General features: G+C 48.5%; 3 protein-coding genes across 7 annotated transcripts; 1 reads left to right on the top strand and 2 right to left on the bottom strand.

Moving 5' to 3' along the window:
* Positions 1 to 32,303: 32,303 nt before the first annotated feature.
* On the bottom strand, positions 32,304 to 32,890 carry LOC136753992 (IQ motif and SEC7 domain-containing protein 2; the record flags this gene model as incomplete). The annotated part of the gene is made up of 1 exon (XM_066710370.1): positions 32,304 to 32,890. A coding segment is annotated over exon 1 (282 nt), but the record flags the coding sequence as incomplete, so codon positions are not given.
* Positions 32,891 to 40,682: 7,792 nt separating this feature from the next.
* fam3a (FAM3 metabolism regulating signaling molecule A) lies at positions 40,683 to 54,785 on the bottom strand. 4 transcript variants are annotated; one of them, XM_066710161.1, is made up of 10 exons: positions 54,650 to 54,785; positions 45,567 to 45,665; positions 45,286 to 45,396; positions 44,824 to 44,847; positions 44,553 to 44,676; positions 44,406 to 44,464; positions 43,102 to 43,152; positions 42,850 to 42,934; positions 41,797 to 41,923; positions 40,683 to 41,680 (listed from the first exon to the last, which is right to left on the bottom strand). In XM_066710161.1, the coding sequence occupies exons 2-10, from the start codon at positions 45,577 to 45,579 to the stop codon at positions 41,582 to 41,584; spliced, it is 693 nt and encodes a 230-aa protein (XP_066566258.1). In that variant the 5' UTR covers positions 45,580 to 45,665; positions 54,650 to 54,785; the 3' UTR covers positions 40,683 to 41,581. The 4 variants fall into 4 exon arrangements, with proteins under 4 accessions (XP_066566258.1, XP_066566260.1, XP_066566257.1 ...); XM_066710163.1 differs by lacking the exon at positions 54,650 to 54,785 and adding an exon at positions 46,627 to 46,962 and having other exon boundaries at positions 44,811 to 44,847; XM_066710160.1 differs by lacking the exon at positions 54,650 to 54,785 and adding an exon at positions 46,627 to 46,961.
* On the top strand, positions 54,711 to 62,833 carry idh3g (isocitrate dehydrogenase (NAD(+)) 3 non-catalytic subunit gamma). Of its 2 annotated transcripts, none has more exons than XM_066710159.1 (13): positions 54,711 to 54,826; positions 57,332 to 57,754; positions 58,226 to 58,323; positions 58,548 to 58,663; positions 58,900 to 58,960; positions 59,126 to 59,258; positions 59,507 to 59,640; positions 59,734 to 59,836; positions 61,192 to 61,338; positions 61,437 to 61,531; positions 62,032 to 62,092; positions 62,214 to 62,326; positions 62,478 to 62,833. In XM_066710159.1, exons 4-12 carry the CDS (start codon positions 58,597 to 58,599, stop codon positions 62,316 to 62,318), a joined length of 906 nt encoding a protein of 301 aa, XP_066566256.1. In that variant the 5' UTR covers positions 54,711 to 54,826; positions 57,332 to 57,754; positions 58,226 to 58,323; positions 58,548 to 58,596; the 3' UTR covers positions 62,319 to 62,326; positions 62,478 to 62,833. The 2 variants fall into 2 exon arrangements, with proteins under 2 accessions (XP_066566256.1, XP_066566254.1); XM_066710157.1 differs by lacking the exon at positions 54,711 to 54,826 and adding an exon at positions 56,558 to 56,720.
* The last annotated feature ends 9,256 nt before the right edge of the window (positions 62,834 to 72,089 follow it).

The following is a 72,089-nucleotide window of genomic DNA, read 5'->3' as shown; positions in this document are numbered from 1 at the left end:
ACCACACTGTCACTGCACTGTACTGTACCACACTGACACTGCACTGTACCACACTGCACTGTATTGTACTGTACTGTACCACACTGTCACTGTACTGTACCACACTGTCACTGCACTGTACTGTACTGAACCACACTGTCACTGTACTGTACTGTACCACACTGTCACTGTCACTGCACTGTACTGTACTGTACCACACTGTCACTGTAATGTACTGTACCACACTGTCACTGCACTGTACTGTACTGTACCACACTGACACTGTACTGTACTGTAGTGTACTGAACCACAATGTCACTGTACTGTACTGTACCACACTGACACTGCACTGTACCACACTGCACTGTATTGTACTGTACTGTACCACACTGTCACTGTACTGTACCACACTGCACTGTATTGTACTGTACTGTACCACACTGTCACTGTTGTAGTACATTGTCACAGAAGTAGTTACCAACAGACTCAGTTTCTATAGTTTGAATATGAAAAATGAATATACATACATTCACACTCTTATATGCATACACAGTTAGATACATATATACACACACAATTCTGGTAAATAAATAAACATCAAATATGAATTTGAGAGAGAGAGAGAGAAAGTATCCAGGAAGTAGCCCTGCCCTGCAACCGGGCTGATAATAACACACTTACAGAGTGATACACACTAACACAGTGATACACTGTTACACATTGTTACTACTGTTACTACTACTAACACACTTTTACACACCAGCACTGCTAAACACTGACCAATGATGCCCTTTCAGTCGGGATGCCTGGTTGTGATGCTGATGTTGCTAACTCATGAGCTCCCCCCTATTCTTCCTCTTTCTCCTGCTCCATCATCCTCCTCTCTCATCCCCCACAACCGTCCTGACCTCAGAAGTTTCCGATTTGAGAAATGCTGCTTCTTCATTTTTTTTTATCAACTTCCTGTGTCAGCCCTCCCTATGGCTCACGACTTCCTGTGACAGTAGAAGAATGAGAGAGAGGGTGACGAATAAGGGCCACAGATTTCCTATGAACATCTACTCCTGAGAATCATGTGTTCATGATTATGATTTATTTACAGCTGCATTCTTTCCCCCGCAGTTACTCTGAATTTCACCGCTAACACTGCAGTTTTCCCTGAACAAACAAGCATCGATCTTGTTCTACTGTACAGCAGCTACAGCTCCTACCAGTTCACTGTGCCCTACTCCATGAGGCAGCATGTCAGCCCCCCGGAGCACCGCTGTTGGGGTCCTCTAGCTCTGTACCCCAGTCTCTTCACTGCTGTAGACCAGCAAAGTTTCCGCACTGCCTGCCGTCAGTGGCCACATCGGTGCTGTGTTTACCGCAGCACATACTAATGTTGTGTTGTAGTGTTAATGCCCATTGTTACATCTAATTACACCGTGTGTGTGTGTGTGTGTGTGTGTGTGTGTGTGTGCATGTGCCTGATCTGTGCCTCGCCTCTCTGCTGTTTCAACACCAGCAGCCACAGCACGAAATCAGGTTACGACACAATCAGCACAGTGAAGCTGTACAGGATCAGTGTGTTTCCAGTGAGTGCACAGCACCACCCAGTGTCCACTGCATGCAACTGCAGACAGGCTGAACACAGACTCACTAACTCCCTCTCACAGACGCACAAACGCACAATGAAACACACACACAAACATACACTCACAAACACACACACAAAATCAGACACACTTAGACATACACACACACACACATACACTCCCAAACACCCACACTCACACACATACAATCAGACACAGAGGCCAGGACAGTTGTGTTTCAGAAGTGAAGAATATTTTATTAATCCACCACCTGTCAGTATTTATAATATTAATATACTTCTTAATAGACTTCAGTATCTTTCCCAGCATCAGCACCATCCTCTTCTTCACTGCGAACCAACAATCTGAACAGACATTTTCACTCATTTATTTATATAATTATTTTGACTTATTTACATTTATATTATCTTTTTAAATATTTTTGTATTATTATCTAGTTATCTTTATAACTTTTTAATTCCTTATCTTTATAAGTTCTTAAGGTTTTTTCCCCTTTGCTTATTTTTCCCCCCAAAATAGGATTTTTAAATGTAACCCTTTAATGACTTTAAGAGGGTGTTTCTAGATGAGAATGTTACACTCACACACACACACTCACTCACTCACTCACTCACGCACACACACACACACACACACACACACACACACACACACACATGCATGAGCGTATATGTAATGTGCAGGGGGGGTTGTACTGTTATGGACTCAAGACCTTCATCCCCATCATTCATCTTCACCATCAGAATGAGAGTTAACAGTCCACTACGGCACCTCCTGCACAGCCACTGTCAGTATTGACACTGTTATACTGTTAGCATTGTTATTGTTAATAAGACTCACGATAATCACCATAACAGCCCCGCGTCACCCAAGGACCAGGTGAGCACAGGCGACCCCCACACACACTCACACACAAAGGGAGGGATGGAGAGATGCAGGCAGAGAGAGAAGGAGGGGCATAGACATGGGGAGAGAATGGTGCAGAAAGAGCGAGAGAGGTAGACACAGAGAGAAGACCCTCAGACAGGGCACGGCAGGGGGGTCCATCAGTCCATCAATGACCCCTGACCCCTCCTCCACCCCCCAGGTCACTGTGACTCAGCCACGCCCCCTAACACTGACTCCACACACAAAGGAGGAAGTGAGCACATCATCGGCCTCAGAGCCACTTGACTGGAACCCCGTAGACCCCTCACCCACTCGACTGGACCCCCGCAGACCCCTCACACACTCGACTGGACCCCCACAGACCCCTCACACACATGACTGGACCGTCAGACCCTCACACACTCGACTGGACTACGCAGACTCCTCACACACTTGACTGGACCCCCACAGACCCCTCACACACTTGACTGGACCCAGTCAGACCCCTCACACACACGACTGGACCCCCACAGACCCCTCACACACTCGACTGGACCCAGTCAGACCCCTCACACACTCGACTGGACCCCCACAGACCCCTCACACACTCGACTGGACCCAGTCAGACCCCTCACACACTCGACTGGACCCCCACAGACCCCTCCCAAACTCGACTAGACCACCACAGACCCCTCACACATTCGACTAGACCCCCGGAGACCCCTCACCCACTCGACTGGACCCCCGCAGACCCCTCACACACTCGACTGGACCGTCAGACCCTCACACACTCGACTGGACTACACAGACCCCTCACACACTCGACTGGACTACGCAGACTCCTCACACACTCGACTGGACCCCCACAGACTCCTCACACACTTGACTGGACCCAGTCAGACCCCTCACACACACGACTGGACCCCCGCAGACCCCTCACACACTCGACTGTACCCCCGCAGACCCTCACACACTCGACTGGACTACACAGACCCCTCACACACTCGACTAGACCCCCGCAGACCCCTCACACACTCGACTGGACCCGGTCAGACTCCTCACACACTCGACTGGAACCCCACAGACCCCTCACACACTCGACTGGACCAGGTCAGACCCCTCACACACTCGACTGGAACCCCACAGACCCCTCACACACTCGACTGGACCCCCGGAGACCCCTCACACAATCAACTGGACACCCGCAGAACCCTCATACCAGAGACAAGAGTCACGTGGCCCCCCTGCAGCTCTGACCTTTCCTTTGAGTCCAAGGGACACAGTCAGACAGAGAGACAGAGCCTCCCTCAGTCCAGGGCAGCCCTGTGAGGCAGCGGAACACAGGTCAGTCTTTGGGCTCAGCGTCTGGCAGCCAAGGAGTGAGTGGAGACGGAGCTGAGCTCGACCCCAGGCCACTGCATTGTATACACTGCTCTCTACTGCACTGCACTGCACTGTACTTTACTGCACTGCACTGCACTGCACTGCTCTGTATTGGCTGGCGCTTGGCGGCCCCTGGGCTCCATCGCATCTCCCCGTGTCCCTTCCGCGCAAACAGAGCGGCCAAAATGGTGCCCCCCCCACTACAACGACTGAAGAGGGAATAAATACATGCAACTCGCACCAATGTTTAGGTTTATCTTCCGAGTCTTCCCAGGGTGCAGTTGGCGAGCTCAGACCGTGGTCGGTGTCAGTACGGGCGAGGGCCCCAAGGAGGCATTTCGGTCTCCAGAGTCTCTGTCTGCGATCCGTGCTCTCGCGCTTCTCAGTGGCAGCTTCAGAGCTCCTGCTCTCTGATCGGCCGTTCGCCTTTCTGTCCCGCCCCGTGGGTCAGCCGGAGTTCGAGTGGGAGGGGCATGTGGGGCAGGGCTTTGTTTTGTGATTGGAGGGAGTCGGTCAAAAGGGGGTGGGTGGGCGTGGCCTCCATGTTACCTGGAGGAGGGGCTGCTGCACTCGGAGGCGGGGCAACAGAACTGATGTGCGATGTCATCATCTTCGTCTTCTCTGAGAGAGAAAGAAAGAGAGACAGAGAGACAGAGACAGGGACAGAGACAGTAATACACACAAAACAGAGAGAAGAGAGGACAGAGACAGGAAGAAGAGGACAGAGTGTGTGGCATAGAGAGAAAGAGAGAGGGACAGATACCGTAATACACACAAAATAGAGAGATGGAGATACAGAGGGAGGGGAGGGAGAGAAAGGACAGACACAGTAACACACAGAGAGAGAGAAAGGAGAGGGAGACAGTAACAGGAGAGGAACATGATAGAGGGAACAGAAAGGGCCGGGGGCTTTTCACGTCAGTTTGACAACTGCCAGAGAGAGGCAGAGAGGGAGAGAGAGAGGCGGGAGGAATGAGATAGGTAGAGATAGAGAAGGAGAGTTAGATTAAGAGAGGGGGCGGGCAAGCATGGGGGGAAAAGAAAATGAGTGAAGAAAATGACTCCTTTATCTCTATGTTTCCTTCTCTCTCTCCATCATTCAGGGCGGACACACTGAAAGCGTTGGTGGGAGAGAGGGGCTGTGTGTGTGTGTGTGTGTGTGCGCACACTATCCAATTGCTTGTAAGATGGGGAGGTGGGGTCGGGAAGAGGTCAGACAAAGGTGAGGTCCACTCGGAGTTTTGGGAGAGCGTTTCCAATGAGGACAGGCTGTTTCCGCGGTCAGCGTTCCTTTCCATACGATAACGAAAACCTTGGATCGACGCAAGTATTTTTATTATTGTCTTATTTTCAGAGGGGGAGGCAATGTTGTTGTTGTTTTTGTTGTTGTTGTTGTTGTTGTTGTTGTTGATGATGATGTTGCTCTGAGGCACTTTAAAGAACTGTGGGCCGATCAAAACTGCTTCACACAGCCTGTGAGAAGACCAGCGTATTTCAGACGACGTACTTACAACATCACAGCACACACACACACACACACACACACACACACACACACACACACAGTCTCTCACTCACACTCACACACATACAGTCACTGTACTGCTGCAGAGTCACTGACTGGACTGTTTTAACTGCTGACATCACTCCTGCAGTTACTATGGATTTCACGAACTCGAACAGGCCAGGTCAATAGGAAGACACCCCCCCGTTCTGGACCCAGGCCTGAGTATCTCCAACAACACACGCACTTTCCCAGCATGCATCACTCTGCCTGCCTGCCCTGCACTCCTCGGTTCACGGACGGGTCAACATTCCCTCAGTCCATCGATTCTGGGCCGAAATAAACTCTTACCCTCTACGACATATGTCTAGTAGGCTTGTCTGAACTGCTGAAACAATTAATTACTACTTCTCTGCAGTATCTGTACATAAAATACTACAGTATCATGAAACCCTGCTCCAGCACACGGATCTATTCACAGTGGCACTGCAGCAGCTGGCCAGCAGAGGGCGCCCCCGGCCTACAGTCTGTCTGGGCTACGCACTCTGCCGTAGACACACACTTGCTGGCTGATTATTTCTGCCAGTGCCATTGTGGCTCTAACAGCACAGCCCCTCTCTGCAAACCAGAGCCAAGATATCTGAGAAGCCGACGAGCAGTTTCCCCCTCTTGGATGCAGATTCAACAGGGTGTGAAAGAAACTGTGCAAGGTTGAGGGCAGGGGAGGTGGAAGCAGTGTGTCTCCTCTGTCCTCAGGGGTCCCACAGTGACTGTCCTCATACACAGCTCTGTCTGCCCCCCCGACACACACACACCGCTGTGACACGGCTGGAGGACACGTCACTGTCCTGACTCAAGCCTCGACATGGAACTCACGCACAGAGATGCACATTTACCACATTTAGCGCAGCGGAGCACATACATGAACACAGCACATAGGATCTGAGATACCTGAGTGACAGAACTCCTTGCATGATATATTATTGGATATGTGTTATTTCTGTGCGTCTTACACACCACACGTCACTGTGCCAACAGGCTACCACGCGACACGTCACTGTGTCAATACGCTACCACAGCACACCACAGGACATGTCACTGTGCCAATAGGCTACCACACGACACGTCACTGTGTCAACAGGCTACCACACCACACCACACAACACGTCACTGTGTCAATAGGCTACCACATGACAAGTCACTGCGTCAATAGGCTGCCACAGCACACCACACAACATATCAGTGTGTCAATAGGCTACCATAGCACACCACACAACACGTCACTGTGTCAAAAGGCTACCACACGACACATCATTGTGTCAATAGGCTACCACAGCACACCACAAAACACGTCACTGTGTCAATAGGCTACCACACGATACATCACTGTGTCAATAGGCTACCACAGCACACCACACAACACGTCATTGTGTCAAGAGGCTACCACAGCACACCACAAAACACATCAATATGATGGTGTGTTTTTGCTTTAGTTTTTTACCACAGTAAACTGTAATTTCACCATGGTACTCCAGACTACACTTTACTGTGTTTTTACCATGGTACATCGCAACTGCATCCCCGACGTATTACTAAACACAAACCCAAAGCCATAATTTTTCAGGGAACGTATGTGTATGTGTGGGTTTGTGTTGATATTTTACGTGTATGTGTATTGTGTGTGTGCACTCGTGACTCCCAGTGTCTGCTCCGAGGAGGTCCGATCCCCAGCGAGAGTGCTGCTCGACACTTCACTGTAGTCTGTCAATCATTTTGGATGATCAGGTAGAGGAAAAAAAAACTTATAACAACCGCTGCTGTGTGATTTATAATCACTTTACGAAATTTAATCTGTCTAGCACTACTGAATGGAATAATAATAATAATTATTATAAAAAGCATTCATTAAGCCCATAAACACACATTTTATATTTCATTATTATTATTATTATTATTATTATTATTGCACCGTCTGTCAATAGAATAAGTGAGGGGAGATTATAATATGAAATGTAAAATTATGGTGTTTTAGGACCGAGATGCATCACAGGAAGGCAGAGCGAATAAGCTTAACTTACAGTAGTGGACAGACATATCGTATCATATGACTATCGTTATTTCTTTATATTTTAAAGGAAACTGGCTGTAAATACCCCTTGCTGATTGGTTTTCGAACGTATAATTGACTGTTGATTGGCTATCAGCCATACAGCAACACAAAACGCTCTGAGAGGAGAGGTGCTCTGAACATCCCACCTTTGTCTCCAATGGAAATTAGTAGTTTTGTTTGCATCGATTAAAAATTAATAATTATTAATTGTATCCATTAGAAAAGCACTAACAAAGTGCTGGGAATTAAGTTGAATGTACGAAGTTTGGTAGCGCAAGAACTGTGACACCTGCACTACATAGGCATCCCAGTGTGTCTGGAGCCAGAGAGGGAAGAGTGACGGAGAGAGAAAGTGTCACCGAACAGGACACAGAAAGACATCGATACAGATGCAAGGACAGAAAGAGAGAGAGAGAGAGAGAGAGAGAGAGAGAGAGAGAGAGAAGGGGCCATATGGAAGAAGAGAGAGAGGGAGAGTGATGCGAAGGACGGGGGCTGTGAAAGGCTGGGGTGAGTAAGGGAGTGTGTAAAGCTGGGTGACTGGGCCCTGAGCTCAGCCCTGCTTGTGTTCACACTTGCCCAGCGCTGCAGCACAGTGTGATGACTCATGACTGTATTTGACGCTGAGGGGAGGCTCGTCCCGGTGGGGATCTCAGCCCTGGTCTCTACAGGGCCACTTCACTGGTGTCAGAGTCTCATCCCGGGTGACAATGACTGTGGAAGTGCTGGATTCTCCACCCGGGTTCAACTGTCTAGTGTGGAAACAACTTCAGTGTGTGAGAGAGAGAGAAGGAGCTAATGCCACCCCACCACCACCCTGCTGTGCTGTACCACTCTAAAACTGTGATACTGTAACACTGTAGTACTGCAGTACTGTAATACTGTAACACTATAATACTGCAGTACTGTAACACTGTAATAATGTAACTAATACTATAACACTGCAGTACTGTAACAATGTAACACTGTAATACTGTAACACTGCAGTACTGTAACAATGTAACACTGTAATACTGTAACACTGCAGTACTGTAACATTGTAACACTGTAACACCGCAGTACTGTAATAAAGTAACTGCATTACTGTATCAATGTAATACTGTAATACTGCAGTACTGTAATAATGTTACATTGCAGTACTGTAATACTGTGGTCATGTTCTGCACTACTCTGCTAATACTGAGTTACAGTAACAGCACACTGACTGATACCCTGACTGTTTTATTAGGATAAGTATTTTACATTACAAAATAATAAAAACATTCAAAATTTTAATACTTATGATACCCTGACTGCCTGAATAAAACTACACCACACAGTGCAGTGCAGTGGGGTGTGGTTGTGTTCTAACACATTGCCCAGGGGGTACCAGTCTCTGGCAGTGCACCAATCCCCATGTCTGTTTTTGGGAATATGGATGGGAAGCGGAATGGGAGGGGAGACCCTGGGAATGCTGGGAAAGGGAGCCTGGAGAGGGAGGACTGCGGAGTGGAGGAGAGCCAGCAGGATAGGAGAAAGTGAGAGAGTGGGAGTGAGAGAGACTGTGGGAGTGAGAGGGAGTGACTGAGTGACAGAGTGAGTGAGAGAGAGTGGGGTGGGTGGGTGGGGGGTGTGGAGTGGGGGGCTGGCTGGCCCTTACCTTGCCTGCTCGGAGGAGTGCCTGGCAGGGGGGAGTGAGTTTGGCTGCTGGGGGAGGAGGAGCCGGGCTGGGCAGCAATACTGATGGTGGCTTGAGTGTCTGTGAGCAGCAGGCAGGCTGGTGTGCAGGGAGGTAGTAGTAGTAGCAGTAGTAGTTGTGGTGGTGGTAGCAGAATTGCTAGGAGTAGTAGTAGTAGTAGTAGTAGTACAGGTGGAATTAGGAGTAGACCTGACAGAGAGAGAGATAGAGACAGATAGAAGAGAGAGAGAGAAACAAAGGAAAGGAAAGAAAGAAAGAAAAAAAGTCAAGAAAAAATAGAAATAAAAATAAGACAACGAGGAAAAAAAAACAAACAAACAAAGAGATAAGAGGCACACGGAAATAAGCAGAGCAAAGCAACAGAGGAGCCACGGTGAAGAGACGCTGATGGTGCACTCGGGGACAGTCTCCTTCAGAGACTCACAGCTCTGGGCTCTACTCTCCAGCCTGTCACAATCCTCACAGACTCTCTCCCCAGCCTCACTATCTGCAGCTCTGGGCTCTACTCTAAAGGTCACAAGGTCGTCTTCCTCAGACTACAGGCACTGACCCTGACAGCGAGACAATGCAGAGATTGACTGACTGGACTGCCCCGGGGGACATGCCGAACACACCCTGCTGTCCTGTGGCTGCTTTATACAGAGCGGTACGGTGCTGGACAGCACCTGTATCTTTATTGAGCTCATAAAATAATTCCCACAACAGAGACACAAGGTGGTGATGATGACTGTTTCTCTCTGTCTGTTTCTGTCTCTGCCTCTCTCTCTCTCCACCTCTCAGGGGGTCAGAGGGAGCATGCACACTCACACACACACACACTCACAGTCCTGCCACCGTCATCTGAGCTCTACCCCATACACATCAGCCTTCAGAGTGAGTGTTGTGCTGTGTTGGAGTGTGCTCTGATTTGTGCTCTGTGTCACCAATGTGTATGCAGAGTAAACATATATCTCATATAACTATGTTTCTACTACTACTACTACCTCTATAACTATTAGTCCTACTACCATTAGTAATTCTACTACTAATAATAATGACAACCCTATGGGGTACACTGGTACACAGCCCTCACCCCCCCCGCCTCCTGGCCCCTGTACACACTGAAACAACGACACTGATTAATAGAGCACAACACCCAGAGAACATCAGCAACAACAGCGGATCAATGCACTCACAACACCACAGCATAGCAGAACACAGAGAGAGCGAGAGAGATGGGGGTGAAGGGGAGAGAGTGTGGAAAGTGAGGGAAGAAAAGGGAGAAAGGGGTGTGGTTCGAAGTGTGGGTGGGCCCTGCTGTCTCAAACCCACCGTCTGATTGGTGGCTGTGAGAGCGTGGAGGGGGTGTCTGAACTTGGGAGGCAGGAAGTGAGGCAGGAGCAAGGCATGATTTTTTTCTGAGAGGGGAACAGGGGCAAAAGGGGGGTGGGTATCCAGGCAAGCTGTCGTCGTTTTTTGGTGTTGCGGTTTTGCTGACTGTGTTTGGGACGGACGTTGCTGCCGCGTGGGTCTTTGAAGAGGATCGCACTGTGCAGGAGTGCAGGAGTAAAACAACCCAGCAACAGTAATTAAAATCACAACAAATAAGTCAAATACATAAGTTTCTACTGGGTTAACTAAACTAGGCGCAGGTCTGCAGAGGCCGAGCTACACATGTTGGTGCTGGTGCTGCTGGGATGGAGGTACGGACGGCTGATCGAATGGCTGTAGGTACTCTGCCAGGGGAGCACAGTGCTATATAGAGTAAAGTCTCTCCGTCTGGCACCGCAATGCAGCATTGCAGTTCAGCACAAAGACACACAACTCTCTCAGTCAGACCCAGTGAGTCTCAGGCTGCATTAACTGCCGATGCGGACGGTATGAAACAACTAGTAGACAACCACCAGAAAAAGAAGGACAATCTGAAACAAATCACAGTTTATAATGTTCAGGTCTTGTTTTGGTTTTAATTTTAGAAATGGGTTGTCGATAACCCCTCCCACTCCTTCTGTCTCTCTCCCTCCCTCCATCCCTCCCTCCTTCTCTTTCTTTCCCTCAGTCTCTCTCTCTCCCTCCTTCCATCCCTCCCTCTTCTCTTTCATTCCCTCTGCCTCTCTCTCTCTCTCTCTCTCCCGCCCACACTGTTCTCCACATGTACACTTGTGATAAATCACTGTGTTCCCACGGCAACTGCTCTCTCACACATAGCTGGAGAGAGAGAGTTTGTGTGTGTGTGTGTGTGTGTGTGTGTGTGTGAGTGTGTGTGTGTGTGTGTGTGAGTGTCTGTGTGTGTGTCTCTGTGTGTGTGTGTGTGTGTGTGTGTGTGCGATTGACAGTATGTCTGTTCCCATTTGTGTGTATGCGATGTCTGCATATATGTGTGTTAATGTGTGTTTGTGTGCGTATGTGTGTTAATCAACAATTTGACTGTAATGGACTGCTGCAGGCTGACTGACTGGACTGGACTAAACTGCTGCAGAGTCAACAGGCTGACCCGTGTGTGAGAGCAGTGCAGCAGCGTGGTGGAGACTGCTCAGAAAAGCCACAGGCAGCTCAGAGAACACTGTGACCCTGACTGAACAGGCAGCTGCAGGCAGGTCACTGCTCCATTAAAACACATTTCTAAAATACTTTATTTATGTGTTATATATACATGTGTGTGTTAATCTTTTGCACGGTGTTGCTAAGGGCAACTGTAATAAAAGATGCTTTTGGTTGCTCTGGTAACAAATGCCACTGCAGGCTCTGAAAAAGAAAAAAGAGACCAGAGAGAGAGAGAGAGAGAGAGCACTTGGAAGGAGAGGAGAGTTTTGTGGTGTATTTATGTCTATATACACAACTGTCTGAAACACTGACTGAGAGATGCTCACAAACACAATCACACACTCGCACACAAACACACATGCTCTGTCAATTTTCTTCTTTGTGTATTTATTTGTAAAATATTGTTATAGTATCATTTAGGGCTGTCTTCGAAGGTTCGAACGTTCAGAGGTTCGGTCGGTCTCCAGAGATTCGGAGGATTAAAACCGGGACAGTCACATCGACTGTATTTCTCTCGTCAGTAGAGAATACTGGAGCGCCACCGCACCCAGTAGAGGGTTAAAGGGCTGAAGGCGGTGCGGTGGGGAGGAGCGCAGGGAGAGGAGAACAGGTGAAGGAGTGTTCAGTGCCTGAGACCTGGCTATACTGCACTCATAATCCATATACAACGAGTAGTTGTTGAACCCGCAAGCGTTACAATACTAAACCACACTTCAGACGTCCCTCATAGCCGATCTGCACTACAACATTAGACTTGTATACCGCCATTACTTCAATACAAGTGGCTGGATATAACATTCAAAACGTCATAAAGAGACCCTCGGTTGCCACTGTCGCTTCAGCAGGCATTGGACCAGACTACATGTAAACGATGTATTTTTAAAATATACGATTACAGTGATATTTGTATCTTCCTCTGAAAGAGCACTGTCCCCCATTTGCCAGCTGCCTGTGGACACTCGGTGTTATTCTGCGTTATTGTTTCTTTATCCGCCATCTTTACAGCAAAGTGTTGTGTAATAATGGAAACGTAAATGTTTCGAAAAACATCTGCTGTGTGGAATGATTTGCTACATGAGCAGCAGACCCCCAAACAGCTTAATGTAAGCTGTGCAACTGGAAATTGGTATCACGGAGGACCAATCAATCTCCAGGATCACTTAACCAACTAAGTTTAAATGATCAGGCATTTCTCAGGCTTAATGGGTCAAGTGGACTAACTGCGAGTTCATTGCAGTCGAGCCATTATTATTTATATTATTAATGATAAAATAATACGCCGACAAATATATAATGTTGACACAAACTCTAGAAGGGAGTCTTTATTATAGTTAACCCAAATGTCAAGGTGTCTGTGTTCCGGTGTCTGTAGTATTTACTACTTCAGTATAGTTGTATTTTTTAATGTTACTGAACACCGGGGTGTATTCATCAAGGTGTTCACACATTCGCTATGTCCCACACTTTTTCTGTATTGAATAAAATACAAATTAAAGTTAACATGCATATGTCACTGCGCGTACAGTCTGTTATGTTAAGTAAAATTAACACCTATACATAAAACTGTTTCTTGTAAAAATAAATAAAAACATGATTACTGTTCAAGATAAAACATCCCCTTGTAGATTACAATATCTTGTTTTGTTTATATGTATTACCTGTTAAAAGAAAAGTAGGATTTTCATTCAAATCTATACACTAGTAGCTAGTGACGTCAATACATTATGCAAATTAGCGCCAACAAAGCTTCCAACCTTCGTTTGATAAGGTGTTCCAAACCTTCGAAGGTAAAAACTGACCCTTCTGGACAGTCCTTTATATTGTCATTATAGTGTTGCTGTGCTCTCCTCTTGGACTCAGATGGCTGTGTACATGGACTTGTATATAATTGTTATAATGTTGTTATAGTGTTGTCGGATGGCTGTGCACATGGTGGTTAATCCTTCCCAGCGTCTCTGGGAGGCTTCAGGCAGCACAGACTGGCTTCGTTTTCACCACAGTTTGTTTTTTCACTTGTCCTTGTCAGAACTGGTGTGTTTCACAACCACGCTGCCCTCAGGGCAGTGAACCTGCTGGGTCGCGCAGAGCTCCTGGAACATCTGCACTATGAGCTGCAGAGCGAGAGCCCTGCGGTGTGCCCCAGTGCAGCACAGAGCACAGCCAGCCATGCGGCACAACACACGGCCGGGAGAGCCGACCCTCGGGTCAGGAGCACAGGGCCAGGAGAGCCGGGCCCCGGGTCAGGAGCAGGGTTGGGAGAGCCGGGTCAGGAGTGCAGCCTAGTTGGGCTGCAACAGCGAGTGGTGGCTCAGGACGATGGAGACAGAGGCCCTGGTCGCAGTGTCTCAGTCCTGGTTTGAAAGGGTCTAAGACCCTCCCCGGTGCAAATCACTGAGTTTGAGCTTCCCACGGCAGGAGCGCCTGGCCAGGGCCCCCTACACAACGTCAGTGTGCTGCACCGGGACCCACTGTGGCCCCCTTCACCATCCTCAGGGACCACTGTGGCCCCCTCCTCAGCCCCCGAGGAACAGTGAGCTGAGGATATACGCTGCAACGCGGCTATAAATACCCTGTGTGCGTCGCGGCGCTGGGGCTCACTCTGCTAACTGTGCAAACCGCCCCTCGAGTGATTTACTGCACAAATGAAATGTATATATTTTGTCGCAGTGAATATATACATTTATGTTTTAAGTGCTTTTCCAGTTCCGACGGGATTGTGCACAGTGAGCTGAGAGGAAGATGTGGGGGGGGTGCTCACCCATAGAACAGCCCCCCCAGGGGTGAGCGAGAGTGGGAGGGAGGGGGAGGTTCACTGAGTGGAACAGCCAGAGGGGGAAAGATTTACAGTTTCCATAGCGACCACAGGCTTCGCTGTTTTAACCCTTTGTGCTCTGGAGTGAACAAGATTGTTCAAGAGAATTAATAACAACAACAATGATAACAATGCAAAACAAAATGCAGTACTGTTGTCACTTGCAGAATAACACATCTCCCTGGTTAGCGATACATGCAGAGAGTCAGTGTGTCAGTCAGTCAGTCAGTGTGTCAGTCAGTCAATCAGTGTGTCAGTCAGTCAGTCAGTCAGTGTGTCAGTCAGTCAGTGAGTCAGTGTGTCATTCAGTCAGTCAGTGTGTCGTCAGTCAGTCAGTGTGTCAGTCAGTCAGTCAGTCAGTGTGTCAGTCAGTCAGTCTGTATATCAGTCAGTCACTGTGTCAGTCAGTTAGTCACTGTCATTCAGTCTGTGTGTCAGTCGGTCGGTCTGTATATCAGTCAGTCAGTGTGTCAGTCAGTCAGTGTGTCAGTCAGTCAGTCAGTATATTGGGGCTGGAATCTTAAGCATAGGTCGAAATTCAAAATGCTGCCTGATCTACTTCACTCCTTTTCTATTTACTTCATGTTCCTCTTTCTTTCACTCTCGCTCTCTTTCTGTGATTAGTTAGTCTCGCTCTCCCTCTCGGGGGTGTGAGGGGTGCCGAGGCAGGGCTGCAGTGTCTCTCTTTCCCCCGAGGCATTTAATGAGCGTCTGAGCGACAGCTGCTGCAGAACAGCAGGAAAACGCATCATCACCTCCAGCTACCAGGCACAGTCACCAAGCGGGGGGTGGGGGAGAGAGAGAGGGAGAGAGGAGAGGGAGAGGGAGGGGGAGAGAGGGGGAGAGGGATTGAAGTTGTGTTAGGAGAGAAAGAGAGAACGCACCCCATAATGTATATTACCCCCCCCCCCACAGTTTACTGAATGACAATCGAATCGAGTGACGCCGCCTCAGACAGAAGGTGCTCTGGACAGCAGCATTGTCTGTCCTGTTACCCTGTCTGTCCCTGTCCGTGTACCCATGCCCATCCCTGTGCCTGTGCCGGTCCCTGTCTATCCCTGTTCAAACCGCCCCTGAAGGTGGTGATGATCAGAAGTAACATGAGGGTTTTCTCTGACACACAGGGAGATGTGGCGCACGCGTGTGCGTGCGTGTGTGTCTGTGTCTGTGTGTGTGTGTGAGTGTGTGTGTGTGTGTGTGTGGGCACTAAGCCCTAGCTTGGACCCAGACTCGGACCCGGCGCATCTCTGAGCACCCCCCCCACAGCTCCGCCCGCACCAGACCGGCCCCCTTACACCATACATTCGACTGAAGTCAGAGGGATGACATCAGCGCAGCCCATCACATGAGCCCGATACAAACAGCGCTCACAACATATCAGGATCACAGAGACCCCTACACCTGTACAGCGGCTGTGTGTGCGTGTGTGTGTGTGTGTTTGTGTGTGCATGTGTACGTTACCCTCCTAGACTGTGTCACACTGAGGACAGAACTACGCTACCCATGAGCAAAGCCTGTCCTGCACCAAGGCACCCCTAAGCAGAGCCAGCGGACCGGGCCAGCGCTACAGGCCTGCCACAGCAACCGCAGAAACCCCAAACAACCTGAAATACTGCACACGCTGCACTGCGCCTGAAACATGGGTCCCCTCTGCGTTATACATACATCACTCACCTGTGACACACCTCTACATACACCTGTGTCCGATCCTTAATTCACAACCAGGCACTGCTCAAATTCAGAGCACAAACACACCCGTTAGGTCTCCTCTGAGTGGACTGGGGTCAGGCTTGTACAAACAGATGTGTGGCTCCTGCTTCAGTAAATACACACACACTTCAACGTCACATCAGTTTGATCCGTGTAACAATACACCCGTGAATGTTCAGACCGAGACATCGCTGCTCTGTGATAAACAAGAAACTTGTGTGTCTGTTCCATGTCTGTGGCCGACCCGTGGACAGATTCACATGTTGCTTATTAATAATTGAATATATATGCCTGACACATCATTCACTAGATGCACATGTTGGTCAATGGTTAATACATATTTTATACATCAACAAACCACCACTGAAAAATAATTGTGTATATCTCATCCTTTAATACCTGCATTCATGTTGTTCAACCACCAGTAAAATGGAAATGTGATTTTGACACGAAAATAATAGATTCTGCACCTGTGACAAAAATGGCCGACATGCTGGACTAATCAATCAAATAACAAAAGGCATTTATATTTTTGATGGCCTTGTCTTTAACATGAACATTCCAGTAAAAGGTAAAATAAATCAATATTGTGTGCCACTACATATATATGAATGGTCACCCTGTCAATAGTGAGATATATATATGTATGGCCACGCCAAATGCTGGGCCACAGGTCACACAGGTACCACACTGTCCTGGGTAAATAAACGGCTCTTAACATTAAAGAAGGGCCATATATATGAACAGCTGCTAAATACACACTTGATCAAATACACACACCTGGCAATACTGAATCAATGAATGTATGTGAGAGAATGCTGTAGTAAATCAATATCAAAATGTATAAATAAATACATAAAGTAAATCATAAACATATTCAAATATATTTAATGGGCATGTTACATGGTCATTCTTTATATCTATGTGCGATTTATAATTAGTAAGCAAAGTCTTCACAAAATCAATCCAGACTGTGATTCTCCTGCCTTTGACCACTTTCAAAGCAAACAACTTAAAACCTGTGTTTTCATCGGTTGTTTTAAAGAAGTAGTAAAGAGTCACAGACCTGCCCTGTTTGGAGGAGTCCCCATCTGACCTGACGATGAACAGAATGAGAGAAAGAGAGAGAGAGAGAGAGAGAGAGAGAGAGAGAGCAATGGTCAATATTTTGAGCTCAACCATCTAACACACAAACACACACGCACGCACGCACGCACGCACGCACGCACACACACACACACACACACATAGATAGAGGGGGGTCTGTACGGGTCTGAGGAAACTAGCATGCAATCTAGACACAAACATCTGCCTGCAGAGCAGTACAGTACAGTGCAGTGCAGTGCAGTATAGTCCAGTACAGTACAGATGAAGACTGCTGATACGATCAGTGCACTGTGCTAATTGCACCTGTTTCACCAGCAAACCCAGCTTTTCAAGAGCCATCATTTTAATGGGTTAGTCAGCATGGAGCAAATGAACAGCCTCTGCACAGACAGTACTGTGATAAACACACACCAGCAGAGAGAGAGGGAGGGAGAGGCACAGAGAGGGAGAGAGGGAGAGGGAGGGACAGAGAGAGGGGTGAGAGAGGGAGAGAGGGAGAGGGAGGGACAGAGAGAGGGGTGAGAGAGGGAGAGAGGGAGAGGGAGGGACACAGAGAGGGGTGAGAGAGGGAGAGAGGGAAGAGATGAAGAGAAGGGGGAGCTGCTCTGTATTAAACACAGAGCGCTAAAGAGAGAGACATTGATGGGGACTGAGTTTGAATTTCAGAAAGATATAAAGAGACAGAGAGGGCGGGGGGAGAGAGATGACAGGAGAATCCCTCAGTATTAAACACACACAACAGGACAGGAGACACACAGGGACAGAGAACATAACGGCCCCGAAAGTGTAAGGGGTTATAAACCAGGAGACACACTTGTCATATTAAAAGGAAAATGTACATTCTGCATGTATACATACACACACACACACACACCAATACACTCAGGCACACACACACACACACCAATACACACACGTACACACACTCACACACCAATACACTCACACACTCACACACACTGACACACACAGACACACACAGACATACACACCAATACACTCACTCACGCACACACACATACACACACACCAATACACTCAGGCACACACACACACACACATCAATACACACACGCACACACACTCACACACCAATACACTCACTCACTCACACACACTGACACACACACACACATACACACACACCAATACACTCAGGCACACACACACACACACACACACACACCAATACACACACATACACACACTCACACACCAATACACTCACTCTCTCACACACACACACGCACACACACTCACACACCAATACACTCACTCACTCACACACCAATACACACACACACACACGCACACACACTCACACACCAATACACTCACTCACTCACACACACTGACACACACAGACACACACACCAATACACTCAGGCACACACACACATACACACACCAATACACACACGTACACACACTCACACACCAATACACTCACTCTCTCACACACACACACACACGCACACACACTCACACACCAATACACTCACTCACTCACACACCAATACACACACACACACACACACACACACACCAATACACAGGGACATACACACTGACACACACTCTCACACACAGTTTTCAGCCCTAAACAACCTGCTGACCACTGACCTCCCAGAGTCGAACAAGACTGAGTGAGAGTTAGGGGGGTGGTGGGACACAGACGGGAGAGAGAGAGAGAGAGAAAGAAATACTGGGAGAGAATGAGAAAGAAAGGTTGTCAGAGACAGAGAGAGAGAGAGAGAGAGTTGGAGGAGAAAAGAAATGAGTGTCTACGGCAGCTGAGAGCAGCACACAGATCCAATTACAGCCCCGGCACTGACTCATATCTGCAGCAAGAACCAGCTGGGCTACTGCAGAGCAACAAAACACTGCACAACACACCACAACACAATGCAACACAACATACACTGCAAAACACAACACAGCACAATACAATATAACACTCACTGTACTGTACACACTGACTGTGTCACTGTACACACTGACTGTGTCACTGAGCCATACACACTGACTGTGTCACTGATCTGTACACACTGACTGATGGTGTCACTGAGCCATACACACTTTACTATACACTGTACACACTGACTGTGTCACTGAGCCATACACACTGACTGTGTCACTGAGCCATACACACTTTACTATACACTGTACACACTGACTGTGTCACTGAGCCATACACACTGACTGTGTCACTGAGCCATACACACTTTACTATACACTGTACACACTGACTGTGTCACTGAGCCATACACAATGACTGTGTCACTGATCTGTACACACTGACTGACGGTGTCACTGAGCCATACACACTTTACTATACACTGTACAAACTGACTGTGTCACTGAGCCATACACACTTTACTATACACTGTTCACACTGACTGTGTCACTGAGCCATACACACTTTACTATACACTGTACACACTGACTGTGTCACTGAGCCATACACACTTTACTATACACTGTACACACTGACTGTGTCACTGAGCTGTGCACACTGACTGTCTCATAGTCTCTGAGCTGTACAATCTGCCTGTATTTGTTACAAACACTATAGGCACAGGCTGATGCCTGTAGGCAGAACAGTATTTTGTGTCAGTAAATCGACCTCTAACACAGCAAACTCTCCCTCTCTCTCTGTCCCTCTCCCTCTCTCTCCCCCCTCTCTATTTCTCCTTGTCACAGACACGTGTCTGTCAGCATGGTTGGTTGTGTATGGTTGCCTTTCTTCAGATATTTCAGATAGTGGAGGCAGTGCCCCCCCGCCCCACTCCCAGGAGCAGAGACAGCCGTCCCATTGAGACGCCATGTGCCCGATGGTAATTAATACAGCGCTGGGCAGCAGTAATTAAACTCAGGTGACACTAATTAATCTCATGGTTAACAAGCTGCAGTGTCTGTTCATTAGTCAGCCAGAATTACAGACAACTGCACTGTACTACTTACTACAGTATACTGCACTGTACTACACTATAATACACTGTACTACACCACACCACACTGCACTACACTTACTATAGTATACTGCACTGTGCTACACTATACCGCACTGCACCACCGTGTACCTCACTTACTACAGTATACTACACCACACTGCACTACACTTACAACAGTATACTGCACTGTATTACACTATACTATAGTACACCACACCACCCCCCAACAGCCCACTGCACTGGAGCACACTTCAGGAGATGCTGTGTGCTGATTACTGACTGGAGAGAGGGAGGTGGGAGGAGAGAGGGGCTCTCTGCTTAATGACATCAATCTGTTAACAGACTGGAGGAGGTTTTACAAGAGGGGTGAGGGAAGGAGATGGAGAGAGAGAGGGAGGAGAGGAGCAGGATCTTTCTGTTTAATGACATGAAGCTGTTAGTACACTGGGAGATGTATGAGTGACATGGGGCGAGAGAGGAGAGAGGAGATGGAGAGAGGGAGGGAGGGAGGCTTTCTGTGCAATGACATCTTTAAATCAGCTGGAAGATACATTACTGACATGAGAGAGAGGGAAATGGAGAAGCACAGAAAGAGAGAAGAGAGGAGAGATGGAGGGCTAGGGACACACGGAGAGAGAGAGCATGTGGACAAAGGAATAGATGCACTGTAGCCCCCTCCATCTTTCAATTGAACTAGACTCCACTGTCAGGTGCTGCCAAAACACACACACAGGGAACCCAACACTGACACACAATTACCAATCTCTCTCTTGCTCTCTCTCTCTGTCCTTGTCCCTTCTGTGCTTTTCTCTCCCGCATCCCTTCCTCTCATTTTGCAGTACTGTGCAACTCTGCATCTCACTCTCATGCTTTCACCTCCTCCTCCTGATCCTAACCTCTCCCTCCAATTTCCCTCTCTCTTTCTCCCTCCCTCTTCCATCTCAACCTCTTCTCATGAATCTCACACTCTCTCCCCCCTTCTTTTTATTCCTCCACCTCCTCATTCCCCTCTCTACATCCCTCCCCCCTCTCGGTTTCTCTCCCACTATCTCTCTCTCTGTCTCTCTCTCTCTCTCTCACTCTCTCGCTGCTAATTTCAATTTCATTTTCAGTTTAATGGAGAAGTCATTTTTATATTCCAAATTTTTGGGTGCGTGTGAGCATGTGTGTGCGTGTATGTGCGTGTGCGTGCGTGTGTGCGTGTGTGTGTGCGTGTGTGTGCGTGCGTGTGTGTGCGCGCGTGTGTGTGTGTGCGTGTGTGTGCGTGTGTGTGTGCACGCGCCCGTGTGTGTGTGTGCACACGTGTGTGTGTGTGCACGCGCCCGTGTGTGTGTGTGCACGCGTGTGTGTGTGTGTGTGTGTGTGTGCACGTGTATGTGTGTGTGTGCGCGTGTGTGTGCACGCGTGTGTGAGTGTGGGGGGGCTCCGAATAAAATTGAACATGCTTGGTTTGATTAACAAAAGATACAATTAAAATAAACAAATATATAAGAAAAATAAATTAAACGTAACTGAAGGAATCAGAGCAATCTAATGTGGTTTAACAGTGTCCCTCTGAGAGAGCAGAGAGGAAACAGAATGAGGGATGACCAAGACTATGATAGATAGGGAGAGAGGGAGTCATAATCCTATAATTGTCAGCTGGTTCATGATGGCAGCGCCGCACATACAGAAATGCAGCACAATCACGAGACAACAAACAAACCTCAGAGCTTATATAGCGCCTTTTACAACAACGAGGAACTGCCGCACTCTCTTACACACATCCCTGTACCCTCCATCCCTCTCCCTCGCCTGTGCCCTTCATCTCTCTCTCTCTCTCTCTCTCTCTCTCTCTCTCTCTCACCCTGAGAGCCAGGCGGCACAGGTGTGAGTGAGGCGTGGAAACAGTCACACTGAGACACCATCTGTGATCGCTGAGAGAGGGGGGTGGAGGCAGAGCAAGTGACGGAGAGTGGAGGATGGGAGAGCGACAGAGAGATGGGTAGATAGGATAAAGGTGGAAAAGAAATAACAGGAGAGGAAGGAGAGAGGCACAGGGTGGGGGAATAAGGGATGGATATATATATATATATATATATATATATATATATATAAATATATATATAGAGAGAGGGGGGGGGGAGAGATAACCTTCCTAAACACTTGATTATAAATAATTCAGAAGGAATTTCACACGGTCATTAAGATTTCACATCGACAGAATGAGAGAGAAGAGGAGGGGGGTGTCAGAGCGAGAGAGAAGCTCTCCTGGACTCCTGCACACTGTTGAAGCTGCACTTATCCTCTCTCTCTCCTTTCCTTCCTCTCTTTTCAGACAGGAGAAACACACAGCTTTGAACAGGAGAGGGTTCCCTTGGAAACACACCAGCACTTCCACCAGGCCGGCCACGCTGGGAGCCGAGAGGGACGACTGCGTGTGGAGGCGTCTCAAATCTGGCTGCTCCGCTTTGGCAGCTGTCTGTATTACCAATGTAGTAGATATATTCTGCTATATCTCAGTCTCTGTCTCAATACTGTCTCAGTCCCTGTCTCTATACTACCTCAGTCCCTGTCTCTGTACTACCTCAGTCCCTGTCTCTGTACTATCTCAGTCCCTGTCTGTGCACAGTAGCGCAGTGTCTTGTACCTTTATGCATGTATGTATGTATGTATGTATACATGTGGATTGTGAGAGAGAGGATAAAAACACTTGTGCTCTCAGTGCGGCGCAGGCAGATGCCCCCCCGCCATCCTGAGGCACAGAGTGGATACTCTGCAAGAGGCCAACTCACTCCAGAGGGTAAGGGGGAGGCACATGACACACAGTATCTCCCACAACCAGTACAACACTAATAAAAACTATTCCCTATGCTAGACCCATACCTTGACAATACACTGTACGTACAGTGAGGGAAAAAAGTATTTGATCCTCTGCTGATTTTGTACGTTTGCCCACTGACAAAGAAATGATCAGTCTATAATTTTAATGGTAGGTGTATTTTAACAGTGAGAGACAGAATAACAACAACAAAATCCAGAAAAACTGATTTGCATGTTAATGAGGGAAATAAGTATTTGATCCCCTATCAATCAGCAAGATTTCTGGGTCCCAGGTGTCTTTTATACAGGTAACGAGCTGAGATTAGGAGCACTCTCTTAAAGGGAGTGCTCCTAATCTCAGCTCGTTACCTGTATAAAAGACACCTGTCCACAGAACCAACCAATCAATCAATCAGATTCCAAACTCTCCACCATAGCCAAGACCAAAGAGCTGTCCAAGGATGTCAGGGACAAGATTGTAGACCTACACAAGGCTGGAATGGGCTACAAGACCATCGCCAAGCAGCTTGGTGAGAAGGTGACAACAGTTGGTGCGATTATTCGCAAATGGAAGAAACGCAAAATAACTGTCAGTCTCCCTCGGTCTGGGGCTCCATGCAAGATCTCACCTCGTGGAGTTTCAATGATCATGAGAACGGTGAGGAATCAGCCCAGAACTACACGGGAGGATCTTGTTAATGATCTCAAGGCAGCTGGGACCACAGTCACCAAGAAAACAATTGGTAACAAACTACACCATGAAGGACCTTTTTCCCTCACTGTATATTATAGAAGTCACATGTCTGTAATATACTCACGATTCTTATATTACTAGTGTGTGTGTGTGTGTGTGTGTGTGTGTGTGTGTGTGTGTGTGTGTGGGTCCATGACATCCCTGCAATGTCCAGTCTCTTCCTGACCAGCCCACTGTGAGCACTAACACTGTGAGCACTAACACTGTGAGCACTAACACTGTGAGCACTAACACTGTGAGCACTAACACTGTGAGCACTGTCAACACAAATACTGTGCAGTGTGCTCACTAAACTGAGAACACCATGAACAATAACACCGTGCAAACCCGGAACACTAACACTGTGAACACTAACACTGCACACTGTGAGCACTAACACTGTGAGCCCTGACACTGTGAACACTAACACTGTGAACACCAACACTGTACACTGTGAACACTGTGAGCAATAACACAGTGAACACTAATACTGCACACTATGAACACAGTGAACACTGACACTGTGAACACTAACACTGCGAAAATTTTGAGCACTAACACTGTGAACACTGTGAACACTGACACTGTGAAGAATGTAAATACTAACACTGTGAACATTGACACTGTGTACACTGTGTGCACTAACACTGTGAGCACTGTGAACATTGACACTGTGAACACCAACACTGTGAACACCAACACTGTACATTGTGAACACTGTGAACACTAACACTGTGAGCACTGACACTGTGAACATTAACACTACACACTGTGAACACTGTGAGCAATATCACAGTGAACACTAATACTGCACACTATGAACACAGTGAACACTGACACTGTGAACACTAACACTGTGAACATTGTGAGCACTAACACTGTGAGCACTAACACTGTGAGCACTGTGAACACTGACACTGTGAACATTGACACTGTGAATACTAACACTGAACACTGAGCACTAACACTGTGAACACTGTGAATACTAACACTGAACACTGATACTGTCAACACTGTGAATACTAACACTGTGAACAATGTGAACACTAACACTGTGAACACTAACACTTTGAACACTGACACTGTCAACACTGAATACTAACACTGTGAACACTAACACTGTTAACATTGTGTACACTAACACTGTGAACACTGTGAGCGCTGACACTGTGAACACTAACACTGTTAACATTGTGTACACTAACACTGTGAATACTGTGAGCACTAACACTGTGAACACTGACAGCACTAACATTGTGAACTCTAACTCTGCGAACACTGTGAATACTAACACTGTGAACACTGACATTGTGAACAGTCAACACTAATACTGTGCAGTGTGCACACTAAACTGAGAACACCATGAACAATAACACTGTGCAAACCAGGAACACTAACACTGTGAACATGAACACTGCACACTGTGAGCACTAACACTGTGAACACCAACACTGTACATTATGAACACTGTGAGCACTAACACTGTGAACACCAACACTGTACATTATGAACACTGTGAGCACTATGAACACTAACACTGTGAGCACTGACACTGTGAACATTAACACTACACACTGTGAACACTGTGAGAAATAACACAGTGAACACTAACACTGTGAGCCCTGACACTGTGAACACTAACACTGTGAACACTGTGAGCACTAACACTGTGAACACTAATACTGTACACTATGAACACTGTGAATACTAACACTGTGAACAATAACACTGTGCAAACCAGGAACACTAACACTGTGAACACTGTGAACACTAATACTGTACACTATGAACACTGTGAATACTAACACTGTGAACACTGACACTTTGAACATTGTGTACACTAACACTGTGAACACAGTGAGCACTAACACTGTGAATACTAACACTGTGAACACTGTGTGCACTAACACTGAACACTAACACTGTGAACACTGTGAATACTAACACTGTGAACACTAACACTGCACACTGAACATTGTGAGCACTAACAGTGTGAACACTGACTCTGTCAACACTGTGAATACTAACACTGTGAACACTGAGCACTAACACTGTAAACACTGTGAGCACTAACTGTGAACACTGTGAAAACTAACACTGTGAACACTGACACTGTCAACACTGTGAATACTAACACTGTGTAACGCTGTGAACACTGAACACTAACACTGTGAGCACTAACACTATGAACACTGACAGCACTAACACTGTGAATACTGACACTGTGAACACTGTGAACACTTTCAACACTTATACTGTGCAGTGTGCACAATAAACTGAGAACACCATGAACAATAACACTGTGCAAACCAGGACTGTGAATACCAACTGTGAACACTAACACTGTGAACACTGTGAATACTAACACTGTGAACACTGTCACTGTGAACACTGTGAATACTAACACTGTGAACACTGACACTGTGAATACCAACTGTAGACACTGTGAGCACTAACACTGTGAACACTGTGAATACTAACACTGTGAACACTGTGAATACTAACACTGTGAACACTGACACTGTGAATACCAACTGTGGACACTGTGAGCACTAACACTGTGAACACTGTGAATACTAACACTGTGAATACCAACTGTGAACACTGTGAGCACTAACACTGTGAATACTAACACTGTGAACACTGTGAATACTAACACTATGAACACTGACACTGTGAACACTGTGAATACTAACACTGTGAATACCAACTGTGAACACTGTGAGCACTAACACTGTGAATACTAACACTGTGAACACTAACGCTGTGAACACTGAACACTGTGAGCACTAACACTGTGAACACTGACAGCACTAACACTGTGAACACTAACACTGCGAACACTGTCAACACTGACACTGTCAACACTGTGAATACTAACACTTTCAACACTGTGAAAACTAACACTGTGAACACTGACACTGTGAACACTGACACTGTCAACACTGTGAATAGTAACACTGTGTAACGCTGTGAACACTGAACACTAACACTGTGAGCACTAACACTATGAACACTGACAGCACTAACACTGTGAATACTGACACTGTGAACACTGTGAACACTTTCAACACTTATACTGTGCAGTGTGCACAATAAACTGAGAACACCATGAACAATAACACTGTGCAAACCAGGACTGTGAATACCAACTGTGAACACTGTGAGCACTAACACTGTGAACACTGTGAATACTAACACTGTGAACACTGACACTGTGAATACCAACTGTGGACACTGTGAGCACTAACACTGTGAACACTGTGAATACTAACACTGTGGACACTGTGAGCACTAACACTGTGAACACTGTCAATACTAACACTGTGAATACCAACTGTGAACACTGTGAGCACTAACACTGTGAATACTAACACTGTGAACACTGTGAATACTAACACTATGAACACTGACACTGTGAACACTGTGAATACTAACACTGTGAATACCAACTGTGAACACTGTGAGCACTAACACTGTGAATACTAACACTGTGAACACTGTGAATACTAACACTATGAACACTGACACTGTGAACACTGTGAATACTAACACTGTGAATACCAACTGTGAACACTGTGAGCACTAACACTGTGAATACTAACACTGTGAACACTAACGCTGTGAACACTGAACACTGTGAGCACTAACACCGTGAACACTGACAGCACTAACACTGTGAACACTAACACTGCGAACACTGTCAACACTGACACTGTCAACACTGTGAATACTAACACTGTGAACAATAATGCTGTGAACACTAACACTGTGAACACTGTGAACACTAATACTGTACACTATGAACACTGTCAACACTGACACTGTGAACACTGACACTTTGAACATTGTGTACACTAACACTGTGAACACAGTGAGCACTAACACTGTGAACACTGTGAATACTAACACTGTGAACACTAACACTGCACACTGAACATTGTGAGCACTAACAGTGTGAACACTGACTCTGTCAACACTGTGAATACTAACACTGTGAACACTGAGCACTAACACTGTAAACACTGTGAGCACTAACTGTGAACACTGTGAAAACTAACACTGTGAACACTGAAAATGTGAACACTCACACTGTCAACACTGTGAGCACTAACTGTGAACACTGTGAATACTGACACTGTGAACACTGACACTGTGAACACTGTGAATACTAACACTGTGTAACGCTGTGAACACTGAACACTAACACTGTGAGCACTAACACTATGAACACTGACAGCACTAACACTGTGAATACTGACACTGTGAACACTGTGAACACTGTCAACACTTATACTGTGCAGTGTGCACAATAAACTGAGAACACCATGAACAATAACACTGTGCAAACCAGGACTGTGAATACCAACTGTGAACACTGTGAGCACTAACACTGTGAACACTGTGAAAACTAACACTGTGAATACTAACACTGTGAACACTGTGAATACTAACACTGTGAACACTGACACTGTGAATACCAACTGTGGACACTGTGAGCACTAACACTGTGAACACTGTGAATACTAACACTGTGGACACTGTGAGCACTAACACTGTGAACACTGTGAATACTAACACTGTGAATACCAACTGTGAACACTGTGAGCACTAACACTGTGAACACTGTGAAAACTAACACTGTGAACACTGTGAATACTAACACTGTGAACACTGACACTGTGAACACTGTGAATACTTACACTGTGAATACTAACACTGTGAACACTGTGTATACTAACACTGTGAATACTAACACTGTGAATACTAACACTGTGAACACTGACACTGTGAATACCAACTGTGAACACTGTGAGCACTAACACTGTGAACACTGTGAAAACTAACACTGTGAATACTAACACTGTGAACACTGTGAATACTAACACTGTGAACACTGACACTGTGAACACTGTGAATACTAACACTGTGAATACTAACACTGTGAACACTGACACTGTGAATACCAACTGTGGACACTGTGAGCACTAACACTGTGAACACTGTGAATACTAACACTGTGAATACCAACTGTGAACACTGTGAGCACTAACACTGTGAACACTGTGAATACTAACACTGTGAACACTGACACTGTGAACACTGTGAATACTAACACTGTGAATACTAACACTGTGAATACTAACACTGTGAACACTGACACTGTGAATACCAACTGTGGACACTGTGAGCACTAACACTGTGAACACTGTGAATACTAACACTGTGAACACTGACACTGTGAACACTGTGAATACTAACACTGTGAACATTGACACTGTGAATACCAACTGTGGACACTGTGAGCACTAACACTGTGAACACTGTGAATACTAACACTGTGAATACCAACTGTGAACACTGTGAGCACTAACACTGTGAACACTGTGAATACTAACACTGTGAATACCAACTGTGAACACTGTGAGCACTAACACTGTGAACACTGTGAATACTAACACTGTGAACACTGACACTGTGAACACTGTGAATACTAACACTGTGAATACTAACACTGTGAATACTAACACTGTGAACACTGACACTGTGAATACCAACTGTGGACACTGTGAGCACTAACACTGTGAACACTGTGAATACTAACACTGTGAACACTGACACTGTGAACACTGTGAATACTAACACTGTGAACATTGACACTGTGAATACCAACTGTGGACACTGTGAGCACTAACACTGTGAACACTGTGAGCACTAACACTGTGAATACTAACACTGTGAACACTGTGAATACTAACACTGTGAACACTGACACTGTGAACACTGTGAGCACTAACACTGTGAATACTAACACTGTGAACACTAACGCTGTGAACACTGAACACTGTGAGCACTAACACTGTGAACACTGACAGCACTAACACTGTGAACACTGTCAACACTGACACTGTCAACACTGTGAATACTAACACTTTCAACACTGTGAGCACTAACACTGTGAACACTAATGCTGTGAACACTGAACACTGACACTGTGAGCACTAATACTGTGAACACTGTGAACACTGACACTGTCAACACTGTGAACACTGACACTGTCAACACTGTGAATACTAACACTGTGAACACTAATGCTGTGAACACTGAACACTAACACTGTGAGCACTAACACTGTGAGCACTAACACTGTGAGCACAGGTTCCCGGTCAGGTGTTCCTGCCAGGAGGGCGGACATGCAGCTCTGATGGGGCCGCTGAGGAGAAACTCCTCCCAGGAGCCCAGCTCTCGTGCCAGGTCTGCCCCCTCCTCTCTCTCTCTGTGCTTGCATCCCCCCCTCTCTGTCTCTCTATCTGGTTCTCTGCACCTCTCCCTCTCCTCCTCTCTGTCTTTCAGCCTCTCTCCCTCCCCATTTTCCCTCTCCCTCTCTCTTTATGTCTCTCTCTTTCCTCTGTCACTCTCCCACTCTCTTTCGCGCTCTCTGTCTTTCTCCCGATCCCTCTCGCTCTTTCTGTGTCTCTCACCCACTCACACTCACAATCTCGCTCTCTCCGGCATATTAAGTAGATCTCTCCTACACAAAATGTACTGCCTGCGTGGACACATACACTGTCCGTCCCCGTCCCCCCCACACACACACACACATAGACACTGTCCATCCACACACACAGCCCTGCTACACTCTCCATTAATCACATTTAATTAGAAACAGGTTTTCAGGTGTTTTATTGCAAGGCCGCATATGACACACACTCACTACAGCACTGTACAGTGCAGCGTGCAGGCTGACACAAGGGGCGGGGGGTGGTGTGTGTGTCGGCATGTGAGGGTGTTAGTGAGGGTGTGTGGGTGGGTGGCAGTGTGTGTGTTGATGTGTGTGTGCATGTGGGTAGCAGTGTGTGTATGTGTGAGTGTGTGTGGGTGGCAATGTGTTTGTGTGGGTGTCTCAGTGGTAGTGTGTGTGTGTGTGTGTTGCTGTTCATGTGTTAGTGTGTGTGTGTGCGGCAGTGTGTGTGTGGGTGTCAGTGTGCGTGTGTACATATGAGTGGCAATGTGTGTGTGTGTGTGGGTGGCAGTGTATGTGTGGGAGTGTATTGTCATCAATATGAGCACCAAGGCTACATCTAGTCCATACAGCCCAGTGCCCACACATACACACATGCACACACACACTCATAGGCCCACACAGCACATTCTCCTGCAGTATCCACCGGCCCCTAGTGCAGAAGGGCTGAACTTCAACATGAGCCTATATAGCATCTTTCAATTACATTATTAGTGCTTCCCAGTACAGCCCCCCAACTGCCCAATCACGGAGAGACACTGACGTGCCATGTGACTGATGTTACACCACTGAGAAGAAGGAGAAGGACGCCATCACTGCGACTGCTCATATTAAAAACAAGCAACATCAACATACTGATACCACTATGAGCCCAGCATCGACACTCATCACAATAAACACAACGCAGTGCACACATCAGCACTCCTAATCACAGTGCGCAGTGTGACTGAGGACACAGGACACGGACACAGGGCGGGGCAGTCACAGGGCACTCACTCTGAGAATACAGGACACGGACACAGAACAGGGCAGTCACAAGGCACTCACTCTGAGGACACAGGACACAGAGCGGGGCAGTAACAGGGCACTCACTCTGAGCACACAGGACAGAGCAGGCAGTAACAGGGCACTCTGAGGACACAGACAGAGTGGGCAGTAACAGGGCACTCACTCTGAGGACACAGGACACAGGACACAGAGCGGGGCAGTAACAGGGCACTCACTCTGAGCACACAGGACACAGAGCTGGCAGTCACAGGGCACTCACTCTGAGGACACAGACAGAGTGGGCAGTAACAGGGCACTCACTCTGAGGACACAGGACACAAAGCGGGGCAGTAACAGGGCACTCACTCTGAGGACACAGGACATGGACAGAGCGGGGCAGTCACAGGGGACTCACTCTGAGGACACAGGACATGGACACAGAGCGGGGCAGTCACAGGGGACTCACTCTGAGGACACAGAGTGGGCAGTAACAGGGCACTCACTCTGAGGACACAGAGCGGGCAGTCACAGGACACTCACTCTGAGGACACAGAGCGGGCAGTCACAGGACACTCACTCTGAGGACACAGAGCGGGGCAGTCACAGGGCACTCACTCTGAGGACACAAAGTGGGGCAGTCACAGGGCACTCACTCTGAGGTCACAGACACAGAGCGGGCAGTAACAGGGCACTCTCTCTGAGGACACAGACACAGAGTGGGCATTAAGAGGTCACTCACTCTGAGGACACAGAGCGGGCAGTAACAGGGCACTCACTCTGAGCACACAGGACACAGGACACAGAGCGGGCAGTAACAGGGCACTCACTGTCTCTGCAGGGTGGTGGCCGGGCTGGTGCTGGAGCTGTCGGCCCTCTCCAGCCGCTCTCTCTCCCTCTCCACCACTCCGCCTCCTCGGTCCGGCCGCTCCACCGCTCCCACTCCGCTCCTCTCCCTCTCCAGCGCAGGCGAGGAGCCGCAGGACAGCCCACGGGTCAGCCGGGCGTGGGGGCGGCGGTGGTCGGGCCGTGGCGGGGCCGGGGGCGGAGCCTGGGGCGGGGGCTGGCTGTTGCTGGCCGCCTCGGGCCGGTGCGGCAGGGCAAGGGGCACTGGCAGGGGCAGGGGGTGTTGCTGCAGCCGGTCCAGACGCAGGTCCTTGTTCTCCTGGTTGAGCCGCTCCAGCTGGACCTCCAGCTCCTCGATGCGCCGCCGCTGTGTCTCCAGCAGCTTCTGCTGGCTCTCGATGATGTTGTTGAGCTCCAGCAGGTACTCCACAGCCCGGTTGGGGCTGTCGGGGGTCCCCTGGCCCCCTTCCATTGCCACCCCCTGCTCCGGCGGGCACACCCCAGGGTCGCCTGCCCAGAGAGGGGGAGGGCCGAGGGGCTGGGGTGCGACTGGGGCGGGGCTGGGTGGGCAGGAGGGAAGGGGTGAGGACCTGGGGGAGGGGGAAGGTGGTGTTTACCTGGGGAGGCCCGGTTTAGTCTATTTTTGAGTTGACAGGAGGGTGGAACTGTCCTCCCCCCACGAGGGGGCCGTCAGGGTTTGTCTGCTCTCTCTCTCTTTCTCTCCCGGGAGTCTTTTTCTGTTCTCTCCCTCTCTTTCACTGTCGGGTCTGTGTCCAGGTCAGGAGCGTGGAGTCCGCCCCCCCCATCAGCCCGACCCCCACCCCCCCACACACAGCTGCTCCACAGCCGCCCAGACTCTTCTCTTTAAAACACGGTTATTTCATTTAAAAAACAGAAGGACGGGGGCGTGAGAGGTCAGAGGTCAGAGTTCACCGGAAAAAGCTTTAAGTTGTTATTGTGTGTTTTCCTCCATTTGTTTTGTCTTGTGTGTTCTTGTTGTCCTGCGCTGATCAGAGCCCCCAAAAAAACAAACAGATAAACAACAAACAAAAGTCACGGCAAAAACGGATCACAGCCCGCCTCCCCTCCCCTCGCTGGGCAGGGGTGTGTGGGGAGGGATGGAGGGATTGAGGGAGGGATGAGGCTTTCCAAGACAGGGTGCAGGGGGTCCGAGTCTGTAGTCTGGCAACTTCCTGCCCACTCTCGCCCCGCTGCCTGGCGATCAGCCCGGTGCCTCTCCTCAGTGAGGCGGTGTGTGCGTGTTGACGGGGGGCTGGAGAGATCTTTCTCCTGACGCTCACTTTCTCAGCCTCCTGCAGTCGTCCCCAGCGCAGTCCGCTCGATACAGCAGGGGGGGCAGTCACACACACACACACACACACACACACAGAATAAACTAGAAGAGAGTGCTGGTGTTTTATGGCGGCCAACAGCGCTTCCAGGCACAGCAGCTCCGGTGTCTCTACTGCGGCGCTACGGCACCGAGAGGGAAGCTGCCCCCACTCCGCAGATCTCCGAACACAGCAGCCAGAAATGAGCAGATATAATCCCTCCTTCACCTTGTGCGGGTACCAGCCGAGGAGCTGGCATTTGCCATTCCTTATTGATTTGGCGCTTTCTTTGCTTTTCCCCTCTCTCCCTCTCCCTCTCTCTCTCTCCTTCTCCCTCTCTCTCGTGTTTTATGGAGCAGGTAGGTGTCTCCCTGTATTGCGACTCTTCCTGTCCGCCGTCACCTCCCCACAACCTCTCTGGCGCACGCTCTCTCTCGTGACACGCACTCGCACACTCGCACACCCCGTGCCACACTGGCCGATCCCTCCTCCTCCTCCTACTCCTCGGTGAAGCAAATGATGCTCACTGCTACACTCACTCACCCACTCATACTCTCTCTCTCTCTCTCCTGCTGCTTTTCCCCAGATGAACGGGGGATGAGGACAAGTACGACAAATTCGCAGGAAACAATAAGAAAAAAAAGTTGCAGGAGTTCCCCTCGGCGCAACCCGCCTCCCCTGTCCTCCTTCCCTCCCTCCCTCCTTTCCTCCTCCCTGTGTCCGTCTGTCTGTCCTCCCTTCCTCACCAGGCTCTCCCTCCCCCTCCTCCTCCTCCTCCTCTTAAATCTGTTTTGCTCCGGTTGGTTATGATTCCTTATTTTGCTCGTTTCCCCCCCCAGAAAATCAGCCGGATGTGTCTCCTCACATCGCTGCCGTCCCAAGACCAGAGTCCACCTCAAGACATCGTGCTGAAGACACGGCGCTGAATCTGATTTAATAAAAATCTACCCATAAAAATCGCAGACTATATCATACAGGCTCAGAGAGTTTGGGCAGTTATTTAATAAGTTGCTAAGCTTCCAAGATCTGGCATATCCTTAATTTTCTGCTCCTTCTTCTCTGCCTTCCCCCGACCCCTCCTCTACGCACCGCAAAGCTGATCCCACGCTTGTTCTACAGCCACTGACGCCTGCGATGCAGAGCACAGAAAAGGGGGGGTGTAATCAAATCGCTTTCTGCAAGATTGGTGTCCGTGAATCCAGCAGCAGCGCCGGCACACCGAGCAGCTCCACGTCAGCTCTCTCCCTCGCACTGCCTCTCAGCGCCTGCCAGCTGTCCTTCTCAGCACGTTTGGAAATCAGTGGATTAATCCTGATATGGACTTTCCTGTTCTGCTCTGTTCTGCTCTGTCCTTCCTCCTCCTCCTCCTCCTCCTCCTCTCTCCCAAGTCCGTGCCACTTAAGGGTCCAGAAAACAGGAGTCAGCAGCCCCTGGAGTCAGAGTCAGTGCCAACCAGTCTGATCCACAGACAGCAACTCAATAAATAAACACAATCAAGTACATCAATAATTTTATACGAGTTGAAAATGGGTCCATGAGAACTTCCAAGATGCTTGAAATTGAAAGAAATATATATAGAATACAATATATATGTAAAGATTCGGTGGCTTGATAATTTGTTTTTCTCTTAATTAAAATGAGCATGAAAAAGAGTCTCTCTGCACATCTCTCGCTCTCTGTATATGTAGCAATAAATGAATATTGACAGTTAGTTAGTATTTATTCTGTGTCTTTGTTGGTTAGTTTTGTATTTTCCAGCCGCGGCTCTGAGTCCTGTTGGGCGAAGGATCCTAAAGTGTCCCGTCTCCTCCGCTCGGATGCGCAGGACTGCCGCTCGCTGTGGGCCGGCTCGCTGACCGCTGCGCAGCCTCCCTCGGTCCGGTCCGGTCCGGTCCGGTCCACTAGACCCGGTCCGTCTGCGGGTGCGTGATGTCGCTCGGTTAGTTCATATCCGTGTCCGGTCCGGTCCGGTTCGGCTTTGCAATCCACGGACCCCACGCTGCAGCCCCGTCCCGGAACCAGGCAGACTCCCACAGATACTCGGTTCCTCCGCCATCCTCCTCAACGGCGAGCGGTACAGTAATGAAGAGCTGCTGCTACACACAGCGAGGCAGGGAGGGAGGAGCGGGGAGGGCAGCGGGAGAGGGAGGTGTGTGTCTCTGTGTGTGTGTGTGTGTGAGTGTGTCTCTGTGTGAGTGTGTCTGTGTGTGTGTGTCTGTGTGAGTGTGTCTCTGTGTGAGTGTGTCTGTGTCTGTGTGTCTCTGTGTGAGTGTGTCTGTGTCTGTGTGTCTCTGTGTGTGTGTGTCTGTGTCTGTGTGTCTCTGTGTGAGTGTGTCTGTGTGAGTGTGTCTCTGTGTGAGTGTGTCTCTGTGTGAGTGTGTCTGTGTGTGTGTGTCTGTGTCTGTGTGTCTCTGTGTGAGTGTGTCTGTGTGTGTGTGTGTGTGTGTGTGTGTCTCTGTGTGTGTGTGTCTGTGTCTGTGTGTCTCTGTGTGAGTGTGTCTGTGTGAGTGTGTCTCTGTGTGAGTGTGTCTGTGTGTGTGTGTCTGTGTCTGTGTGTCTCTGTGTGAGTGTGTCTGTGTGAGTGTGTCTCTGTGTGAGTGTGTCTGTGTGTGTGTGTCTGTGTCTGTGTGTCTCTGTGTGAGTGTGTCTGTGTGAGTGTGTCTCTGTGTGAGTGTCTCTGTGTGAGTGTGTCTGTGTGTGTGTGTGTCCGTGCTGCCTGCCGCTGAATCAACACAACACTACCGTTGCTTTCGTGCGCAACAAGACCAGCCGCACCAGCACGAAACTGCGGCCCCTGCGCACGACATCTTGGCTCGACGCCTTCAGCGGTTCGCCATGGATCACCCCTGCCCACACACCGGAGCCAAGATGGCAGCTGTTTCTCGTTTCTCAGGCAACCCCCCTCCCCCCCCCTCACAGCCAGCGACGATAAAATAAGGTCCCCGGCTCTGTGCTGCATTCACTGCAGAGAAACTGCACACACACGCCGCGCAGGGGTAGCGGGACGGGCGGGTGGCGGGGGACACCTGGTCCCCGGGCCGCGCAGGGCGCTGCAGCGGCGTTATGTAACCTGCGGGCCCGTGTGGATGTGCCGCAGTGTGATCACTGGCAGGAGCAGGGTGATGATACTCGAGTCCTCATCGGTATATATGTGTATAGATAGAGAGACCATCTGAGAAAGAGATTAAGACAGAGATGGATACAAAGTAAAATATAACATCTATATTGATATTGTTAGATAGAGAGATTGATTGGTAGCCTATGTTGGATTGATAGAGATGAGAGAGACAGATGGATGGATACAGTGCCTTTAGAAAGTCTACACCCCCTTGAACTTTTTTTCACATTGTTGTGTGAGTGCCTCAGTTTTGTGCATTTCAATGAAGATTGTTATTCACTTATCTACGCATCATACCCCACACTTAATTATGTTTATACTGTAATACATACATACATATATATATATATATATATATATATATATATATTACACATATCAATTTGATAAGTCTCCACCCCCCTGTAATACTTGGAGGAAGCACCATTGGCAGCCATTACAGCAGTGGGTTAGCTGGGATAGGTCTCTAACTTTGCACACCTAGATTTGGCAATATATGCCCATTCTTTACAAAACGGTTCCAGCTCTGCTCCTCGGGGAGGGTTGATAGACAGCAATCTCCTGCCACAGGTTTCCAGTTGGCTTTAGGTCAGGGCTCTGACTGGGCCACTCACAGACATTTCCCTGCTTGTTCCTTAGCCACTCCAGTGCAGTTCGTGCGTGTTTTCAACGTGGACTTTCTTCAGTACCATGTAGGCCAGATCTGTGCAGTGTTTGGGACATTGTTGATGCACACGGTGACCAGTCTTGGCCATAAAAGCCTGCAGCTCTTGCAAAGTTGCCATTGGCCCCTTGGTCGCCCTCTGATCCATCTCCTTCTTGTTCGGTCAGTTTGGAGGCATGGGATGATCTAGCAGGGTCTTAGTGATGCCACACACCGTTCACTTCTTCACATCTGAGCTCCTTTAGGGTTGCTAGTACAAAAGGGTGGACACTTATACTCCAAGCTATTTAAATATTTATTTGGATTAATTTTCTATACATTTCTAGAATGTTTATTCCACCTGGGAGTTGTGGGGTGGGATGTGTAGATAAGTGAACACACAAACTGTTAGAATGAATTTTAATTCCAGGCTGTTGGCTTTCTACAGGAGTTACAGTCAAGAGTACAGGTCAAGAGTCACACAAGGGGTCAGCAGAGCAGCTCCCGTGATGCAGTGCGCTGCAGCACGCTGCAGGGAGAGGCAGCTGACTGCGGACTGGACAGTGTCTGTGCTCGCCCCCCTGGACAGCCCCTGGAAGAGCCTCAGTGTGTCCATTTCTTGGATAAAGATTGAAGAAATTAATAATAATAAATAATCTCGTCAGAAGGCTGGAGCAGATTTTAATATTACTTTATTAATCACTAATATACCGACTGACAGACACACTGACTAACTGATACATTGACTGACTGACTGACTGACTGACAGACACACTGACTAACTGACACACTGACTGATTTACAGACTAACTGATACATTGACTGACTGATGGATACACTGACTGACAGATGCACTGACTGGCAGAGGTGACAGGAGAACAGCTGCCAGAATTTGTGTTGATTAGTCAGCACAGTGTGGGAAGTAAAGTGGGAAACTGATTCAGCTGGGGGGAGAGACAGAGAGAGAGATTTAAAAAGCAATTATAGAAAACATGCTACCAAATTACAAAACATAACAGGAGAAAGTCAAGTCAGTAATTAATATAAATAAGTCACATACTGAAAGAGAGGGCACGTGGTAATACAGCACAGCCTGTCAATCGTGTCCAGGTTCTCAGGGACGCAACAGGGACAGAAGAGAAGCCATGAGAGCATGTGTGTGACACTTCCCTCCTCCCTGCTCCTCCTCCTACCCCTATATCCTCCACTCCTACCCTCTCCCCCCTTGCACCCCCTCTCTGGTTCTTGTACAGTACTTGTTCAAATACTATACTGCTTCCACAGAGACAGAGAGAGAGAGAGAGAGAGAGAGAGAGAGAGAGAGAGAGAGGGGGAGTGAATGAGAGTCAAGTCTTTGGCTCTCCCACACAGTGTCACAAACCAGCAGATCTCGGTTATTCATTTGCTGCAGAATATTCTCTCTCTCTCTCTCTGCCTCCCTTCTTCTCTCCTTTCCTCTATCTCTCTTTAGGCAGCTTTAGTGTGTGTGCACTGTGCCTGTGTGTGAGTGGATGCCAGTGTGTGTGTGTCAGTGTGTCATTGTGCCTTGCTGTGTGTGTGTCAATGTGTCATTGTGAGAGTGTTTTTGTGTGTGTGTGCATTTGTATAAATAAGCAGAAAATTCTGCTCAGGAACAGGTGAGAGAGAGAGAAAGAGAGAAAGATGGAAAAAGCAAAAGGCCTATAAAGAAACAGCTGTGCTGCGCTGTGCTGTGTGCGTGCTGTACTGTGCAGCTTGCTGTAACCTGCGCTGTGCCTGTGTGCTAAATGTTGCACTTCCTGTCACTATGACGTGTTCCTGTGAGAAGGAGTGTGTGTGACACTGAGAGGCACGCAGGGCACCTGCGATCAAGAAAGAGCAGAAGAAGAGGATGACTGGGCAGCTCACAATGGACATGTAATTAAATACCTCCCAGTGAGTGAGTGTGTGTGTGTGCACGCGTTCCCTTTAATATCAATTGTCTGCAGTAACGTGGGAGCCCCCCCCGACCCTCCAGTGCGATGACATCAGCACCGATCTCCACATCAGAGCATTTACATCAGTAAATATGGGCGAGCAGATGACTCACTGGCACACACCATTCAGACACAAGCTGCACTGTGCCTACACACAGCACACAACTACCGGCCTCACTGCGGCCCTGGGGGGGGGGGGGGGGGGGAGGCCCGATACATGTATCCAAGCATATCGCCCACCCCTAATGAGGGAGGGAGAGAGAGAGAGGAAAGAAGAGCTCATGGTTGGAGCCAAGAGACAGACAGACAGATCTACAGAGATGGAAACACTGACTGCAGTAAACAGTCAGTCTGGAAATGTACCCAGAGAGAGAAAACAGCCAAATGCAGCAAAAAATGCTAATAAATAGACATATAGGCATATTGATAGATAGACAGGTAGGTATAGACATACAGACAGGCAGAGCACAACGAGTGCGTGGGAGTGTGGCAGGACTGAGCGCTGCCTCTCTGAGAGCCGTGTGTGTTAACACCACAGGCTTCCCTTGTGGAAATGCAGAACTTCGATTCGAGGCTGCTCTGTGTTTTACCTGCGTGTTTGTCTCGTTCATTTGCCGCTGAGTCCGTCTCCCTCCCCCTGCTCCCCCCCGGCAGTGCCCTTTCCAAGCTGAATTTAATAGGAGCAATTAGCCGGGCAAATTACCCCCCTGTCACATAGGCAGATGAAGGGAACAGACTGCCCCTCCCCACATACACACATGCGCACACAGACTGCAGGGCAGAAGGGTTTGTATGATCATCGCCCTTGTTGTGTGTTGTGTAGAAGACTGCTCACACCCTGAGCCAATAGAGGGGGGGGGTCAGTGCAGCACAGTATGTTTGGATTGCTCTGGATCAGCAGCTCGGCAGTTTACACAACCCCCCCCCCCCCCACAGCAATGACACACTCCTCACCGGCTCCACTGATAGTGTGTGTGTATTAATGACCGAGGCGAGAGAGAAATACTTTAGTCTGTCTACAGGAGCAGGAGACTCGTACAGAAGAGGCAGGCTGTGCTGGCAGTGCACGGTGGAAGTGTGTGGGGATGTGAGGAAGTGAGGGGGTGTATAATTACTGAAAAGCTAATGCCTCAGTTCTTGAGCACACTCCTCGGCCACACGGGCCTCTCGTGGTGCAGACACTGTGCGTTCACTGTGTACTGTGAGTATAATATATATAACTGTATAATAAACTATTCACAGCAGCATTGTGAATATGAGCCACGGCTGCAGTGCTGATGCCCCACTCATGAACCCCATTGCTGCGCTCTATCTGCACTCCTCCTGTGGCCACCCACCACACTCAGTCCTGTGAAGGACGCGCTTCACACAGTCTCCCCCCGCAGGACGGACCTTGCCGCTGCAGCCCAGCATTGAACCCACAGCACCGTGATCGTCCTCGGCCAACCGCACTCGTTCAGTTCACTACAGCAGATATTATGGGATTGTGCAGTGTTATATAAACGGAGAGAGAGAGATCACGTAGGGTCTAGAGGAACAGCAAATGCACATTTATTCATATAAAAACAAATGAGAAGTGTCATTGAGGGTTTATTCTCCAAAGACAGGCCCAGGTCTGGTCTGACAGTTTTATGAAGTGAGCACACGCACACGCACACACACACTGAACATCAACAAGCAGCTCGCAACTCCGGGGTCGAACATTGCGACACGCCATTGCGCTTTCAGAGGAAGAAATGGCAGCTCTGTCCATTATTCGCCGCGTGGTCCCGACCGGGACACCTCGCCACACCTGAAGAGTGGAGTACGCCGTGCCCATCGTAACCAAATTACTGACAGACTGGTCCTACTGCAGAAGACTGCAGCAAATCAAACCTTACAGCTTTTCTGACACAGGGGCATACAAACTGGGCCTGGATTTGAGATTGGATTCATGTCTTCCCCATCAGGCTGGGCAAGTCACACAATACCCCCATGAGCATCAGCACCAGTCCACCCCACTCTCACCCAGCACTGCGGCCCCTCGGATAGGACCGACACCCACCCCCCCCAGCCCACTCCACAACAGTGTCCAGAACTAGCTGCTGTCCCGAAGCGGCCCAGTCACTGACGGACAAAAGTAAATACAAAAAAATATATATATATACATTTTCTACCAAGAGAGCCTTGCGTGCGCCCCTCCCAACACCCACACACACCCATACACACACGAGTTGAAGGGCAGCTGCCCCTCCTCACTGCCACACACAGCCAGTCCTGGGGTGGGGGGGTATAGGGGCATTTCAGTCCCTGGGGGCAGCAGTGCAGTATGAGTTCAGGTTTCTTCCCCCACAGTTCACTTGCTGTTTATTTTGGACCGTCAGTTGCCCCCCCTGCCCCCGTCGTCTCCGTGGGACGCTGTGCCGGCGCCGTGCCATGTGGCTACGCCTCCTCGGGGGGGCGCTGCGGCACACAGCCATCCATCTCTAGCGCCTCAGGCCAGCCCTCGTACTTGTTGGTCAGCTTGCTGTTCTTCATCCGCTGCGAAACACAGGAGCCGTCAGACAGACACAGAGAGACAGACGCACAGAGAGACAGACGCACAGAGAGACAGACGCACAGAGTGCTGCTGTGAGGCACAGTGCGGGGGGGCTGACCTGCTCGAAGGGACTCTTACTGTCGATGCCCTTGGCCCCCACAAACACCCAGCTGTCCCTGAAGGCCAGCTCCCTGATCGCACTGCTGCCCAGCTCCTCGAACAGCCGGCGCGCCTCCTCGTTCAGCCTGGACAGCGACAGGGACATGGGCCAGGTCAACATCATGGGGACAGGTCAATAGGACTGGGTCTATGCATTCAAAATGATCAAAACCCAGGAGACACTCAGAGAGCAGCAGAGCAGCAAAACAGCAGGGCTCAGAAACGGCAGCCCTGAGCCGCAGGACGCCGCCGCACTCACACCGCTTGGCTTCACGGCTTCATCCCGGCTGCGTCTCCGACACCGGGAACCCAGGACTCGTGTCCCCGGGTTTATAAGAGCGGAGACGGATTTGACCCAGATAACCACTGTGAGCCGCACCCCGGGGAAGGTGTTGTGCGGTGTCCAGGCCCGGATACCGGCCTTCCTGACCGAGCACAGCGTCCCGACTCAGACTGGCTTCCAACACCACACTACAGGCCATATCTACACCCCCCTGTCCACCTGACCCAAGAGGGATTGTTTTGCTTGTTTAAATCACTTTTCAAAAGCATTCGATTCTATCTGGCACAAAAAACTAGTATGATGATGGCAGATGCCCTTATCCAGGGCGAACAGATTACAAACTACTACACAGTGGAATAGGGAGTAAAGTGTTTTATACAATTAAATCAATGCATTCTGAGCAGAAATGTGGTATAAAAACTGGCACTAAACCAACTGAGTTCTTCTCCGGGAGACGGGACTGCTGTCCGAGTCCAGCGCTGTTGTTTACATTCATTAATTTGATTACATGGATTCATCTACTTTTATTTGTATAAATTCAGAGGATTATTTTATTTTTGCTGTCCATAAATATATGCATGCATGTGTGTGTAAACATTTCTTAATGCACTGTCAATACCTATTCTGGTGCTGCCAAGAGAGCACTTTCAATTTGAAATGGAAGGAGACACACCCAGTGAGAGACAGTGAGTGAGTGTGTATGTGTGTGTGTGTGTGCGAGAGACTCACTTCGTGGAGGGGTCGTCGTACGAGGCTGCAAACACCAGGGTGCCCTCGTGCAGCGGCCTGAGGAACTTCAACAGCTCCCCCACATCTAGAGAGAGAGAGAGAGCACCTTCAGTCTCATCTGAAATGCTCCTGGAGTTGAGGGGTTTTGCACTTAGAACCTCAGAACATTTGAGAGAGAGAGAGAGAGTGCCCGTGCTTGGGTCAGTGTCCAATTATTTTGGGCTAGGGTCTAGTTAATCGGACTCCACTCACCTCCGGCCCACATGTCAAAGTGCTTTGTGTCCAACAGCTCCCCGGTCACCCCTGAGAGAGAAAGACAGTCACTATAAACACTAAAAATCTCCATTCACACTGAAACAAATGCTGGCTATTTGGTGGCATTTTGTCAGCAAGGTCTGTGTGAAATGCATTTAAATACCAGCAAATTTTCCACCGGCAACGGGTCTGTGTGAATGGAGCAGGAGCAGGAATGCTGGCAAATGACGCGTCACGTCCTGGCGTTGTCAAAACACAGTGCGTCAGCTAACTGACGTAAGCAGTCAGAATAGGGGCGTGTTTTGACCACAACACAACCAGGTTCAGCCACCTTTGGACAAGAACTTGTGACCGTAACGAGAAACGGACCAGGTCCATTGAAATGGCGGAGGTTGAGAATAAAGCAGTCGCAGCACTTCTGAGTGTTACTGATGAACCACAGGTTGGTGACGGATGTGATGTAACTATTTGCAAAATATAATCTCTATACAGTGGTTTGTTTCAAGTTATTTAATCAGATTTTAAGGCAGTAATGTCAAACTTTATAAAATGAGTTGTTTTCAGCAATCGATCAATCTCAGACTGTGGGTATAGATAGATACACGCACAATGTCTTGATTTTTTGTCATGTATTTAGTTGATGTAACTTTGCTGCAGTGCGTCAAGACCCACCACAACGCCTCTCGTTACGCGACCAGAAACGAGAGCCGAGTCTCATACTGGCTTCACTGGTTCAGATCTGTGAGCGCTGGGTCCAGTGACTGTACCGCAAAAACACACAACCACACTACTGATGACCTGGTCAGTGACATATCGTTTGCTTTTCCTTCCCGACTATTTGTTATTGGATAGCGAGTCCGAACCGAACCGCTGCCCTGGTCAGAACCAAGAGCCCAGTAAACACAGTGTAAGGAAACTGGCAAAATGGGGAAATTATCAAACTTTTACAAACACGTCCAGAGTACCGGCCCATGTCTCCCGAACCCACAGGCTTCTGTAGCGTCTTGTTTCCATGCCAGCGTTCAGTTGTCTGTGTGAACGACACATGCTGGCAAATTGCAGCATTCGAAGCCAGTGCGAATCACTGTACTGGCCTACCCTCTGACCCTGTGCACAACACACACAACACAAACCAGACCCTCCGACAGTCACGGGGCTTTTTGTAGAATACAATCTTCACACAGGAGTCCGTGGCACATGTTTGAAGCTCACAGCACCCAGCTGGACTACAGTGTTAGGAGAAGGCGTGTATAATCTGCATGGCTCAATCGATGGATATGGGACAGTTGTTTGGAGTTTACCATTGACCAGAGCGATGTTCAACCCTCGACCCACGTTGTTCTTCACACTGCTGACCAGGCTGAGGGGACAGAGAGGGGGCAGGTTAAACTGAGGTGCACACAGACCCACATGCTGTCCATGACATACACACACACAGTCAGACCCACATGTGGTCCTCCAGGCAGATCTTGGGCCCGATAACATTGGCGGCTCCACTGACGATGCGAAAGGCGAAGTGCTTCTCAGGGCAGGGGGAGGGCAGCCCACACTTGTACCTGCGCGGCCGCGGCTCTGCAGGGGGAGAGATGGGAACAAGAGTCATACGCAATTTACCAATAATATGGTTTTGTATCAATGAAATGCACGTGCACACACAGCCCGCCACACACACACACACACACCCCCAGTCTTGCCACACAGCTCACCTGTACTACTTACCTGGAGTGGGCTGATCATTGGGAGCTGGGGGGGGGGGGGGGGGGGGAGAGGGAGAAGGAGAGAGATGAATGCCTGTGAGCTTCAGAATGAACCCCAAGTCAAAGCCAACACTGCAATTCTCCATGAGAGGGAGAGGTGGAGAGAGAGAGAGACAGTTCTCTCTGACTTCTACTCCATCTAAATAACCGGCTCACATCAGCACATGCAACTGAACTGTAAACACTGTTTTATTCAGGGACGAACACATGAAAACTACACACGCACTGGTGAATTGCGAAACATTCACCTCATGTGAAAGCCCTTCTTAAACCAATATTCTTTGTTCTTACAGACGGCTTTGCATTGGCATCCAGTCAAACAAAACACACAACTAATGTTTCCTAGTGTGTGTTTAATTGATCTACTTTTAATTGCTGTGTTCATTATATGCATTACAGAGAGAGGACAGGTCAAGTCCCTCACCGCTCAGTAGCTGCCGCACCAGTACAATGCCCCCGTCCGTTCCCAGTATGGCACTGGCGAGGATCCAGGTGGCCCCCACTGTCAAAATCACAGCCAGGACACGCAACGGGCCTGGTGGGGGGGGGGGGAGTGGGGGGTGGGTGAGAGAGGGAGAAGGGTTAATACACTCTCAGCACACCTGTACTCCAATGCTCAGTCCACAACAGACCTCTATAACTCCCCTGCACAGTGCTATTGTAATCCCTCCCCCCAACACTGTATTTTAAGGGTCCAGTACCCACCGGCCAGCCTCATGCTCTCAGCACAGCGCGTCTCACCCAGGCAGAGGGTGCTGGAGGGGCAGGAAGAGAGGAGTGCAGGTTACCCAGTGCCCACTGTCCCTGGATAACAGACATGAAGATTAAATTAAATACACATTCAAAATGGCTAAAACAGTCAGTACCCCCCCACCACCAGAAAACCAGACTCACAACACAGCAAAGGTCCACAGTCCCCCCCCCCTTCTTGAGCTCTCTTCACTGGTTTACACTCAGAGTGGTGGAGGTCTGTAACAGGGCAACACCAACAAGGGCCAGAGGTCGAGAGTGAAGCAGAATAACAGTGGCCATAAAGGCATCTGTATGAATACCACGGGGAGACAGCACTGGCCATGCATTAAACCTGTTACAATTAACGGGATCGTGCTCCTTCCTCCACGCAGACAGGGCCGCATATTCCCACTTACACTTTCGTTTGAGGCATTTTGCCCAATCAGTCTTCCTGCCCTTCACTATTGCCACACCGACATAGAAATTGAATCGTACTAACACACCACATTTCGAATTAAACTACTGTTTTTTCTAATTATATATATATATATATATATATATATATATATATATATATATATATATATATATATATAAATAAACACATTTAAAACGATTACATATATGATTGCTTTTTAATGCATTCAATGTTTTTCCCCATTGGAATAAGACGGCCTTTCGCATAACGGGTCCACGGGTTTGCCTGCCGAGCTCGGCCGGCGCATACACGCCAAACGCGGGGAGGCTTGTCTCGTCGACACACGCAAAGACTGGGCGGACAACAAATACAAATCGACAAACGTCACAAAATGGCCGAATTTAATCGACACATCGTCAGTCCGCGCTGTGGAGAAAATGACACTTTGTGGCGCCGGAAGCGAGAGCAGGCGACACGTTTCACCGCAAACACAGCGCCGCCGCGCCTTCCGCCACCGTACGCGGCGCTGGGGCTCCAGTCCCGCACGACTGCGGCGTCAGTCCCGCCAGCGTCGTGCATCCCTGTCGCGTCTAACGGCAGAAGCGAGTTATTTACCTGGCCGCTCCGACAGCCTCCAGCCCGGCGCTACAGCGCAGCCTCAGTGTATGCAGTGAAGGCTGCAGTCTGACTACACCCCCGTCTCTCCCACTGCGGCGCGGCCGGGCGGACAGTTTACAGGACAAACACGGGTGACGAGGGAGGCACCGGGCGAGCAGGTCGCTGCTCCGGGGAGGAAGGTCGCCGCGGACACGCCGGTAAAGCTGCAGCGTTTGCACAGCGAGCGAGTCTCTGCCCTGACAGCCTCCCGAGACGACCCGACAGGCCCGACGGGCCGTGTTGCGGGGGAGACGCACACAACACAGCGCTGAAGTGAAGTGGGAAAGACACACACACAACACACACAGCAGTGAAGTGAGACACACACACACACACACACAGCAGTGAAGTGGGAAAGACACACACACACACACACACACACACAGCAGTTGAAGTGGAAACACATAACACACACACACACAGCAGTGAAGTGGGAAGACACAACAACACACACACACAGCAGTGAAGTGGAAAGACCACACCACACAGCAGTGAAGTGGGAAACACACACAAGTGAGTACGACACACACACACACACACACACAGCAGTGAAGTGGGAAAGACAACACACACACACACACACACAGCAGTGAAGTGGGAAAGACACACACACACACACACACAGCAGTGAAGTGGGAAAGACACACACACACCACACACACAGCAGTGAAGTGGGAAAGACACACACACACACACACACACACAGCAGTGAAGTGGAAAGACACACACACACACACACACAGCAGTGAAGTGGGAAAGACACACACACACACACACAGCAGTGAAGTGGGAAAGACACACACACACACACACACACAGCAGTGAAGTGGGAAAGACACACACACAACACACAGCAGTGAAGTGGGAAAGCACACACACACACACACACAGCAGTGAAGTAAAACACACACACACACACACAGCAGTGAAGTGGGAAAGACACACACACACACACACACAGCAGTGAAGTGGGAAAGACACACACACACACACACACAGCAGTGAAGTGGGAAAGACCACACACACACACACACAGCAGTGAAGTGGGAAAGAGACAAAACACACACACAGCAGTGAAGTGGGAAAGACACACACACACACACACAGCAGTGAAGTGGGAAAGAACACACACAACACACAGCAGTGAAGTGGGTTAAGACACACACACAGCAGTGAAGTGGGAAAGACACACACACAGCAGTGAAGTGGGAAAGACACACACACACAGCAGTGAAGTGGGAAAGAGACACACACACACACACAGCAGTGAAGTGGGAAAGACACACACACACACACACACAGCAGTGAAGTGGGAAAGACACACACACACACAGCAGTGAAGTGGGAAAGACACACACACACACACACACACACAGCAGTGAAGTGGGAAAGACACACACACAGCAGTGAAGTGGGAAAGACACACACACACACAGCAGTGAAGTGGGAAAGACACACACACACACAGCAGTGAAGTGGGAAAGACACACACACACAGCAGTGAAGTGGGAAAGACACACACACACAGCAGTGAAGTGGGAAAGACACACACACACAGCAGTGAAGTGGGAAAGACACACACACACACACACACAGCAGTGAAGTGGGAAAGACACACACACACACACAGCAGTGAAGTGGGAAAGACACACACACACACACAGCAGTGAAGTGGGAAAGACACACACACAGCAGTGAAGTGGGAAAGACACACACACAGCAGTGAAGTGGGAAAGACACACACACAGCAGTGAAGTGGGAAAGACACACACACACACAGCAGTGAAGTGGGAAAGACACACACACACACAGCAGTGAAGTGGGAAAGACACACACACACACAGCAGTGAAGTGGGAAAGACACACACACACACAGCAGTGAAGTGGGAAAGACACACACACACACAGCAGTGAAGTGGGAAAGACACACACACACACACAGCAGTGAAGTGGGAAACACACACACACACACACACACACAGACACAGACAGCAGTGAAGTGGGAAAGACACACAGACACAGACAGCAGTGAAGTGGGAAAGACACACACACACAGACAGCAGTGAAGTGGGAAAGACACACACACACAGACAGCAGTGAAGTGGGAAAGACACACACGCAGTGAAGTGGGAAACACACACACACACACACACACACAGACACAGACAGCAGTGAAGTGGGAAAGACACACAGACACAGACAGCAGTGAAGTGGGAAAGACACACACACACAGACAGCAGTGAAGTGGGAAAGACACACACACACAGACAGCAGTGAAGTGGGAAAGACACACACACACAGACAGCAGTGAAGTGGGAAAGACACACACACACAGACAGCAGTGAAGTGGGAAAGACACACACACACACACAGCAGTGAAGTGGGAAAGACACACACACACAGACAGCAGTGAAGTGGGAAAGACACACACACACAGACAGCAGTGAAGTGGGAAAGACACACACACACAGACAGCAGTGAAGTGGGAAAGACACACACACACAGACAGCAGTGAAGTGGGAAAGACACACACACACAGACAGCAGTGAAGTGGGAAAGACACACACACACAGACAGCAGTGAAGTGGGAAAGACACACACACACACACAGACAGCAGTGAAGTGGGAAAGACACACACAGACAGCAGTGAAGTGGGAAAGACACACACAGACAGCAGTGAAGTGGGAAAGACACACACAGACAGCAGTGAAGTGGGAAAGAACACACACACAGCAGTGAAGTGGGAAAGACACACACACAGCAGTGAAGTGGGAAAGACACACACACAGCAGTGAAGTGGGAAAGACACACACACACACACAGCAGTGAAGTGGGAAAGACACACACACACACACAGCAGTGAAGTGGGAAAGACACACACACACACACAGCAGTGAAGTGGGAAAGACACACACACACACACAGCAGTGAAGTGGGAAAGACACACACACACACACAGCAGTGAAGTGGGAAAGACACACACACACACACAGCAGTGAAGTGGGAAAGACACACACACACACACACAGCAGTGAAGTGGGAAAGACACACACACACACACAGCAGTGAAGTGGGAAAGACACACACACACACACAGCAGTGAAGTGGGAAAGACACACACACACACACACAGCAGTGAAGTGGGAAAGACACACACACAGCAGTGAAGTGGGAAAGACACACACACAGCAGTGAAGTGGGAAAGACACACACACACACACAGCAGTGAAGTGGGAAAGACACACACACACAGACAGCAGTGAAGTGGGAAAGACACACACACACAGACAGCAGTGAAGTGGGAAAGACACACACACACAGACAGCAGTGAAGTGGGAAAGACACACACACACACACAGACAGCAGTGAAGTGGGAAAGACACACACAGACAGCAGTGAAGTGGGAAAGACACACACAGACAGCAGTGAAGTGGGAAAGACACACACACACAGACAGCAGTGAAGTGGGAAAGACACACACACACAGACAGCAGTGAAGTGGGAAAGACACACACACACACACAGCAGTGAAGTGGGAAAGACACACACACACAGACAGCAGTGAAGTGGGAAAGACACACACACACAGACAGCAGTGAAGTGGGAAAGACACACACACACAGACAGCAGTGAAGTGGGAAAGACACACACACACAGACAGCAGTGAAGTGGGAAAGACACACACACACAGACAGCAGTGAAGTGGGAAAGACACACACACACAGACAGCAGTGAAGTGGGAAAGACACACACACACAGACAGCAGTGAAGTGGGAAAGACACACACACACACACAGACAGCAGTGAAGTGGGAAAGACACACACAGACAGCAGTGAAGTGGGAAAGACACACACAGACAGCAGTGAAGTGGGAAAGACACACACACACAGCAGTGAAGTGGGAAAGACACACACACAGCAGTGAAGTGGGAAAGACACACACACAGCAGTGAAGTGGGAAAGACACACACACACACACACAGCAGTGAAGTGGGAAAGACACACACACACACACAGCAGTGAAGTGGGAAAGACACACACACACACACAGCAGTGAAGTGGGAAAGACACACACACAGCAGTGAAGTGGGAAAGACACACACACAGCAGTGAAGTGGGAAAGACACACACACACACACAGCAGTGAAGTGGGAAAGACACACACACACACACAGCAGTGAAGTGGGAAAGACACACACACACACACAGCAGTGAAGTGGGAAAGACACACACACACACACAGCAGTGAAGTGGGAAAGACACACACACACACACAGCAGTGAAGTGGGAAAGACACACACACACACACAGCAGTGAAGTGGGAAAGACACACACACACACACAGCAGTGAAGTGGGAAAGACACACACACACACACAGCAGTGAAGTGGGAAAGACACACACACAGCAGTGAAGTGGGAAAGACACACACACAGCAGTGAAGTGGGAAAGACACACACACAGCAGTGAAGTGGGAAAGACACACACACAGCAGTGAAGTGGGAAAGACACACACACACACACAGCAGTGAAGTGGGAAAGACACACACACACACAGCAGTGAAGTGGGAAAGACACACACACAGCAGTGAAGTGGGAAAGACACACACACACACACAGCAGTGAAGTGGGAAAGACACACACACACACACAGCAGTGAAGTGGGAAAGACACACACACACACACAGCAGTGAAGTGGGAAAGACACACACACACACACAGCAGTGAAGTGGGAAAGACACACACACACACACAGCAGTGAAGTGGGAAAGACACACACACAGCAGTGAAGTGGGAAAGACACACACACACACACAGCAGTGAAGTGGGAAAGACACACACACACACACAGCAGTGAAGTGGGAAAGACACACACACACACACAGCAGTGAAGTGGGAAAGACACACACACACACACAGCAGTGAAGTGGGAAAGACACACACACACACACACAGCAGTGAAGTGGGAAAGACACACACACACACACAGCAGTGAAGTGGGAAAGACACACACACACACACAGCAGTGAAGTGGGAAAGACACACACACACACACAGCAGTGAAGTGGGAAAGACACACACACAGCAGTGAAGTGGGAAAGACACACACACAGCAGTGAAGTGGGAAAGACACACACACACACACAGCAGTGAAGTGGGAAAGACACACACACACACACAGCAGTGAAGTGGGAAAGACACACACACACACACAGCAGTGAAGTGGGAAAGACACACACACACACACAGCAGTGAAGTGGGAAAGACACACACACACACACAGCAGTGAAGTGGGAAAGACACACACACACACACAGCAGTGAAGTGGGAAAGACACACACACACAGCAGTGAAGTGGGAAAGACACACACACAGCAGTGAAGTGGGAAAGACACACACACAGCAGTGAAGTGGGAAAGACACACACACAGCAGTGAAGTGGGAAAGACACACACACAGCAGTGAAGTGGGAAAGACACACACAGCAGTGAAGTGGGAAAGACACACACAGCAGTGAAGTGGGAAAGACACACACACACACACAGCAGTGAAGTGGGAAAGACACACACACACACACAGCAGTGAAGTGGGAAAGACACACACACACACACAGCAGTGAAGTGGGAAAGACACACACACACACACACAGCAGTGAAGTGGGAAAGACACACACACACACACACACACACAGCAGTGAAGTGGGAAAGACACACACACACACACACACACACAGCAGTGAAGTGGGAAAGACACACACACACACACACACACACAGCAGTGAAGTGGGAAAGACACACACACACACACACACACACAGCAGTGAAGTGGGAAAGACACACACACACACACACACAGCAGTGAAGTGGGAAAGACACACACACACACACACAGCAGTGAAGTGGGAAAGACACACACACACACACACAGCAGTGAAGTGGGAAAGACACACACACACACACACACAGCAGTGAAGTGGGAAAGACACACACACACACACACAGCAGTGAAGTGGGAAAGACACACACACACACACAGCAGTGAAGTGGGAAAGACACACACACACACACACACAGCAGTGAAGTGGGAAAGACACACACACACACACACACACAGCAGTGAAGTGGGAAAGACACACACACACACACAGCAGTGAAGTGGGAAAGACACACACACACACACAGCAGTGAAGTGGGAAAGACACACACACACACACAGCAGTGAAGTGGGAAAGACACACACACACACACACACACAGCAGTGAAGTGGGAAAGACACACACACACACACACACACAGCAGTGAAGTGGGAAAGACACACACACACACACAGCAGTGAAGTGGGAAAGACACACACACACACACACAGCAGTGAAGTGGGAAAGACACACACACACACACACAGCAGTGAAGTGGGAAAGACACACACACACACACACAGCAGTGAAGTGGGAAAGACACACACACACACACACAGCAGTGAAGTGGGAAAGACACACACACACACACACACACACACACACAGCAGTGAAGTGGGAAAGACACACACACACACACACAGCAGTGAAGTGGGAAAGACACACACACACACACACACAGCAGTGAAGTGGGAAAGACACACACACACACACACAGCAGTGAAGTGGGAAAGACACACACACACACACACAGCAGTGAAGTGGGAAAGACACACACACACACACAGACAGCAGTGAAGTGGGAAAGACACACACACACACACAGACAGCAGTGAAGTGGGAAAGACACACACACACACACACACACAGACAGCAGTGAAGTGGGAAAGACACACACACACACACACACACACACACAGCAGTGAAGTGGGAAAGACACACACACACACACACACACACAGCAGTGAAGTGGGAAAGACACACACACACACACACACACACAGCAGTGAAGTGGGAAAGACACACACACACACACACACAGCAGTGAAGTGGGAAAGACACACACACACACACACACAGCAGTGAAGTGGGAAAGACACACACACACACACACACAGCAGTGAAGTGGGAAAGACACACACACACACACACACAGCAGTGAAGTGGGAAAGACACACACACACACACACACAGCAGTGAAGTGGGAAAGACACACACACACACACACAGCAGTGAAGTGGGAAAGACACACACACACACATACACAGCAGTGAAGTGGGAAAGACACACACACACACATACACAGCAGTGAAGTGGGAAAGACACACACACACACATACACAGCAGTGAAGTGGGAAAGACACACACACACACATACACAGCAGTGAAGTGGGAAAGACACACACACACACACAGCAGTGAAGTGGGAAAGACACACACACACACACACAGCAGTGAAGTGGGAAAGACACACACACACACACACACACACACACACAGCAGTGAAGTGGGAAAGACACACACACAGCAGTGAAGTGGGAAAGACACACACACAGCAGTGAAGTGGGAAAGACACACACACAGCAGTGAAGTGGGAAAGACACACACACAGCAGTGAAGTGGGAAAGACACACACACAGCAGTGAAGTGGGAAAGACACACACACAGCAGTGAAGTGGGAAAGACACACACACAGCAGTGAAGTGGGAAAGACACACACACAGCAGTGAAGTGGGAAAGACACACACACAGCAGTGAAGTGGGAAAGACACACACACAGCAGTGAAGTGGGAAAGACACACACACAGCAGTGAAGTGGGAAAGACACACACACAGCAGTGAAGTGGGAAAGACACACACACAGCAGTGAAGTGGGAAAGACACACACACAGCAGTGAAGTGGGAAAGACACACACACAGCAGTGAAGTGGGAAAGACACACACACAGCAGTGAAGTGGGAAAGACACACACACAGCAGTGAAGTGGGAAAGACACACACACACACACACACACACACACACACACACACAGCAGTGAACGGTGCCGCTGCTCTGTCTCTCTCTCACCGTGCCTCCGTCTCTCGGCTTCGGCCTCGTCTGCTACGTGTCAGTCGGCTGCGGTCCCGCACTGTTGCGTGGAGCGGAATGAAAGCAGCCCCATCGCCCCGCTCTGCAGGAGACCGGTACCTCAGCCCCAGCGGCGCCCGCAGTCAGTGTGCAGCAGGAGGCTCAACACCGTGAAGGGTAACCCGCACTGCCGCACCGGCTCACGCACACACACCGCGGCCGCACCTGCGCAGGTGAGAGCGGCCTCCGGCACACGGGCGGCCCGGACCCGCCTCCTCCGAGCGGCGGACCAATGGGCGCAGCGCACGGCAATCCGCGCCGGAAAGTCCCGAGCAGTGACGGAGACCAGGCAGAGGGGGTTATTTGATTCATTCATTAGCGGGTTCATTGTGTGAGACAAAGATGAGGCTACGACACATTTTGTCCTGTGCGTCACAATGGTCCCATTTGATAGTAAAGTGTACTCTAGTGTACTGCGGTAAAACACAGTAAATAAATAAATCAATTTTTATTTGTATAGAGCCATTCGCAGGGCAGCCACAGAGCACTTTACAGAGTGAAATGAAAAATAAAATAAATCAATAAACATTCAGCAGTTTAAATTAGCTAAAATAAAGTAAACCAACATAAAATAAGCCATTAGGCACGAAGGAGAGAAAAACACAAACCCCTATGGATGGCAGATTGTTACAGGAGAAGATGAATCTCTGGGGGTCCACGGCTTAGGGCCCAGGCCTAATGGCTGCCTCCCCTCTGGGCAGTGTAGTTACAGCAGCAAGGAGATCAGAAAGCTCTTGATCGGTGCTGCTGGCTTTGCTCTTCCCTCTGGAGGGGGTCTCTCACCGGCCATCGGAGTGGGGGGGTTGGACCATCAACAGCCCTTGGGTGGCGATGGCTCGTCAGACCTTGGGGTGTGGGTGCTGTGTTAGCGCTCTGTGGTGGGTGGCCTCTGAGGAGGGTTGTGGCTCGTCGGCCCCTCAGAGGGGGTTGTTGCTGGAAGACAAGAAGACAGTTGTGCTCAGATACTGGTCATGCAGTGCAGGACATCTCCAAAACGGCTGTGCATCACATGTCCATGGCACACAAGCGGCACTATGGGCTAGAAAAACAGAGACTGAACAGAAGTGTCTGCAGCCGGGATTTAAAGACAGAGGGGGCATCTCTTACGTTGGCTGGAAGATCGTTCCACAGTTTCAGGCCCTGTAACTGAATGCTCGACCACCTGCACTTTTCTTGTGTATTTTAGGGAGCACTAAGTAACCGGCTTCCTGGGATCTCAATGGGTGACCTGGAGTGTATTCCATAAGGAGATCTTTTAGTAGGGAGGTGCCAGTCCCTTAAGTACTTTAAATGTTAGTAAGAGCACTTTAAATTGTATCCTGTAGTGCACGGGCAGCCAGTGAAGAGAAGCCAATACTGGAGTGATGTGTTCATGTTTTTATGTTTTTGTTAGGATTCTTGCAGCAGCATTTTGGACTGAAGTGCAGAAATAGCTGTTTGTGCTGCCTGGCAGATTGGCATTACAGTAATCCAATCTAGATGTAACAAATGCGTGTATCAATTTCTCAGTGTAACGAGAGGAGTTGTCTCAGTCTAGCAATGTTTCTAAGCTAAATGACAGATTATGATCACAGATGACACCCAGGTTTCATGCCATCTCCGTAGGTGAGAAATTAAAGTTAAAGTTATAATTACTCAGTGTGGTGTGGTGTATTGTGGAAAAAACACAGTAAAGTGTAGTGAACTGTGGTATAAACACAGTAAGGTGTAGTGTTGTATAAACACATTGTATTTAGAGGGTCTTTGACTGTACTCTATCCAGCGTTAGGTCTCCGGGCCGCCAGGGGGCGCCAGACACTTCTCCAGTGTTTTTTCTTTTTCCTTTTGTCACCGATTCCTGTGACACAGATATCGCGGCGGCTGCAAAACCGTGTACCTCCGTGCCATAGACATCAGATCTGCGCTCCATCCCGCATACACTCGGTCTGTCAACATGGCGCCCTCCTTCTCGGTACTGGCCGCGTCCAGGCTGCTTCGGCCGGCGCTTTCCGCTCGGCTCGGCCCGGTAAAGGTAGGAGGTTTTATTACGGGACGGGGAGTCGGTCATGGCGTGGCGGCCGTCAAAAGCACTCGGCGGAGCGGAGAGGGAGTCAAGGTCAGACCCGTCAGTCAGCGGGCTGCGGTCATGCGCTTCAGATGTTATGAATCGCCTTCAATTGGCCGGAGTGCAGTAACAGTGTCTGTGTGTCCGTGTCTCACTGATTGACAGTGTGTCCACCTGTGTGTCTCACTGATTGACAGTCAGTTTGTCCACCTGTGTGTCTCACTGATTGACAGTGTGTCCACCTGTGTGTCTGTGTCTCACTGATTGACAGTCAGTTTGTCCACCTGTGTGTCTCACTGATTGACAGTTTGTCCACCTGTGTGTCTCACTGATTGACAGTCAGTGTGTCTATCTCTGTTACTGCACATTTACATTTGTCTCCTTCAGCTCCACTATGTTGTTTTACACTCGTTTTCACAGGTGGTAACCTTGTCGTGTCAGTAAAGCGAGCAATCGGAGAGATGGAGAGCACGGGGGGTTGATGTGTGTATGAGTGAGAGTGCAGGGGTGGTGATCTGTGTGTGAGTGAGTGAGCGAGCGCAGGGATGTTAATCTGTGTGTGGACTGTGTCTTGGCAGGTGTTCGGAGGGGCCGCTGCAGTGTCCAGTACCCGGGACAAATCGACCTACACAGTGAGTATCTGCACCCCCCCACAGGGTCCCCAGCACAGGTCCGAGCCGTGTGCCATGCAGTCATTGCTTTGTGTGATTCTGCGGTGTCTTTGTCTAAATCATTGAACCTGAACGAGACCCCCGCAGCTGGAGAGGGTTACTGCAAATGGATCACAGATCGTCCCCCTGAAGCTGTGTGACGTGTGCTGCTGTTCCACGGTGTTGTTATCATTGTTGTTAAATAAGGGTGTTGCGGTCTCTCCAGAGGGTCCCCAGGCTGTCTCTCAGGGACGGACACCCCTCCCCTCGTTTGGAATAACCTTCTCTGTTCTCTTCTATTCTCTTGTCCCCTCCATCACTCCCAACTCTGACAACCTGAACTAGATCATTGTGAGTATGAGCGCCTCTTGTGAGAAGCACACCAACACACACTCACTGCCTCACACTAACGAACAAACTCTCACACCAACACACACTCACTGCCTCACACTAACGAACAAACTCTCACACCAACACACACTCACTGCCTCACACAATTACGAACAAACTCTCACACTAACACACTCTCTCACACTAATGAACAAACTCTCACACTAACACACTCTCTCACACTAATGAACAAACTCTCACACTAATACACTCTCTGACACTAATGAACAAACTCTCACACCAACACACACTCTCCTTACACTCATGAAGACACTCCCTCACAATGACACACACTCTCTCACTAATGAACACACACACTAACACACACTCAAACCGCTGTCACACTCTAACACACTCACACACACAAACTCGGACCCACTCCCTGCCTCTTCTCACATCTTGCCTCTGTGTCTCTAATCCCTCCCCCCCAAGCCCCCCCCAGCGAAGTACGGCGGGCGGCACACGGTGACGCTGATCCCAGGCGACGGCATCGGGCCCGAGCTGCTGAGCCACGTCCGGGAGCTGTTCAGGTACCTGTAGTCGTGTGTGTGTGTGGCAGTCATCTTGCCTGCATGTGTGTCTCGGCTGTGTTATGCGAGCCGAGTGCTGTATGCGAGTTCCTCTGTGTGTGTGTGTGTGTGTGTGTGCACGTGTGTGTGGGAGCCCATGTGCGTGTCACAGCCATGTTCGTGTCACAGCCATGTTCTGTGTGTTGTGTGTTCACCCCCGTGTGACAGCCATGTGCGTGTCGCAGGTTCTGCTGCGTGCCGGTGGATTTCGAGGTGGTGAACGTGAACTCCGCCATGACGGAGGAGGATGACATCAACAACGCCATCACCGCCATCCGCCGCAACTGGGTTGCACTCAAAGGTCGGGGGTCACACAGGGGTCAGCCCCCCCCCCCATCACCACCACACACACACACACACACAGTCACACAGTCACACACACACACACACACACACACACAGTCACACACACACACACACACACACAGTCACACACACACACACACACACACACACAGTCACACACACACAGCTGACAAATCATTACGTTTGTTGTTCTGTAAGTTGTGGCTGACCTGTCTGTCTGTCCGTCCACAGGCAACATCGAGACCAACCACACCATGCCCCCCTCCCACAAGTCCAGGAACAACCTGCTGCGGTGAGTCCGTCCTTCTGTCTTTCTCACTGTCTTATTCTGTGTGTCTGTCCATCTGTGTCTCCTACTCTCTGTACCTTGTTCTGTTTCCATCCCCTTGCTGTCTGTCTGTCTCTGTCTGTTTCTGTGTCTGGCTCACTGTGTGCGTGTCTCGCTGTGCCCCTGCAGTACCAGTCTGGACCTGTATGCCAATGTGATCCACTGCCAGAGTCTGCCGGGGGTCCAGACGCGACATCGCAACATTGACATCATGATCATCAGAGAGAACACGGAGGGGGAGTACAGCAACCTGGAGCACGAGGTGAGGAGACAGAGAGAGAGAGAGAGAGAGAGAGAGAGTACAGGTGCTAGTTGCTTTCATCCTTTTAAACATTGCATACCTTAAAGACACTCAGGTGCTCCCATCGATAGTCCACTGTCCTGCACTGCCCTCGACTGACCAATATGTTCTGATTGCAAAGCCCCTCAACTGCAGGAGCATTTAAGATGAGACTGAAGGTGTTTTTTCTCTCTCTCTCTTTCATCCCTCTCTCTCTCCCTCTCTCTCAGAGCGTGTCGGGGGTGGTGGAGAGTCTAAAGATCATCACCAAGATGAACTCTCTGCGCATCGCGGAGTACGCCTTCCGATTGGCCCGTGAGAAAGGTCGCCGCAGGGTCACGGCCGTGCACAAGGCCAACATCATGTGAGTGTCTCTGTGTCTGCCCCCCAACCCCCACTGTGTCTGTCCCAGCACTGTGTTCTCATAAGAACTCTCTCCCCCCTCCTCCCGGTGCAGGAAGCTGGGGGACGGGCTGTTCCTGCAGTGCTGCCGGGAGGTGGCGTCGGGCTACCCTGACATCGCCTTCGACAGCATGATCGTGGACAACACCACCATGCAGGTACAGCCCTGTACGCCCGTCTGCGCCTGCGCCTGCGCCTGCGTGTCTGGGTCTGCGCGTCTCTCTGCGCCTGCGTCTGAGTGTCTGTCTGCGTTTGCGTGTCCTGGTCTCCGTGCAGGGTTCGCACGAGGTCCTAAAAGTGCTTGGATTTGTGTCGCAGAAATGTAATTAGTGAAATACCTTGAAAAACATTTTGTGATTAAGTGCAAATGTCCTTGAATATAAATGTATGAAGTATCTTAATGTGATGTCCCCCACGTTCTGATTTGTCAGAGTATTCAGTAAAATACTGTAATTGCTCAATCTCTAGGGTCGGTATGAGACTGTAAGGCACGTAAGCTATAATTATTATTATTATTATTATTGGCTGGTCAGAGCGTTGCATGATCTCAAGACTAGATGCTAGTAGAACACCAAACTGCGTGATATTGTGAGTGAGTGCAGTGTGTGAAATTGCTTATAGTTAGGAGAAGCTGTTGAATGTTTCAAAATGCCTGGAAGGTGTCATTAAAATTTGACATGGCTTAAGAAGAAGGAATATGAAGATTGGCTGCAAGAGGATACAAAGAACAAAATGCAGGCGTGGTGTCGGTTTTGACAGAAAAGCATCGATCTAGCAGTATTGGTGAGTCGGTGCTCTAAAGCGGAGACAGATTAACAACCGAATGTCGTTACACCATCGCTGAATGTAGAGACTTTGTTCCCAGTGTTCGGATCGATGTGCCTTCACATGATCGCAGGATAGCGATGCCGCGTATGCAGATATTTGGAGAGTTTGCAATGGGCTGTTGCTCTTTTCTCACGGTCAAGCGATATGGAGATGGAAATTGAACATTTGTGTGAGGAGTCTTTAATGTCGCAGTGAATCATTGTTGAATTGTAAGGATCTCGGTAGACAATGTAAAGATCACAAAGGAAGTTGTGCAGTGTGCGTTGGTGGCGAGGCAGAGATGCAAGTCCCATCTGGACAGTGCGAGGAATGAGTGGCAAGCTGCACTCGAGGAGCTCGGAAACGAGACCAAGCCACTGGAAATGGACATGGAGAATCTTCAGAATATGCGCTTGAAGGCCCAAACCCTACTATAAAACATTTTGTAATACCATGCTAATGTATGTGTACATCATGTATTGTTTTGCGCTATAGCCTAAATATAAGAACATTGCATTTGAAAAGCATTTTTTCCGCTGCCAAGAACCGGCAATCGGTGTGTTAGTCAGTGATATCACAAGTAGAACAGTGTGAGTGGAGAGTGTACAATTTGTTCCCCGCGCCTGCGCCTGCGCCTGTGTCTGTGTCTGTTGACCTGTGTTCCCCCGTCCACGTGTCTGTGATCGCCCCTGTCTCTCTCCTCCAGCTGGTCTCGAAGCCGCAGCAGTTTGATGTCATGGTGATGCCCAATCTGTATGGCAACGTGGTGAGCAACGTGTGCGCCGGGCTGGTAGGGGGGCCTGGGCTCGTCCCCGGGGCAAACTATGGCCGGAACTACGCCGTCTTTGAGACCGTGAGTAGGACGCTGACCACGCTGGACACTGACTGCGCTGGACACTGACCACATTAATTATCTCCCAGTAACCCTCTCTCTCTCCCCCTCCCTCTCAGGCCACCAGAAACACAGGGAAAAGCATTGCTAACAAGAACATCGCCAACCCCACGGGCATGCTGCTGGCCAGCTGCATGATGCTGGACCACCTCAAGTGCGTGAGATGAGCAGAACTTACCACTGTTTTACTCCCTCAATAAATAAATGGACAAGGAACACTCAGAGCCCTATTTAACTGAAATAATACCAAAATAGTTTATTCAGCTGCAACGAAGCGGACAGACAGCTGACCATCTCTGGAGCGCTTTGTTATTATAATTTTTTTTTGCCAAGAAATAAAACAATAATAACGAAGCGTTCCAGAGATGGTCAGTCGGCAAGACACGTCTCAAGTTTTTCTAAAGAACACACTCTCAGATACAAGAGGACTCCCTTTGGTTGCTTTGTAACTGCATGACGTCCATGAAGTGGCCCAAACTTCATCACACCCTTCTCCTGTGTCTCCTGTTCTGTCTGGCCTTGGTTAAGAACATGAGAAAGTGTCCAGTCAAGAGGAGGCCATTCGCCTGCAGTATTGATCACTGGCCTGTCCTGCACATTGCTGAGCCCTACACTCTAACCTCTCTCTCTCTCTCCCTCTCTCCCTCTCTCCAGGCTGTTTGACTACGCCAGTCTGATCCGGAATGCCATCCTCACCACCATGAACGAGACACGGGTATGACTCTGAGTCTCTGTGTCTCTGTCCATGCGTCTGTCTGTCCGTCTGTCTGTCCGTCTGTCTGTCAGTAGCAGCAGTGTGTTGAGGTGCTATAGTGAGCGTCTCTCTGTGTCCCCAGCTGCACACGGCTGACATCGGGGGTCAGGGCACGACTTCAGAGGTGGTCCAGTCCATCATGAGGCAGATCCAGAGCAGCGGCCCACAGACCACTGAGGCCTACTGAGCACACAGGTAACCCTGAGCACACAGTGGTAACACTGAATGGAGTTACAACTGAACACTGGTATCACTGATAACAGGTGACTCCTGAACATACACACAAAGTTGACTGTGAGTACTGAGCACACAGGTAAAACTCTCTCTCTCTCCCCCTCTCCCCCAGGAGGACTGCTGTTCCACAGATGTGTGACTGTGTGTGTTCTTGTGTGTCTGTATACTGATTGACACACAACACACACGCCTGTTTGTATCAGGAAAATCCAGCCGCCACTTTCATTTTACTTTCTCTTTTTATTTATTAGGACTCTTTGCTGCCTAGATATTTAATGGATCGATGGGTGCGGGAAATATTATTTTTGTATTGTTATGTTATTCAGAGTTTAGCATGGCAGTTCGCCATTCCTATGCATCATGACCAAGTTACATTACTGTGTGTGGGGAGGTCCTGCTGCTGTGTGTGTCATTGTGTAAAAGCTCATTAACCTCTCCAGTTCCAATAAAGGAAGTCTAAAATATAAAGGTGCAACCTGTGGCCTCTCGACTGTGTTGCTGTACGGATGACAGTGAATGCTGTGTGTCTGCGCGGTTTGCTGGCCAGGTCTCTCGATCGAATGTCTTGTCTATTTGCTTGACTGTGGCTCCAATTCCAACCCCCAGGATTATCACACACGGGACAGGGGTATAACACGCTCGGGCTATATTCAAATAGTGATGTACTGGAAAAGTAGTGAGACTGAGAGTGTGTGTGTGTGAAATTATATATATATATTAGGGCTGCCTCGATTAGTTGATTAATAGACCCGATTAATCGATTAAATGAATTGATTGTTGATCTCTAATTAATCAAGCAGTTTTTTAAAATGTATTTCTTCCATTATAATGACTGGCGATAATACAGTTAACAGTAGAAGCGCTGACATTTCAAACTCTCTACAAGAGCCAAAACCGCTTATTTTAACTGATAGCTCTTTAAACGCTGTGGTATAATAACGAAAGGCAAACGATCGCACAAATGGAGTAGGGTCTTTAAATGAAAATATTAACCTAAAACATTACAATGATTAGTATAAATAACAGCAAAGAGAGCCATCAACGAAAAATTCAACCTCAGGTTTAGGCAGGGGGTCTTTTGACGAATGGACACGGGTGGAGCTTCAGCATCGGCTGCGGGCAGGAGAGTGGCTGGTGTGAGATGCTGGGTCTGTGCCGGAGGTATGATGCAGTGTACAGCGTGAGGAACATGCACGTGCGGCTCACTCATGGCAACAAGATCAGAGCAGGAAAGACCTGCCTCATCGTGGTGTGGCCATGAGGGCATGTTTTAGAGCCAGGAAGGACTGATCACCACTGGATGGGGTCAGAGGTAGACAATTTGGTTGGATAGGTGAGATCACGCAGGGGCTGCGTCAGAGCAGCATAGTCCATGAACCATGGGTGGCAGAACCTGGCCACACCTAAAACATACATCATCTGCTGTTTAGTCACAGGCTTTGGCATATTCTGGATGGCCTGAATTCTATCTCTGGAGAGGGAGCGACCCTCAGGGGTGAGGTCATGAACAAGGCACCGGTTGGGCCTTAAAGCGGAGGAGAGCTTGTGGCCATTCTCAGCCAGCAAAAGGAGCAGGCTGAGTGCATCAGTCTCACAGAGGGGGAGTGGGAGCACAACAAAAGGTCGTTGTGGAGGGACAAAGGCCTCCGGTTTGCAAGACATTTCATGGGAAAAGATGGCAGGGGCCTCTGACAGGCAAAATCGGTGTGCTGCAAGGGGAAAAACTGGAGTGATGCCATCTTCAGCGGCCTTGCTGAGGGGGTATTGGGCCTTGCAAGGCCTGTGAGTGGATTTAGGGTGAATGACAACAGGGACTGCACCTTGTAAGCAGCCTGTGTTGGTCTTACTCTGGGCCCACAAATAAGAGTGGATTTGAGAGAGCCAGTCTGGGGCTGGGGCAGCAGGAAATTGGGGAAAAACAAATGAGGGAGTGAATTGAAAAACCCTGGGGAGTGCAGCGAACTTCGTAATTAGTTTTGGACAACAGGTCCCTTCCCATAATGTTTACAGGGCAGGAGGAGGAATAAATAAAATGTGTGGTCTGCAAAGTGTTCCACAGAACAAGAAGGGGCTCAGTGAGTTTCTAAATCATGGGATTGCCTGATGCACCCACAGTGCGGATGGTGTCTGTGGAAGGTGTGAGGCAGAGCGATGCAGGACAGAGAGGGAGGCGCCAGTGTCCAATAAGAAAGGAAGAGTCTTGCTGTTGATGGTCAGAGACCTGGAGCATAATGTCATGTAGACAGGTATGGCAATCAGGGTCTGCACAGTCAGTGTAAATGAGTTCACAAGGAAAAGAACAACAGGCAGGGCACACACACAACCAGCGCAGGCCAGGGGCTCTTCCTGTCTTCATGTTGTTGTTCAGCATGGTCGATGTAAGGCTGAGCTCAGTGAGAGTACTGGAGGCCCAGGCGATGCAGTTGTTGGGGACAGTCTGTCTGAGTTCCAGTCGCAACCCAGAGACTCAAAAGAGACTCATGTCTCAAAAGTTACTGAAAAGAGTAGTTGTCAGGCTGCAGGCCAGAGTGTGCCTTGAAGATTTTGGTGAGATACATATACATATACACTGATCAGCCATAACATTATGAGCACTGACAGGTGAAGTGAATAACACTGATAATCTCGATATCATGGCACCTGGGGGTGGGATATATTAGGCAGCAAGTGAACATTTTGTCCTCAAAGTTGATGTGTTAGAAGCAGGAAAAATGGGCAGCGTAAGGATCTGAGCGACTTTGTGATGGCTAGACGACTGGGTCAGAGCATCTCCAAAACTGCAGCTCTTGTTGGGTGTTCCTGGTCTGCAGTGGTCAGTACCTATCAAAAGTGGTCCAAGGAAGGAAAAGCGGTGAACCGGCGACAGGGTCATGGGCGGCCAAGGCTCATTGATGCACGTGGGGAGCGAAGGCTGGCCCGTGTGGTCCGATCCAACAGACAAGCTACTGTAGCTCAAATTGCTGAAAAAGTTCATGCTGGTTCTGATAGAAAGGTGTCAGAACACACAGTGCGTCGCAGTTTGTTGCGTATGGGGCTGCGTAGCCCATGCTGACCCCTGTCCACTGCCGAAAGCACCTACAATTGGCACGTGAGCATCAGAACTGGACCACGGAGCAATGGAAGAAGGTGGCCTGGTCTGATGACTCATGAGTTCAAGGTGTTGACTTGGCCTCCAAATTCCCCAGATCTCAATCCATTCGAGCATCTGTGGGATGTGCTGGCCAAACAAGTCCGATCCATAGAGGCCCCAACTCGCAACTTACAGGACTGAAAGGATCTGCTGCTAACGTCTTTGTGCCAGATACTACAGCACACCTTCAGAGGTCTAGTGGAGTCCATGCCTCGACGGGTCAGGGTTGTTTTGGCAGCAAAAGGGGGACCTACACAATATTAGGCAGGTGGTCATAATGTTATGGCTGATCGGTGTATGTTCTACTGTATCTAAGGCCTTATGAAAATCCAGGAAAAGAATAAAATGTGCATCAGAGATGTATTCTGAGTAATCAATTCGATCCAAGACCAGTTTTATGTTATTGGAGATACGGCTGTTTCTCATAAATACAGATTGAGTTTAATCTATAATGGTATCCATAATAGCAGAGGTGTTGCAAGGATTACAATACATTTGGGGCTTAGTCCGGAGTCCAAACCCAAAATTGGGGGGTCCGGGGGCATTGTTCCCCTGTAAGAAAAAAAATGATTTTGAACAGCTAAATGTATTGATCTGGTGCACTTTTTAATGAGTATTAATAAAAAAGATGAACTAAGATTTTGGACAAAAAAGGAAAGAAAAACTGATCTGAAAAAATCTCCAGCCAGCAGTAACATTAGCTAGCTAGCTAGACATATACATTGTCAATCAGAAATTGTACTTCTGATTATTGTTCTTGGAATATTTTAATTAAATCATAAATATCTAGCTTAGCTACAAGCGCTCACACTGTGTGGAAAAAACTACCTAATGTCTACCTTATGTCTCTCTGCTGGTTTAATGTTGATACTTAGAAACAAACTGGCTAGCTAGCTGGCTACCTCACCACATTCAGCATCATTAGCTGGCATAGACAGTCTCACTACCACTGGCAGTGCTGAGTGAAGCAGAATGCGCCAGTTTTCCAGCAGCAAGCTACCTTAGAGCAGCGCCTCTGTCTGAGAGGACCCAAAATGCACTAGAGTAAAATGGATACAAGATGTGAGATACTGTGCTTTACCAAAAGGTTCCAGTCAGGTGTGTAGGCTGGCTTTCACAACATGAAATCAAAATAAACAAAATGAGTGTTTCTATCGCCAAATCAGTTGCAGAGATGCATATGAGTCATACAGGGGAAACGAATTATGGCTTGAAGACTTATCTATTGGAGTCTAGAAAGGCAAAGTAAGGTCATCCCACTTTCTTTCTATGCTTAGCCCATGTTCCTATATCACAGTGAGTGCAGGCTAGCTAGACCAGTGGTTCTCACATTGTGTGACGTCGCACACTGGTGTGCCTTGGGAGCTGACCAGGTGTACCTTGGAATTAGTCTTATTGATGATGATTTACATAGCTATAATCATATGTAAATGTGTACCTTGGAAATACTTGTTTTCATAAATGGTGTGCCTTGTGACAAAAACATCTGAGAACCACTGAGCGAGACTAGCTAGCTAAAGAGCCCTCTTCTTCACCAACCTGAGCTTGTAACGTTGGATGAGGCAGTGGCACTCTCACGTCCTGACTCATCTGCTGCTACTGCTACAGGAGATAACTCGTCCTCGTGCTCCACCACCTTGAGCCTCGCTTGCTCCTCCTTGCCTTCAGGATCCTTTTTATTTTCGGAAAAGCTTCTTATATCCATAGCCGCCCTTCAACTCAAGTCTTGCCTTAGTGAATTAGCTACCACCTGATGCCAACAATGACCAGCCCTGTAACTGGTGCGCTCTCTCTCTCGGCTCACAGAACATGCGCAGTGCCAAGTAATGTGAAGTAGATCTTCTGCTGGAATGACACACACAGGACCCGAAACATTCTTGCGTTTTTGATCAACGATATCATATTATTTTCGAGGGCCCTTAATTAGGGCTGGGCGATATGGCCAAAAATGTTATCACAATAAAAAAAATCATATCAGTCAATATCAATAATTATCACGATAAATGTCAAATCATTATTTCTTTCAAGTTTAAAGGCAGAATTTTGCTCCTGAGTGAAAGTTGAAGAAATTGTGGTTTTAAACTATTCTTTATTCTTTAAAACAAACACTTGCCAGTAGATCATTTCACAAATCTGAGGTAGAACATTCAAAACAATTATAATGATAAAATCTTTTCTCAACATAAAAATATGCATGAGTAAAATTAAGTAAAATCCCTTTTCAGTCCTTTTTCCTCAACAAAATAAATATCTGCAGTCTGATGTATAACAGCCCCGCCAAGACAATCAGTATGAAGGCGAACACGATTTAGTTAACGTGTGCCCATTTACAAGTTAAATGAATGAATGAATAAATAAATAAATATAGCAGATCTGGGTTTCCCTCTAAAATATTTAGGACTGGTTTATAAATGCATCCATAAACGCCATGACTGAAATGTGCACACTTCAGTTAAATTAAGCCTGCTATATTGTAGCTGCTGTTACTGGATGATTAATCGTGAATCGTGTATTTTGTTTCAGCTGTAACAGCTGTAATAAGTTAAGGGAGTCAAGTTGTGACATTTAAAATACATATCTACTAGCACATATCTTGATGATGATTACAATAATAACAATAATAATAAATAGCAAATATTTTATTGTTGCACATGTCCCCAGAAACCCCGGCACACACGGTGTGGTTAAGCCTATGGGCCTACGCGGCACTTGTATCCTACACCTGATGTTTGGAATCTACAGTGTTCTGTCCGGCAACAGCAAAGTTGCGTCTGGTTTAGGGTTGGCCGTGCACCAGCTCCAGAGCCCGGAGCCGGACCAGAGCTGGACAGTTTTTGTTAGTTGTGCTCCGGAGCTGGAGCGGAGCTGGAGCTGGCAGTGCTGGAGCCGGAGCAGAGCTCATCGGAGAGAGGTCATGGAGCTGCTCCACTCTCCGCCCCGCCCTCCATTAAACTCACCCAGATGTTAAGTGCAGTTTTCTTAAATAACAAAATATGTAACTTCATAGGTATTGTTGTGTGTTGGGGGTTATAAAATAAGATCAGTTTTCACTCCAGCTATTAGTACATAATACATAATTGTATAATTGTAATTATATGATACCTTCACTTTCTCACACCTCTCACTTTCTAGAAGTGATTGTATAATCTCAGGGCATCTCTCATGAACCACTTGCAAAAGAAGTAAAGTCCATTTTATCTAAAGTTTTAAGAATTTCCAAATTAACCTGCCTAAATGAACCTCATTTTATAGCTGTCTGTTATCTGAAGTGTCCTGACTAGTTTGTCCAAAAGTTGGTTGCCAGGCAGTTACATGCAGGAGTCATGCCCCCTGCACCTAGTTGCCACTTTTGATATATGAAAATACTGGACCCCTCGTGGGGGGGGGGTTGCGAAATGTCAACCTAGAGGGAGTGCTGGCAATTAGACGATGGGGGGGGGTGAGGGCAAATTGTACACATTTTTAACAACATTCAACAGTTTACAGTACTTAAAATTACTGGACATCTTCCAAAAATACTGGACGGGGTCAAAGTACATACACTACATGGCCAAAAGTATGTGGACACCTGCTCGTCAAACATCTCATTCCAAAATCATGGGCATTAATATGGAGTTGGTCCCCCCTTTGATGCAATAACAGCCTCCACTCTTCTGGGAAGGCTTTCCACTAGATGTTGGAACATTGTTGAGGGGATTTCAGCCACAAGAGCATTAGTGAGGTCGGGTACTGTTGGGCGATCACTCCTGGCTCACAGTCGGTTTTTCCATTCATCCTAAAGGTGGGATGGGGTTGAGTTCAGGGCTCTGTGCAGGCCAGTCAAGTTGTTTGACAAACTATTTCTGTATGGACCTCACTTTGTGCACGGATTGTCATGCTGAAACAGGAAAGGGTCTTCCCCAGACTGTTGCTACAAATTTGGAAGTGCAAAATCACCTAGAATGTCATTGTAGGCTGTAGCATTAAGATTTCCCTTCAGTGGCACTAAGGGGCCGAGCCCTGAGACCATTATTCCTCCTCTTTTACAGTTGGTCTATGCATTCGTGCAGGTAGCGTTCTCCTGGCATCCGCCAAACCCAGATTCCTCCGTTGGACTGCCAGATGGTGAAGCGTGATTCATCACTCCAGAGATTGCATTTCCACTGCTCACAGGTCAACTGATGGCTAGCATAACACCACTCCAGCCAATGCCTGGCATTGCGCTCAAAGATCTTAGGCTAATGCAGCTGCTCGGCCATGGAAACCAATTTCATGGAACTCCTGACAAACAGTTCTTCTGCTGCCGTTGCTTCCAGAGGCAGTTTGGCACTCAGCAGTGATCCGAGGAGCGCTGAATGCAGAATGACACTTGCTCGTTAGCGCTACATTAAACGTAATTAAATTAAAATCCCTAAAGCTAAACGTTGTAAAGTGTGGCTGTATTTCACAAGAAAGCATTCGGACACCGCGATGTGCAACAAATGTTTTACAACAATTGCGTGTGAAGGGGGAAACACGTCAAACCTAATGAAACATTTAAGGACACACGGGATAAACTTCAAAGCAATGGGATGCACTGGGTTCGACGGCTTGCGCACATCAGCTGGCAGTGTGGGCGTCCCCCTGTCAGACACCCTAGCAATGTGGAGACCATTGATGATGACGACGAGTGTGTACAGGCCTCATCGACACCATCTGAGAGGGTCTTCTCCTATGCAGGACATGCAATAAGTCAGGAGAGGTGTCGTATTTTGCCAGAGAAGGCAAACATGGTCATATTTCTGCAAAAGAATTGCTGAAATTTGAAGCTGGTTTGTAGCATACCAAGAATACCGACTACTTTGCCGTTATTAGTACTGTAACTGTTATTTAGTGTTAAAGTATTGTAGTTGGGTTAGGTGGCTTAGGTTTTATTGTGAATTTGTTATGTAAATGTGTTGTTTTGTATTTACTTATATTTATATATTTAAGTATACTTTAAACTTTTAATATATTGTTCAATTTAAATATTTGTTTTTCAATAAAAAAGCTGTTCTTTAATGTCATCCACCGTCGTTGTGTGGCTCTTTAAAAAAAAAAAAAAAAAAAAAATCGGTTCAGCCACCGTTTAGGCACCGGTACCGTTTTAAATGTATCGATTTGGCACAGGTATCGTAAAAAACGCAAACGATACCCAAACCCTACTGTCGAGTGATGCTGTGTGTGACCTCAATGCATGCAACAAGCTATCTATTGCTGAACTCATTTTCATTCGGAATCAGTAGTTAGCTTTGACATCAACATAACATACCATGTAAGCAGATAACTAGCCACCCAATGTGAAGGAGCAATGCCAAAATTAATGACCTGCTGACTAGCTGTCAATGCTGCTGCAGTGTGATAATTTATGCATTTTTGCTTCACCACAAAAAAGTCGGAAACACACCCATTTCCACACTACTGTTTGAAATAATATATCCTGAAATGGTCACATTTGAAAATTGTGACATAACTGCTGCGTTTATTGTGGGTTTCAAGTTAAAGTGCTGATGGGCGTTTCATGGTTAAGTGCAATGCATATAATTATGCTCTGTATGTTATTGTGGGTCTGTTGCGCACTGTTCATGTACATCGTGTTGTAATCCTAACTTTATCAAACACGTGTATTCACGACTGTAGCTCCGTCAGCGACGTGAAAAAAACACTCGGTAACGTCATTAAAACTAAGTATTAAACAACAGGGCGTAATGCAAGACACTCCTTTGCCCTCTGCATGGCTGCGGGAAACAGCAGCTCATCTAGTGCAATAAACTAAGAGCATGTAAACCCGAGGGAGAGAGAGGGGCATTAATCTGTGACAGTGTCTCCAGTGAGGTCAGAACACACGTGTCAGGGATATGTGTGCTACGTCATGTAAATATGATGGATATAAGTGTATATTCTGAGGAGTTTATGACGAGAATGTCAGCGGAACTTTAACAACCGTCTTGTATATTCCAAGTAGTGGGACTATAGTATAAAATGTCTAACTTTGTGAGCAATTAACTATTCTATATAAAGCAATAATCCAGCTCAATCAGATGAAGTAATAGTCTAATTTTTGAAAATGTTGGTAATGTGATCACTTTGACAGATAGCTAATGATTAGTAGTTAACTACTACAGTAGTTTGCCAGTTGTCAGCTAATGATTTTTGATAGTATTGTAGTGACCTTCCCTTTCTAAAGGTTGCTAATAAAATAAGACACTCGAGATGGAGTTTTTTCAAAACACAAACTGTGGTTTATGAATCTGTACACAGGTACTTCCCTTCCCCCCTTTTTCCTTCAGATTCTCTAAACAAACAGACACCAGGCCCTTATACACTCACCTAAAGGATTATTAGGAACACCTGTTCAATTTCTCATTAATGCAATTATCTAACCAACCAATCACATGGCAGTTGCTTCAATGCATTTAGGGGTGTGGTCCTGGTCAAGACGATCTCCTGAACTCCAAACTGAATGTCTGAATGGGAAAGAAAGGTGATTTAAGCAATTTTGAGCGTGGCATGGTTGTTGGTGCCAGACGGGCCGGTCTGAGTATTTCACAATCTGCTCAGTTACTGGGATTTTCACGCACAACCATTTCTAGGGTT

This window comes from Amia ocellicauda, chromosome 7 (genome assembly GCF_036373705.1).
Source record: "Amia ocellicauda isolate fAmiCal2 chromosome 7, fAmiCal2.hap1, whole genome shotgun sequence".
NCBI classification, from domain to species: Eukaryota; Metazoa; Chordata; class Actinopteri; order Amiiformes; family Amiidae; genus Amia; species Amia ocellicauda.
Note: the sequence above shows the minus strand (reverse complement) of the source record. Positions and strands in the feature narration are given on the sequence as shown.

What these genes read in the sequence shown, in the direction of transcription:
- fam3a (XM_066710161.1), bottom strand. An exon ending in GAACATCGCTCTGGTCAATG is followed by an intron (nt 43,153 to 44,405) that starts GTAAACTCCAAA and finishes TTTCTCTCTCAG; the next exon opens with GGGTGACCGGGGAGCTGTTG. An exon ending in CTTTGACATGTGGGCCGGAG is followed by an intron (nt 42,935 to 43,101) that starts GTGAGTGGAGTC and finishes CTCTCTCTCTAG; the next exon opens with ATGTGGGGGAGCTGTTGAAG.
- idh3g (XM_066710159.1), top strand. Translation starts at nt 58,597, where the DNA reads ATGACGGAGGAGGATGACATCAACAACGCCATCACCGCCATCCGCCGC. An exon ending in TGGACAACACCACCATGCAG is followed by an intron (nt 59,837 to 61,191) that starts GTACAGCCCTGT and finishes TCTCTCCTCCAG; the next exon opens with CTGGTCTCGAAGCCGCAGCA. An exon ending in ATGATGCTGGACCACCTCAA is followed by an intron (nt 61,532 to 62,031) that starts GTGCGTGAGATG and finishes CCCTCTCTCCAG; the next exon opens with GCTGTTTGACTACGCCAGTC.